The sequence below is a fragment of the Diadema antillarum genome, unplaced genomic scaffold (assembly GCF_040938485.1).
Source record: "Diadema antillarum isolate AM-2024a unplaced genomic scaffold, OU_Dant_1.0 seq00000079_RagTag, whole genome shotgun sequence".
NCBI lineage: Eukaryota > Metazoa > Echinodermata > Echinoidea > Diadematoida > Diadematidae > Diadema > Diadema antillarum.
In genome coordinates this window covers 3,219,329-3,277,658 of record NW_027271172.1, presented here as the reverse complement: position 1 = coordinate 3,277,658, position 58,330 = coordinate 3,219,329, and the positions used below count along the sequence as shown (strand labels likewise).

The 58,330-nt window shown below is 38.8% G+C and overlaps 2 protein-coding genes across 2 annotated transcripts; one reads left to right on the top strand and one right to left on the bottom strand.

Annotated features, from left to right (window-relative positions):
• Positions 1–1,788: 1,788 nt before the first annotated feature.
• Positions 1,789–8,989, bottom strand: LOC139726150 (proline-rich transmembrane protein 1-like). Its single transcript, XM_071637229.1, has 4 exons — positions 8,874–8,989; positions 5,952–6,124; positions 3,801–3,938; positions 1,789–2,468 (listed from the first exon to the last, which is right to left on the bottom strand). Exons 1-4 carry the CDS (start codon positions 8,878–8,880, stop codon positions 2,277–2,279), a joined length of 510 nt encoding a protein of 169 aa, XP_071493330.1. The 5' UTR covers positions 8,881–8,989; the 3' UTR covers positions 1,789–2,276.
• A 5,893-nt stretch (positions 8,990–14,882) lies between these two features.
• LOC139726171 (carbohydrate sulfotransferase 11-like) lies at positions 14,883–54,549 on the top strand. Its single transcript, XM_071637248.1, has 4 exons — positions 14,883–14,898; positions 48,566–48,818; positions 50,882–51,015; positions 52,515–54,549. Exons 2-4 carry the CDS (start codon positions 48,644–48,646, stop codon positions 53,388–53,390), a joined length of 1,185 nt encoding a protein of 394 aa, XP_071493349.1. The 5' UTR covers positions 14,883–14,898; positions 48,566–48,643; the 3' UTR covers positions 53,391–54,549.
• The last annotated feature ends 3,781 nt before the right edge of the window (positions 54,550–58,330 follow it).

The window sequence follows — 58,330 nt, the reverse complement described above, 5'->3', positions numbered from 1 at the left end:
ATGAACTGTACATGAGTGTCAGGAAAGTGTGATTCCTTTGTATATACGAGAGTGGATATTGAGAGATTTGTGCATGTATTGTAATCATTCATGCGTTTTCTCAACTCTTCGGAGAAAGAAGCCCTAAGAACAGTAGTACAGCAAACATCAACCTTCACATTCACCCTCTTAGAGACAAACGAAAAATTATAGGTTGTGTCTTTTTCTACAGATATCCAGATCCTCATCTGAGGATAGCAAAGATAGAAAAGAGACCCCATTTTCCAAACAAGGACAAATTTCAATAAATAATGAATACATGTAAATGAATAAAGTACATGTATCTTACATAGAGATAAATTGAAAAAAAAAAAAGAAAAAGATAGTGTAGATAGAAAGACGAACAAACGTCTCTACACACAGCAAGTAAACAAAATAAGTAGACCAGTGGATGGAGTTAGCGCCCAGTCCATGTAGTCCATGCGCCCACTATGTATGCATTATATGCATGTATATATATATATATATATATATAATACATATAATATATATATATACATATACATTGTATATATATATATATATGCATATATATATATATATGCATATATATATATACACTGTATATATATAAATATATATATATATACATAATACATATAATATATATATCTATATATATACATAATACATATAATATATATATATACATATACATTGTATATATATATATATATATGCATATATATATATATATATATATATATATATTCATTTATCTTTAACTATCATGAGGACTTCAACGTAGACATGTTAATTCTACGCACAAATGTATTACATGGAAACATCTACGTTGTACACGTACTTCATCTTTTCTTTTTTTATGATAGAATTTATTCAATACTAGTATTTCGCAAAGGGTAACATAATGGAAGAATAGATAAATCGATCCATGAAAAGCACAAAAGAAAAATCAGCCAAGTCGGTCATGAAAAAAAAACAAGAGTAAAAAAAGCAAGAACAAACACGAAGCATGTTGTACTTGATATCGTAAGGTTTCGTTTATTCCGATGCCTGTGTTTTTTTTATATCTCTTTTTAAGATTACATGGAAAGAAACTCAGCCCGTTACCCTGAAATGTTTATTCACACAAGTGGTGACGTTTTGCGATAAATACATTAATGTACTTCTGCGTAGATTAATCAGAGAATATAACAAAATTTAGGCGATTAAAAATCACTTCTCCTAATATCCCCTTCCCTCATAAAAAAAAAAGAGGGGGGGGGGGGAGGTGAAAAGTATTATTTATTTAGCGTGGATCTACTTTCCAACTCCACGAGCGTAAACAAACATCACAAACACAAATGTATAGAAACACCTTCATATTTACATTACATTGGACAACTATAGGGAATGGTTAATACATAAAAGGAAATATTTTCTGGTCACTTTTGAAAGTTGGAAATAAATAAGATAAAACTTTCAGATCAGTGGCAAATTTAATGGGTCCATTTTATACTAGTTCGTTCATTCAGAATGCACATAGTTTCCATGAAATTAGTTTTTCCTTTGACAGGCTTAAATTTGCCGAATATTGAATAGTTGAGTAAACTCAATAACATCCGGTTTTGATGACCTTAGGGATCGAGACTAATGCATCTTTAAGAATTAATTGTGATATAAATTTTGCTTTTGAAAAGGTAAAATTCATCACTCACCCTTTAACACCGTTTGTCTATACTTTTCGTTGTCAATTAGGAGATTTGACCACGCTTTATGTGTGTGTGTGTGTGTGTGTGTGTGTTTAAAGAATATATTGCTCTCTTTCTTCCTCGCTCTATCTCTCTCTCCCTTTATCTCGCAAATATATTCCAGCTGCTTACATGTCCCTTTTTCCGTGCAGTTGGAATATGAATGAATTTAAGCCAATATTTTCAGTTCTGTCTATTCTTGAGAGAACGGAAATTATATACATGTACAAGAGTACAAACCAACTCATAATCATTAAGTTGTAATAACACTCTTATGTCTATATAAAAAAGGTACTCAAATACACCTCTAGATATTGGAAGAGCTAAGGAGTTACGCCTTTTTACAGCATGAAAGTCTACTCGAAGAGCTGAATAAGTAGATTATTTTTTCATGGGTATACCGGAAATATTATCAAATCAGCCTGAATAACAGCAATGATAGTATTAGTATACAATTCACCACAGGAAGTATTGTACGGGAGCACTTCATACAGTGAATAGGTGCTGATGAATGCCTAGGCGATCACACCATAACAGTGTGTGCAATCAGCGGCCATTTTGGAGGCCAGCTTGGTCCAGCAGCTGCGGCAGGATGGCTACGTAGTACACGACAAGGAAACCATAGAGAAGGACCTGGATGAGGATACCGGAGATGAGACCAGCGAGCGACCACCGTTTGGCTGCCCTCGAGGCTTCCCGGGCCCCCATCATATCACCGATCGTGTAACGGTTCCTCACCTGTGGATAATGGTTAGAATGGTTGATTCTTTGGGTGCACGTCGCAAGACCGACACCCACGAGACCTAACAGCCCACGAGTCATACAGCCCATGAGTTCGACACTAAGCAAACAAGGCCCGGTGAGCGACACATTAAGCCCCGTGTTGTAATGTCGAACTCGTGGGCTGTTTTTACCCAGTGTCGAACTCATGGGCTGTATGACTCGTGGGTCTTTTTTTTTGTCAGTGCGAGCTCGTGGCCTGTATGACTCGTGGGATTAACCCGATTCTTCTCGTTGTTATAGGCCTCTCCCACTTCACTCACTGCCCAGAACAGACGGAGATTGATATCCTAATTTCGTTCCACGTTGAATTATTTTTGTCTCTTCATGCAGATCAAAATGGCATATTAGTCAAAAGTAAAAAGCAAATTATATTAACAAAAATTCAAGATTTGATTTGATTTCCGCCTTTTTCACAAAAGGAATTTTAGAAAGAAATAATCCAAAAATTATTATAAATTGAAAAGTATTACGAATACGTGTAGTAATCATACACTACAATATACTTATCTTACAGTTGAAAAATAATCGAACATCAAGTCAAAATATTACAGCTAAATGCAGTAGACCGCCATCTTAAGCAAACTTGATTTTGATGGCGTTCCTTTAATTTGACGGCGTATCCTTTTTTTTAAATACATCAATTAAGATTGACATTAGTCTTGGGAAAACTTTAAAGTGATATGCGGTAAACATGATCATGGGTGTTTCAAAACAAGACAACAACACGTGTGCACTAAGTAATATTGCTGCTTACTAACGTGTCCAAGCTGAAGCATCAAAGCCCCTTAAAATTTATCATTTACCATATTATTGGGAAAGTCTAAAGCTCCCATATGGGGCATGTCCTGCATAACTTCGTTGAATCTTCAACTCAGGCTATATTGAAGTCCCAACAAAATCACATTTATTCGTAAAGACCGTCTGCAATCAACTATTTGGCTCTGTTCTGACGTGAGTGCGTGTGTTTGTGCGTGTGTGCAGGTTTTATCAAAAGTGAGCAGTGTACGCACACACACACAAACACACTCGCAAATGTAACATCCGGGTAATTCGTTCATTCATTCATTCATTCATTCATTTGTTTATTCATTAAGTCGTTCATATATTCATGTATTCATTCATGACCATATAAAATATTAATTTATTTACTTATTCATTTATTCAGTGGCGACTTATTTTATTCTATTTTATCGATTAATCAGTTAATTACTATTATCATTTTTTTGTGCTAAATGAGCAACGGCGATTAACTATCGTTATCGCCGATGTTATGTACTAGACGCTTACCTCCATTGCCTTGACGACGCCAATGATTCCGAAGGGAAGACAGCAGCAGACGGTTACAACGAGGGCCAGAGGAAGGTAGTCGGGTGGTTGCGGCTCAGTCTGGCGCACCATGAAGCTCGGCTGTGGGGGAGCCTGGTACTGGATACATTATGTGTGAAAATAGAACGTAATAACGTTATATCAATGTTATAAAAGCGATTAGAACATCACGGTCTTATATATATCCAGGGCAGCCTCTTTAGACTTATCACTTGCAGAGGACCATAAGTACTCCCAGCACACCGGTACATGATGTACCCGTTTATACGCCCGAGTCAACAGGGATCTTTCAGAGGGCAAAACATCTTATTAAAGTGTTAGCGTACCGAGCCTTACCTTCTACTACGAGTATACAAGACTATGCGGCGCCCCCACTGTGACGTCACAATGACGTCAGGCCAACCACTTCGTTTGCCGGAAAAATTAGTCATAGCGTTTAAAGATTTCTGACACAGAGATGAATCTTTGGACACTAACGAAATAAAAATAATGATCAGGGAGCTGTAAACAATGGCGCACACTAGTAATTAAGTGATCGTAGAGATGCGAGAGAAAATGGTGTATGTATTCTTTTTTCAGGGTGATAAATTCATTTCCATGCATGCAGATCGAAATTGATATCTAATCTAAGATAAGGTAAGTTTTTACCAACAAAGATTTCTCTTTCTTGGTTGTAACAGCTCACACGATGTTTATAACTTTGGGCGATAGTTAAGCTGTATCCTCTGTCTACTTAAGGCGGGGAAATTGAGGGGGAGGGGGAGGGGATATTACATGCTAGAAAACTACAATGGTTGAAGGTGCTTCTTCATTTCTAAGTTGAATTTCATAGCTGGAGTAACATTTAAACATTCATAACAATAACACCGAAACATATTTAAAGACGAAGTTTTGGAAGCTTCACGTGTTTTTTAGGAAACTGGTATCAGCCATAATCCAATTCAAATCTGGATGAAGTAATCAAATGATATCATTCATCTCCGAAAATGTCTTTCTATGACCTTTACAGAAACGTTTACTAAATATCGATTTTGCTGTGAAATCAACACAAATAGTATCTTTTTTAACAGAAGGATTGTGTAGTTTGAATGATTTAGTAAAAATGATTTTCGAGGGGTGCATAGGGTTGCTGATTAAGTAGCTATTCATATTATAGTTTTGTAATGGTCAGTTCAATCAAAGACTTGTGAAGGTGTAACATCAGCACCTCACGTCATTTGCATCAAAGACTATCTTCACGACAAAAACCATTTTTGTGTGCCAAAACAAACAAAACAATATCATGAAACTTTGGAATCTCCATGATTACTGTATATTCTGAAGTGATATCTAATTAATTTGTTATACTGGAGAAACCAAATAATCTGACTCTTATTATGTAGTCCCATTCAATACGGACCAGTGAACAAAAATTCCTCACACTTTCTGCTTTCGTCAGCACCCTGTCTTTATCTCATAAACCTCTTTACTAGCAGTACTTGGGAATATACCAATTTTATTGATAATATAAGTTAATAATATATAAAAATATGTTTCAGGGAATAACAATCTGTGCTTACAGTGACATCCCACCAAGTCAGCTTATACTACGTCACATAATTAGACGATTATTAATAGTAAATTTCTGTTTTCCGAATAATTGTTCCTGTCAATTTTCTATTGCCTTTTCTGCCCCCCCCCAAAAAAAATGTAATTTGTACTTTGCGTAATTATTTCCGTATGTCACAGAACAAGCACGCGACTGCTTTGTGTTTAGTTGTGTTTCCTTAACTGAAGAACAGTTTTGTTGCAAATAAATCGAAAATAAAAAATATCGAGACAAAAGTGTAGCAACATGACTTGAAAGGAAATTAAAAAAGAGAAGCAAAGATACGTGCACCCAAGTCAGAAGACTGCAATCCCTCAAAATATATATACAAACAATCATATTATATATATATAGGCCTATATATATATTATATATGTATTTATATTTATATATTATATTCATATGTTATATTTATATATTATATTTATGTATCATATTCATATATCATATATCTTATTTATATTTACATATAATATATAATAATGTACCCGTATAAGTACATCTATAGCGAAGATTATATTTACCGCTTGCTGGAAATTCGGATTCGACTGGTAGACAGGCGGTGGCAGGCCTACTGGGGGGACTACCCCCTCTCCGTAACCATCAGGAACATTGGGAAGGGGGGCATAACCATTCTTTCCGACAGCTGGTGAGGGGTGCAGCTCACCGGCCTCTCTCGCTTTCTCCGTGGCTGACGCTGGAAGGGGGTGGATATAAGAAAGAATGATGATTACTGTAACCCCCACTTTAAAATGTTATTGGTTGGGGTGAGGATCCAGCTTTTAACTTTTTGCAAGATACCTAAAACCATTAATGAAAATGTTAAAGAGCATACGATTCTAAGATAAATTCAAAGTTTATTTGATGATAATCGGTTTTAAAGTGGATGAAACACACACAAAAAAACCATAGTAAAACAATGCGATTCTAATGAAAGGTGGGTGCAACCTTATATTAGTATCACTTTGTTTGATTTCTCAGCCATTTGGAAACCAATTTTCATCATAATACAAATTTCAATTTCAAATCTGTAAAATAAAGTTAGAAATCGACAACTTCGTAACCAATACATTTGTACGTACTACTGTTATAAAAGGGAAATGGTTCGTGATAGAAATTTCAAAGAAATTAAAAACAGACGGCTTCTGCTCTGCGTATTACTATAGGCCACTTCTGTAATGTACATACACTGTTTTTATAGACGGTTCCTTTTCTATACAGCCTAGTACAATGTATAAGCGAAACTTGTTATTCACCTAATCCCTTCAATTGAAATTCACATTACGCAGAAATTCACATACACAATCCTTCAGTTGTTGGTATAAGGTAGGGTAAACTTCTAGCAAGCTTTGTAGTTGTTAAGCCTCTCTGTGCCAGGGACTTTGGACAGTGTGTATAACCCTATGTGGCTTTTCCTGCCAAACAGCACTTAAAGCAGACAATGGGTTGAGGCGATTGTTCTTAAACAAAACAAAACAAAACAAAACAAAACAAAACAAAACAAAACAAAACAAATGCATAAATGAATAGGTCTATTTTTATGACAAGAACAATTTCTTGTGAGAATGTGAAAAGTGCTCAAAGACTGAATTTCAGTGCATGCCATCAACGATTGTGTTAGGCTGTATTTACGTGTACATAGTTTTGCTTTCAGTTTATCCAAACCATGTCAGCAGAAAACGGATACTTTTAACATCCTTTTATGGACAGCATAAAATAACACTATGAAGTAGCACTCTTTCAACATTACAATTTGTAGCAAGATAATACAACTCACAAGAATTTCATAGCAGGACAAATTACGATTAATTCTTCATGATTCATTGTATTTGGGCACCGGAAATGGCGGCAGGAAAAGAAGAAAACAAGAAGATGATGATGAAGAAGAAGAAGAAGAAGAAGAAGAAGAAGAAGAAGAAGAAGAAGAAGAAAAAAAAAAGAACGACTTTCTTGAACCCGAGGTGTCAGTTGGCAAACGGAAATGCAATTATGAGATAATAATCATACAAAGAGAATGAATGTACACACGATAAAGAGGATATAGAATGATCACATGCCACATGTACAGGACTTTATTTGGTGTGCCCGTACATGTAGTCAATTGTGTACAGTATAGAATAATGTGGGAATCCCCGGGAACATTTTTTTTTTTGTCAAAACATCGCTCCATGAAGGCAAGGAGCTCTGCTATCGTTCGCGTTTATAAAATCGTAGGCATAATCAACATAGAGATCTATAATTTGAAATGTTTTTGTGACCCTGACATGCTCTATTTATCATAGTTCACATTCAGACGATGTCAAAGATTACGTCTGTAGTGACAGCATTATCGTGGACAATATCTGTGTCATAGCAAAATTTGATTTCCGCTTCTTCATCAGCGAAAAGAATATGTATAATATATAAATGTGTTAAGAAGCTTGACATTCTTCATTCCTCATTCCTAACTGCAAGCGCAGATGACAATTAACCGAAAGATCGGTCTGTATCTGGTCGTCGGGGATATGTCCCGCGATGACTGCGTCTGGCTTCACGGATCCCCTCTGGAGGAGAGCGATAACGTAAAAATAAATAAATAAATAAATAAATAAATAAAAGATTCCTCCGGACAGACGGATCTTTCTAAGATGACATATGAAATCGGTGCGAGATATTTCTGTTTATAGTGGATCCAACGATGCACTTTTTATATTCTGTGGTTTTTGCCTATAAAACATGATCCGAAAACTCACTGCAGAATAGGGAAATACTGCGCTTGCAGTTAGGAATGAGGAATGAAGAATATCAAGTTTCTTGATACATTTATATACGCAACAATTAGGACCACGACATAACGTAACACCCTGAAGTCTGTCTTAATCAGGGCAGGGGGCTAGCAACGGGCTGAGATTATTGTCATGTCGTCAGTTTGACTAAACGTGCGCACAGCATGCATCATGTAAAATCAATAATCGCTTGGCAGTAATTTACATAATCCTACAGACACATCGTCATCATAGATTTTACATAACGCTATGATTTTATCAACCCAACAGGGCACGAGTTCGGTGTCTGCTGAAAGCCTTATTATTTCAAGGATCTGTAGCATTGCATTTCCCTAATCAAACACTCGGTTTGCAGTAGCGTGTACTTCCTACATTTCCTCAATCAACACGTCCTGTATATTGGGGATTTCTCCCCTTTCATCAGGGAGGTGACCTCCCTGCTTTTACACACTGCGCGTCATGCTTTCACACAGCGGTACAATATACGAGCCTACTTCAGAATTCCGCAGACAAGAGCCGCTCACGGCACACGACCATCGCTACTACAAACGAAGAGTACAATGCCAACATACGAGCCGTTCTCCCGCGTCAAAATTGGTCGACTACAAGTGCTTATATTCTCGCTCGCTTTGCACACGTACCAATTTATCTATTCACTTAGAGAAACCGCATATTACTTACCGGACATGATGATGTTATAGTGTTTTACAACACAAAGCTGGAATGATGTAGATAACCAGGGCAAACCGCAATTGCGATGTTAGAAGGTAACATACAACACTTGTATTTGCTCGCGTTGACTCTCGTAGGTGTCGACAGCGATTTTTACTATGACGTCATTCTCAAAAATAGGTTCGAAGTCCTCGCTAGGGATATTTCGAGTTCGACAGATCAAACTAGCTGGGAAGAAATGTCGACGCGGAATGTCGATCAAAAACCTTGTTTTCCTCGATAATGATTTCACAACAACGATATATTTTCCCCGTTTTCTTTTCTAACACAGTAATTTTGCTTGTAATAAAAGAGACCACGAAAATGCTTGAACGCATCAGTAAACAGAGTAGATCGTACAGCTTTCTCTTCTGCTTGTATTATCCAACATTACATTTGCATCTAAGTTGATAGTATTAGTAATGACTGTGATAACGAAGACACAGTTTCTGTTGATACGGGCAGAAATTTTCCATTCTGTTGATGATTACTACAATCATGATATGACAACTTAAACACTTAATAAGTCATGTTGGCTATATGAATCTTTAATATGGGTATTATTACTATTACGCTGATGTTATGCTATCATCGTTTTTATCGATGGAAGGCATAATAGCATGATGTACCAACATTATAACTTTGAATGATATTACACCCGTACTACATCCATATTGTTATCCACTCCTTATTAAATAGTTACCTAACGATGAAATGATAACAGTTAGGTGATGATAATGATGATATCTTAATCATTGGTATCATTTTGATATCATGACAATAACAAAAAGAAAAAAAATACACATACGCCCCTCCCCCTAATGTGTAAAAACATGCATGATAACACAAACCTATAGTCACGGTGGTATAACAGGGGCGGATCCAGGAATTCTGTAAAAAAAAGAAGGGGGGCTCAACTAATATTTCTGGTGCCACTTCCGGGTTTCATTTCAATTTTCTCTTTTTATTTCTTTTGTTTTTAACGAAAAATAAAGGGATGGGGGGGGGGGGGGGGGGGGGGCTCGCCGATTGCGCCCCAATATGGATTCGCCACTGCATAATGCAGGACCAAACGATAAAAACTACCGGTGATGCTGCCACGTGGCATATTTCTGAGTTTCCGAATAATAAATGAGCAAAACTCACGATGTTCAAGAAGATGAAGAAGGAGAAGAAGAAGAAGAAAATCAAACAAACAAACAAGCACCGGTGCGCATAGAGGTTGATATCATTCACCTCCTAATCATGTACCACCATCCATCAGAATTTTCATTGTGTTGATTTTGATTCCTGTCATTATATAGATAAAAAAGGTATTAATGACGTAAAAATTACGGAAGACGGCATGAAAATACTCAGTCACTTGAAGGCGCACGAAGACATTAACTACGACATAACTTCACCAAAATCACAGTAGGCCTACTGTGCACGCCGAATGAAAGAAAGAAAGAAACACACACACACACACGCACACACACACACACTCACACACACACACACACACACACACACACACACACACACACGCTCACTCACACACACACACACACACATACACACACACAATTTTCCCAATCATTGAGTGTGTTGCAAATGTCAGTGACAAAAAGTTCACATCCGATTCGCCCAAATTTTATGCACTGAAAATTTAATTTCCTGTTCGAAAATATTAAGGAAAAATGTGCTAAATCAAATTATTGTTGAACTCTCTTTGTGCCTTAAAAGGTGCAATCACACATCGCCGGTTTAGATGGCGGTTCATGGCGGTTCAGCAAATCGCCGTGCTCCGCCAAAGACCGTGTTTACACCGTACACAAACCGTGGTCATTCGTCATTTATCCGCCATGAACCCCGAGAACCGCGGGGAGCCGCGGGGAACCGCCAGAAAAATTAAACATGTTTAATTTTTCGTGGCGGTCTTGGCGGTTTGAAATGGACCGTGTTCACATCGCCGTTCATCGTGTAAAGAACGGCATCCTCCGTGTTTGCACCGCAAGATCCTTGATAATACCGTGTTAACACCGCCATAATTTTCAAGCGAAAAGAAACAATGAACTTAAAAGAGAATAATGGCTCCGGCGACACTTCGTGGCGGAGCAATAAAAAATGGAGAAAAAAGCAAAGATGAACCCATAATCCAAGATCGGGGAAATATATTGAATGCTATCATATAACTAGTAGTTTCCTTACGTGTTTAACACATATACAGTAAGAAATAAAGTTTAATGTTCAGAAAGTTGTTAGGTATGTTGAATTACCTTATTTACATTAAAACCATCATTTACATTAAAAGGTAAGTTCATAATTATTATCAAAACTTAACAGCTTTTAAGATGGCCAGCAACGTGAACCTGATACGTTAACACAGAAGACTTATGTAAATATGTTATGTTGATACAGATATGTTGAAACTTAAGAGAGTAGAGGGAAAAGCAATGTTGAAACTTGAAAAAAAAGATCACCATTATTGTGTTACGTGAACCTGTAAGTAAAGAGGAAACTATGCACACATACTGTATATGCTTCTTTGATAATGTATAATGTATAATGTACATATGTCTTTTTATTGACTATTGTTAAAGATATTATCATCATCATTGCCGTTCTTATAAAGCGCACAATACCTTTGGCAAGGTCTCTATGCGTTTAAGAGGGGAACAAAAAGATATATAGGAAAAGGTAATTTCAGAAACAGCAACATGCTGCATTAATCATCATCTACAATTACTATGCTACTATTTTAACAGATAAGTTTTTAAAAACATTTTGGACTTATTGATGGAACTTGCATGTTTTATCACTTGGGGTGCTGTTCCACAGTTCTGGGGCTGCATAAACTTTGTTTGTCATAGTAGTTTGTTTTAATGGATCGAGGGTATCACATACAGATTCCCCTTACGATTTAGGAACTCTCATAGGCTCATATTTCACAAGGAGCTCTGAAAGGTAAGAAGGAGCAATTTTGTGAAAACATGGATAAACAAGCAACAAGATCTTAAATTCAATACGCGAAATAATTATGTGAAAACTTAATGAAGAAAAAGAGAGACGTTGAAACAAGCAAGTACATGTACTTGTACATCACTCGATAAATAAATCTGCAAATGAACAGGAATCTTTGGAAACTTTGTTGGATTCTGCTTTGATAACTATGTATGTCATTTAATGACAGTTAATACAGATATTTTGAAAATTAAAAGAGAAAAATAGCACGTTGAAACTTGAAGATAATTGCTTGTTGCATCACTTATATCAATCTGTAAAACACAGGGGGTTACAACGTTTCATAATTTCTTTAAAATTGTGTTTAACTAACAAAGCAAAACGCTCCTTGTTGAAAGCCATTGAGGACAAGTGAAAGGGCTCTGATTGCATCCAACTACCTGGGCTTGGTATGGACTCCTCCACCTTCCGGGGAGATCCGTGTTACTACCGCGTCAATCCACGTTTGCTTCGTGTTCAAAAAGTGTTGAGAACGTAGTCACATCGCGTTTAAGTGCTTTCCGCCATCATTGGGACACGGTTCACGGCGGTTTGAGAACCGCCATGAACCGCCATCTAAACCGGCGATGTGTGATCGCACCTTACGGATCCTTGCAATCCATTATGGCATAACATCAATAATATTGTTTAACTTATACAAAGAGCCTCCTATACCCAAACTGGACATGATATATACCAACTGGATCATTATCATAATCATCTGTAACGTTAGCATTGACAATGACATCATAGATAAACCCCTAGAAGAATATTTACATCTTTAAGACTTATATTATATGTAGTAGCAAATGTTGGATTTATATTTTCTTTCTCTAAGTTCCTACAGATTTCCAAATCCTGTCAGGCCTTCAAATTTTCCAGATGAAAATGGAAAGCTACCGATGTCAAAATAGAGAAATGAAAATCACATTTAAAAATAAATCTTCCTCCAACAAACCTAAACAGTGGCTGAGGGGGGGGGGGGGGGTGTGCATCTTGCCCCCGGCCCTCTTTAATTTCCTGAAAATAAAATAAATAAAAAGAAACAAATGAAAGGGAGGCGCTTGCGCCCCTTTAATTTTCGACTGTAGGGTCAGCTGAATAAACCCGGAAGTGGCACCAGAAATATTTTTGCGCCCCCTCTCTTTCCGGAATTCCATGATAAGCATAATGCGCTGTGTGTTAACAAACAATTTGAAATTGTTTTTTTTTTCTGGTCATGTACCATATACATAATCTTATTTGATGGATTACTTTCCTTTTAATTCCGTCTTTTCACGCCATAAAAACCCAAAATGTATAATCATCAATCCTCTCTACTTCAGGAAATATACATTGAGGAACCAATATAAAGTGACGAAAAATATTAAATTTTGACAATAAATATTTTTCTTAAAATTCAAATCACACACACACACACACAAATGTATCCAGATCATGGGCCAGATCACAGCACCAAATACTAATCAGTTGTTCCTTTTATCACATTGGCTATATGTCCTGAAAATTTAAGCGAAATCCATTCAAAACTCTTTAGAATTATATTGCCATAAAAAAAATGAATAAACCCAGACAAACAAACAAACGTACGTTGGGTTGGATTGAATCAACGACCTCATGATTGCTATTTGTTGTTATTGGGTGTGTTTGTTTGTTTGTTTGTTTTTTTGGTTATGCAGTCAGTTACAACAAAAAGGAATAGATGCAAGAACCATTAATTATAAATTAATGAATATGCAGTATTCACTAATGAGCCTTCACAATATTGGACTAAAGCTCGTTTGTCTTAAATGGGTATCATGACACCTGTCTCGCAATCAGGAGGTCGTTGGTTCGAGTCCAACCTGAGTATGACAATGATTTTTATCAGGGTATGTGTGACCATGGAGGTAGAACCATGGTATGACCATAATTTTATCAGGGCTACTACTACTCAAACACTGAGCATTCTGTGTTTATTTACGTCGATGAAGGGCAATTCATCAATCAGCCACAATTAGAAATAACACCTCGACGCAAGAATGATTAATTTAGATAAACGAACAAACGCCTGCAAAGACATAATCTCCTTGGCTGGAATTAACCACCCGAAAATCACAAAAGTTATCGTGGCGACAAGATTTGATACCACTTGAAAATTTGACGAATAGGGACTACTCGTACAAATTAGGCCTATGTGACATGTACGTAAACACATCCAGGACATCGCGTCCTTGTTATAATAGGAAGCGCATTAAATGCTGTGGTACTTGTATAAGGACTGATTGTCCGAAAGAAGAAAGAGATGAATGCATTATCCAAGTTGTTTTAGCCCGTGGCGTCGACTGTCCTTACCCTTGTCAAGAAGAAGAAAAGAAAAGAACAAAGATGTTTTATTGTTGAAAGCGTTTGTACCCTTTCAATTGTTGCACGAAATCAGCTGATGCAGCCGTCTGTTTATCGAACACACCCTCCGGAGCACGACCACTGATCGAGGCACTATCGCCACACACACAGCAGCGACATCCGGATCCAAGCACATTATTGATGATCTTGAAGCGGTGAAGCCATGCACAGTGTATTTTCAATAGGAAGGAAACGTTTGTAGTTCAGCGAACGTGCATAGCACGGTGTACTATGCTGTGAGGGCCATTTTGATGCTGGTGTTGACATGTTTTGAAGAGCGCAGCAAGACTGCCGGCTTATTCGTATAAGAGAGATCCATTGCTTTCAATCAGGGTGTGAGTGGAGATCCGACTGACATCAGGACTATATGCTGTCATCACAGGTCATGAAGCTTGTGTATGTAGCATCACCTCATCTCAGCGAGTGGTAGTTCGAAAGCCTCGGTCTGTTTCTGCAGGGATATCATTCGACCAACAAATAATGGCTCCATGTTAACACTATTGTGCATGAGACGGTTTGTGGGGAACAAGATTTATACTAAGTACTCTATGATGATGAGCGGGGACAGTGATTCCTGAGAAGAAACGCGAATGAAGCTCTAGTTTCCGATCTCCTCGATATATTACAAGTAAGTAGAGCTATTGCATATTCAGAGACTCCAACCCCAAGCACCTTCTGATCTGGAGATTCTCCCGCCCGAAACCCCTAGCAAACGGGAGACTCCAAGTTGATGTGTGCGAAGCGCGAAGTTCCTAGGGTTCTAGATGCTCTCTGGCAATGTCTGGTGCTATCTAAGGCTTATTTTTTCAACATACGATAGCAATAAGTAAGAAATCCTTTCCAACGGGAGACACAGAGCCAGGGCGGGAGAAATCAAATCTCAAACGGGAGAACGGGAGATTTGCAAAAATGGCTTTTCGGCGGGAGATCTCCCGTCGAAAACGGGAGGGTTGGAGCCTCTGCATATTGTTATACCAATGAGCTAAAATGTCAAAGATATTGTTTATATTATTTTCCGCTACTGTCTTGTAATGAATAGGTCGCGGCCGGTAGACTGAAAAATCCGTCCGTCCGGAGTAGTTTTGACGTACATATCCCCGACGATGAAAATACAGAATGATATTTCTGTCAAGGGACGAGAATTTTTTTTTAGTGTGTGTGTGTGTGTGTGTGTGGGGGGGGGGGGGGGTGGGGGGGGGGGCGCTATACCCCTGCTTCCGCAGTTCCTGTACTGCATGTGTTAGTGATTTTTTGTGTTTGTATTAAAGGACAAGTCCACCTTCATGATAATTATACAGTAGGCTACATGTAGGCCTATAGGTGAATTGAGTGAATTCAGCAATATTAGTAGAAAACATCAATGAAAGTTATAGGGGAAAGTCGGACAATCCTTTCAAAAGTTATGCATTTTAAAAGTATCTGTGCAGTCACTGCTGGATGAGAAGACTACTACAGTGTATGATGTCACATACGATAAGGAAAATATAAAGAGAATTTCACAAAATTGTATTCTTAAAAAAGTACATATGTCATTTCCTCGACTTGTCACTGACGTATGTTAGGGATATTATTATTCCCCTGTCTTCTGAAAGGGGCAAATCGAGCGTTTTCTTATGCGAGAAAAGTGAAAATATGTTAAAGGGACTGTACAGTAATGGTTGAGGTGGGGATTCATGTTTTGAACATCCTTAAGTGAGATAATGAGAAACCTCTTATGAAATATGAAAGAGCGTGTAATTTTAAGAAGGATTCAACTTTTATTTGATGAAAATTGGTTTTCAAATGGCTGTGATGAGATATTCAAAAAAGTGATAATAATAAAAGGCGACATGCCACAACTTTATTAGGATCTCTTTGTTTCACCTTGTTTTTGGATATCTCAGCCATTTCAAAACCGATTTTCATCAAATAAACTTTTGATACCCCTTAGAATTGCATGCTCTTTGACATCTCATAGAGTGGTTTCTGAATATCTCGCAAAACGTTAAAAGCTAAATCCTCACCTCGACCAGAACTGTACACACCCTTTAAATCTTCTGTATTATATTCTCAATATCGTGGTGCACATGTGACATCACATGTTGCAGCTATCTTTTCATCTAGCAGTAAGCAGACCTGTTGGGCTCCTTGCGCATGACGATATACCCTCTCCTTTTGTTTTCTTTGTTCTGTACCATGTCCCTAGCCTGTCCGTGACTGTTCTTGTTGTATGAAGTCCTTATATGTAATTGCTTTCCCTACCTGTTTGTCAGTTTGCCTCTGACGAAGATTCTGCTAGGATCGAAAGCTCAGGCTCCTTTTTCCACTTCATTCCATCGGCTCGCCACTATTATAATTATAAGGTTTTCAGCAGCTTTTTTTTTTGTTGTTGTTTTGCTATATACTTCGAAAATTTATAACTTTTGAACGGATTGTCTGATTTTCCTCAAAACTCTCACTAAATGTGCTCTAATAATACTCGGTCCACATGTCTTTGAAGGTGGACTTGTCCTTTAACATTGGTATGATTACATACTATATTTCTCAAAAAAGTAGGCTTTATCAACATAATGTGACATCCCACGTGGAAAACGTAAAACATGGATCGAAGTTCATCGGACGTCTTCAAAAAAGTTGGCAATGTGCGAATACTGTGGGGACATCGCAACCTAGTCTCAGCTGTATGGCCCAGTCTACAACTCGACATGTTGTTGTTATTCATGTATTTGTTCTTCATCTTAGGAAAAAGAGCTGATCATTCACAGTGCTTTAACCCAATTTTCCCTCTGGCGTAACAATAGACACCAAGTCTCCGATGAATAGCATTTAGCAGCCCTTGAGCAGCCGGTACTCAGCCATTCATGTCGGCTATGCCCGAGGCTCCCTTCTATACATTATGCCTGGACAGTCTTCGTACTATACCATGCGTGTACTGTACTATGGAGCTACAGTGTAGCGCGATGGTAATCCCGTATTTGTGCTTCTCATCAGGGAGAGTGTTAAAAATAAGTGAGTTCGTATATAATGATTATTGAATGTACAGACGCTTACATCATGCTGGAGCCTTAGTATGATAAATATATGCTGTCGCTGATGGCGCATATACTATACTAGTAGTATGAAGGTTTTGTCCGACAAATTTGTCGAACAAATTTGTTCTCTTTGCCTGTTAGACGCAAGGATTTCAGTAGCTTATGTCAGTTTGTCGACAAAAAAACCCAATTCTGACAAAAAGCTCCATGGACCCCCCCCCCCCCCCCCCCCCCACACACACACACACGACTGCTTCATCCGCGATCAGGGCGGCAGGATTGTGAGCATATTGAATATGGCTGCAGACGCCACGTACACTGCTTCGAAATTGAGCAAAGATTGACACACGATGAAGGAATGAAAATAATGTTCAAAGTTGGGTCTGATCTCACAAACATGGGGTCCATTCGTGAGGACATCTAAATTGAGTTTCTCAGGCTCGAGCAGCAACATTTTGAGCGGTGACGGAATGTAGCCATCGTGTTTATTCACATCTTCGTGTAGTCTTCGTCGTGGTTCGGGTGCTATCGTTTCACCTTCGGCTGTTGATGGGCTTTTCGACGAGTTCGGCGCCTACTTTGCACGAAATTGAAAATTCCATATTCGTATTGCCGTCTTGTCTTAAGTCAACACGCCAGTTCGGGGCTTCCTTTTGCGCATGAGCAGAAAAAGGCCATTTGTGACCTACAGTGTATTTTTTTAAATTCACTATAATCATCTGTTTTGTAATGATTATTCAAGTAAATTCTGATAGATGGTGCTTGCAGCACATTCACATGACGGCATAAGTTTTTATTTGGCAGTCAATAGAAAAAGATCGTGAGTAGGCCTACATTCAATACAAAATGATGAAATTGATGCTTTCCGAAATGTTAATTGATGGACCATTCAGATCACTTGATCTACGCAAGATCATTATCAATTTGAACATGACTGTAATGATTTCCATAAATTGTTACTCGGAAAAGTTTATGCATAACGTCAAATTAGAAAAAAAAATAGTGAAGTGTCTCACCAAAATGATAGAGAAAGGAAAAGCAAGAAAAGGTCGTTTATTGTGCACAATGTGCACATTGAGCTACTGTATCATAAATTCGAACTATGTTATTCAGGGGCAGTGTGACGAAAGTTTTTTTTTTTTCCTGTCATAGCAACACATATAATACAGATAATGCACTGGTGTGGAACACCGTTTTGTGTCATCAATCACGGCTTAAATCCAGTGGCCACTGTGAACACGGTATTTTAGATACCTAAAGGTTGAGCCTGAATCGTGTGGTCAGAATTATGTGGACTGAATCGCTCAACACAAAGTCCTCGGGGAAATGATAAGTAGATTTGAAAACAGAAGCAAAAAAGCCTATCATCGGTGAATACAATCTAGAGAAACACTACTATTAATATTACTAGTACTATAGACCTTCGTTCTTAGCGCATCAATTCCAGTGATTTTATTGTACTATGGCCTCATTTTATCGCTCCATCTCTATTTCTTTCGTTATTTCACTCACTCTGGTTTTTGTTTTTGTTTTTGTTTTTTTAGAGGAGGGGCGCCTTCGTAAATCTTCTGAGTGAAAATCCATCTGACTATACCACTGTAATGAAATGTAACAAAAACAAATATGAGGATTCCGTGTCCTTGAGAACATCGAAAAATGAAGATATAATTATCATAGAATGTATACCATGAACAGTCTTGTCGTGCTGTGTCAGAATAACGAAAAAATGGGGGGGGGGGGAGGGGATACGAACAAACACCAAAACAAGAAAGGCTAGGATGCCTTGACACCAGCCAGGAAGAGAGAGAGAGAGACAGAGAGACAGAGAAAAAAAAAGATTAATGATCTTGATTTTTGAGGACTGTGGGAATTAACGGCAAATATCACAAATTTCACTATTTCAGACATCTCATTGAAATTTGGTACAGCTGAACACTCGAAACAGGGAAACAATGGTGGCGCTATGAAGAAATGTTGAATTAACCCGTTCCATGCCGAATACTGAGATCCTCATATCTAATTTAGATTTAATACAAAGGCTGCCAGGTTCCCGTGTAGGGAATGGATTAACACGATGAACATGATGACACTTCCACAGTTTTGCATCAAGCAAAGTAGCACACAGATATTTGTTTTGTTTATGATACAATAATTCATGCATTATATAATGAGCAGAAAAAAAAACACACGATATAAGTAAAGGCGCACATTGCACTGAATAAAAAGGGACGTGTTAATTGTTTCATGTCCCCAGATAGTAAAGCTTGTGAGCACCCCCCCCCAATTCCTGCATGCCATCTTTTATCCGCATTCTAACAGAAAAGCACATTTTGATCAAAATTTGTGCTGTGTTAACCCATTCCCTATGGTAAATTATCACTTGGGCTTTTACCACTTGGTCTAATCACCAGGTGGGCTAACACCATTCGGGCTAAACCCAATATTGGGCTACAACCACTTCGTCTATTTACCATTTCGTCTAATTTCCACTTGGTCTAATATCCAGTTCGTCTAATGACCAGTTCGGCTAATACCACTTTGTCTAATTCTCGGTTAGTCTAACACCACTTGGTCTAATTTCCACTTCGTCTAATTTCCACATGGTCTAATATTATCACTTCGTCTACATGCCACTTGGCTACACCCATTTCGGCTACACCCATTTCGGCTATTACCAGTTGGTCTACATATCACTTAGTCCAATTTCCATTTCGTCTAATTGTCATTTTTGGTCTAATTACCACTTAGTCTAATGCCCACTTGGTCTAATTACCACTTACTCTAATTACCACTAGGGCTAATCGTCACTTGTTCTAATTTCCATTTCGTCTAATTCTCACTTAGTCTAATGCCACTTGGTCTAAATAAGAAACATAACCATGGATTTAAAAATGGAAGTGTTAACAACCGTTATATATTATACAACTCTATGATACACACACATGCGTGTGTTTTTATCTTACAGCCATCTTATAGCAGCCTAATACACAACTGATCATCGCAGAGTTGAGCGGGGGAGTGTGCGGGAGGGGGCATACCCCTCCCACACCAGGACTTTTTCAAAAATCTGTCTATAAAACATGTATTTCAGAGCATCCAAAATGGTATATACGAGTAATTGCGCTTTATAAATTGTTTTCGACGGAACCACAGGCGTAAATATACAATGCGTCCCAATAAAAAGGCCAAAAAAAAAAAAACAAACAAACAAATAAAGAAACCCTGGAATTGTCAGGTATTTTTCCAGTACAATAGAACAATTCATGTCATATAATATATATCATCATAAAGATTATATCTTCCTCTTTTAATATGACACTTAAAGTTTATGCATTGACGAGCAAGGAGAGTTTAAAATTTGAATGTCAAAATCAAGTTGCACAGTGTAAATGGTCATCAAGATTTGAAAGGATGCTGCAACGTTTGTTAACAAAGGGAGGGCTCATTAGCAATTCTTTCACCAAATTTCTCAATGAGAATGAATACGGTTTTAAGTACAAGCTTTCACTTGCGTGCCTGACCATGCAGCTAACAACACAGCAAAGAGTTTTAGTAGGAGCCATGAGGGGTAGAGCACAGATGTGCGTGGACAGGCATGGTGGACATGTTGAGCGACGTTGGGGATAGAGTTACACAGTCCAAGATTTATGAGTTGCTCTTGTAAAGGATGAAATCAAAAGAAATAAAACTTATATAGTTTCATCATTTGTTTGTGTGTCGTAATCGGTGTCACAATTAAGCGTCACAATTCTGTAAATTGTAAACAAGAGAAGACAGCAAGAGAGCCAGTTGAGATATGCTAGAGATTGAAAAGATTGAGGTCAGAATATCACTGAAATGAAATAAGAAGGTTGAAAGGAATTTAAGATAACTTAGTTAAAGAATGTTAAGGATTGCATAGAAATGGCGCGGAAAAATTGGCAAAGTCATATGAGTGCTATAGGGCCTACTTCTAATTGTTCCAAAATGAAATGAATGAATAAAAAAGTAAATAATTCAAGCCCAATTAATACACACATTTAAATTGTGGGCTTTAATCCGGACCCTTTCAAGAAAAAAGATAATTAACCATTCCACCTATTTACGCAATATTGAACTTAAATTATAAATCTGTTTTTTAGCCAACTTAATCACCATATTAATCGACACCTAGAATCAGTAGCCTAGAGTCTGTGGTAGCCCAACTGGTCATTAGACGAACTGGCAATTAGACCAAGTGGCTATTAGACTAACTGAAAATAGACTAAGTGTAAATTAGACCAAGTGAGAATTAGCCCAAGTGCATTAGACCAACTGGTTATTAGACCAAGTGGAAAAAGACCAACTGGCACTAGACTAACTGGTGTTGGACCAATTGGCAATAGACCAACTGGTGTTGGACCAACTGAACATTAGACGAACTGATATTAGACCAAGTGCAATTAGACCTAGTGGCAAAAAAAAAATACATTAGACCAACGGGCAATTAGACAAAGTGACGATTAGCCCTATTGGTCATGAGACCAACAGGTTATTAGACCATGTGGCAAGTAGACCAAGTGAGAAGTAGACCAAATGGGTTTAGCCCGAATGGTGTTAGCCCAACTGGTGATTAGACCAAGTGGGAATAGACCAAGAGTGGCGATAAACCTTTCCTATACGGGATCCCAGCGGCCTGTGTATTAAATCTATGGAGGTTTCAGAATTTGGCATGGAACGTATTATCATCTATAGTAGGCCAGCCAAAACGATTTTTTTTTACTTTGGACGGCAAAATTTGTTAATGCTAAGTTTTCCAGCTGAAAGTCTTGCAAAAATACTCAAGTTTAGCGTACGGCCGGATGTCAAGCGCGTTTTTGCCGAAAAATGCCTTTTTTAGCCCAAAATTTGAAAGAATGTCAGAAATCACGATTTTTATATTTTTACCGAAATAAGTAATGGTTGATAAGTACCTTTCAAACTAGAAATGTGTTATCTTCCAATTCAAGTTTAGAACCTGACTAATATGCATTTGAATGTAGAATTTTTACACGCACATATATGGCGCAATGAAACATAAAAACTTGATTTACTCAAAATTGTACTTTGTAAAATCTACTAATATTTCAGAGTTTTTTAAAACTACCTAAATCAATCTATTCAAAAGTTTTTATTTTTCCGAAATATAATATATATTCTGATATCTTATGCAGCAAAGAAATTACAAGATAAGGCGAAAGAAAACTCGTTTTATGTTATCCTAAATGGGACGATGTATTTTTACCGGACGCGCATTTTGAATGAAAAATCGAATGTATAGCGTAAGCCCATATATATTGTACATGGTATAGTGCGTGTAGGTATTTATCTCACATAATTGGCGAAGTCAATGGACAGGTTGGATAGCTGACTGCAAAACCCTTTGTGGCACCTTGATATGACTGAAGTGTGCTTCTCCCCCCCCCCCCCCAAAAAAAAATAAATAAATAAAAAATAAAATCAGTAGTGTTGTTACCATGGCAACTGATCATCATTAGGTCACTCCCTGAAAATTTCAAATATTCATAATTGTAAAACATACGAAAGTGTTGAGACATTTTGTGTGTGTGTGAAAAATGTATCAATCTAACTAATCTATGTTTAACAATGAAACGATGAAACAGTGAGTTATATATAAATTGTTTACTATGTTCGGAAATGGTTGTCATGGAAACCGTGATAACAAATCACGATACCAAATCTCCCATCCTGCGTACTCACCCCTTCCCCGAGAATGCTTTGTAATTCATAATGCTATATAGTTTTCATTCTCAGGCCCTGAAACGGAGCCCTGCAAGGGATAGGCACGAAATCACTTTTACTTTTGTAATGTTCTAAGGCGAGGTGTTTGCATTTTATTTTGATTTATTCTCCCGCAGAAGACTTATACTAAATGTTTCTTTTATGATGGTTGATTGTTTACATGAACGTTGTTTGGAACGCACACTTAGTCGGCGACATAAAAATGTTATTATGTATCCCGGATTTGTGTGAAAAAGTAAGGCAAATATCACCCTCAAAAGAGAAAACAAGAAGTAAAAAGGAAGTAGAAGTGAAATGCGTACAATGCAATAACAGCCTCATTTCCCCTTCCCATCCTTAAGTCGGTTATATCATCGAGTCTATATTGCAGATTATGTTAATCCTTGGCCAAGTTCTATGTCCTTGGAGCAGACATGTAACAACTTGTTTGTTTGCAATTCGATTTTTTTTCTATATTATCACAAAATTTGTGAAAAAAAAATCATTTCAGTTATCACCAACACTCTAAATTCCCAGTCAACCAACAAAACGTACTACACAATGTGCACACGCCCGCAACCACCGTCTCAAACAGCGTTCACGAATGAAATACAGTAAACAGTAAACGAGGCAATTTCTCTTTTTTAAAGCAATGATTTGCCATTAGCGTACATTTACTAGAATAGCAGCACTTGACATCTATGTTGCTGGTTACCAAAATGCTGATTAGAATACCATACACAGTAAGAACATGCTTGAATCCTGCAAAATATATATAATTATTTCTCTTAAACAGTATTTCGTTTTGAAAGGTAAAGAACCTCAGTCTCCATTTGTGGACATCTAAAACAAACCAAAAATCCATCTGAAAGCAATCTTCTTAAATGATCAAAAGCATTAGAAAAGAATGAGTCCTCAGTGAAAATGTCTTTCATGAACAAATCTCTGTGACATACATCCAAAGAGTTGAAAAACAATACAAATTGCGCTGACTACATTAACTGCATTGATAGCCTCAATTTTTTTTAATGTGACATATACTATAATGTGTCTAGCATCACAAACGTTACACCAGTTAGAAAAACAAAATGTTCTCTTCAAGCAATATTTCAATATCTCTATCTTTTTAACAATTTGTGGTTACATATCCTAGCTAATTATGACTGTACGCTGCTGCATTGAACTTTCGTCAATGTACAACTAAATTAGAATGGTGACTGCCAAATTTTTAAAAATCTACTTTTAGTCTGATATTATTTTTGTGTTCTGCAGACCAGTGTGATAAGATATCTGTACTGAATACTCGTCTCTCAGTGAAGAAAAAAAAAATCACCTCTCCAAAATGCATGGGTAATGTTTCCCTCTAATACTTTCCCTTATTCCAAGTACCAGAATACATTGCTGGGGCCCTGAATAGCTAACATATATTACAGTATTATCAACATGACAATTATGGCATATGTGAAAGAAACCTGGCAAAACATACATCTTGACCAGTACATTTTCTTTTCACTACTTCTTGTACTTGGCGTTTGGATTGAAACATTTTACTTATGTTTGTTCCTTTAAGCTACATACTATTCTTTTATATCTTAACCTAGAAAAGAAAAAACATGCTCTATGCTATTTCCCTTCAGATTCACCAACTGTTACTTTGTGAAATTTTCTCTTTTTAAGCACTTCAACGTGCAGTTTTCTTTTTCTAACATGTCACATATTTTCCTCCATCTGATGAAGAAAGGCAAAGTTCACTTCCTTTTGTTGCCCCCCCCCCCCCAAAACAAAAACAAAAGACATTCCAATCTGACAGGATTAAAATGTTGGCGTTTGGGCTTCAAAGGAAATAACAGGATAAATTTCCATGAACTACTAGTATGCGGCTTGTAACTCTGAGTCTCGAAGGCATGGTATAGTTTTGGTTGAGATGGAGATTCAGAATTTAACTTTTTGCAAGCAAATAAAAACAACTTATGAAATATGAGAGCATCAAATTCTTAGAGTAATTTGAAGTTTGTTTGATTAAAGTTCTTGGTTTTGAAACGGCCGAGAAATTTTTTTAAAAAGTGACACAGAATGATAATAATTAGAAGTGGGTGCCACCTTTATTAGGACCTCTTTGTTTTGGTACATCTCAGCCTTTTCAAAACCAATTTTTAACAAATAAATTTGGAATTCCTCTTGGTATTGTTTACTCTTTAATATTTCATAACAGGGTTCTCATTATTTTACAAAATCTCCATCTCAGCCCCCATCTCAACCAAAAGTAAACCATCCCTCATCCCTTTAATGCTGCCATCAAAATTGGAAGTACACTGTAGATCTATATCAAATCATATTGTAAATGCTCTTTGCCAAGTAGTGTTGTGCACATTTTGATATCATCACTAAGGAAAAAAAAAAGAAAAAAAAGATTAGAAAAGAAGCATTTAATCTGGATTAGTAGAAATTTCTAATATATACACATGTCTTTTATATATTCAACTTCTATAATAGTCCTGAAAGCACATTGTGATTATATTTGAGAAGTTTAGATGGATGCATTCCACATGTAAGTTCAGGTTCTGAATGACATCCTTCATACGGAATCTGGATGCGGACCGGATAGCCTGGCAGGGTTGTTTCTGGAGAGAGACAGAGAGAGAGAGAGAGAGAGAGAAGGAATGGTTTATCTGTCTTTACTTGATGAGGAAAGTGACATGGGCATTTTAATCTTTGGTGAAGACACAGTGACATATACGCTAATAAAGACATACGGTTACTTGATTTCCTCTATATGTAGTGTTTCCTTGAAACTGTAAAGTATATTATTTTATACAGTAGATCCTAATTGTAGCAATTTAACCATGAGTACACGATGAAATATAAAATGTAGGAAACTTTCATGATCCAAATATCCAATTCTTTCCATTAAGCTTTTTATTCCATTCAGAAGAATTTCAAGGTAGTGCTTGCCTGATACTGCAACTGGATACATTCAACACTTTCGTGCATATAATGTCCCCGTGACCTTTCATATTAATACCCTCATAACTAATCAAAGTCAAATTGCTTAGAGGTTATGGTAACTTTGCCATCCGAAGGTAAATGTAATGTCATGGTAGCAATGCTCTACAGTCAATAAAAATCAGGGTTTCCCTGTAATTTACAATCAGCAGCAAAATCACAACAATAACTAAAATGCTACTTGTACAAGGCTCAGCAGGTAATCATCTCTTCTGTATAAAACCAAAGTTGAAGATGATCTGCTGAGTAAATGTTAAGTTATTGCAAGACGAGAATAGGACAGATGTGCGTGTGAATGGATGACTGCAACAACATAAAAACTCCTGCAACCATCTTTGACAGAGGCTAAAAAAAAAAATAAATAATCAGCTTTAATTCATGTAAATCTTCGTTGTTGGAGTGATTGACTACATGCATATGCAGTACTGCATTCATTTAGCAAAACATGCGTTAATTTTCTGCCCAATGAACGATCGACAGTCAAAAATTTGGTCAAGATGTCAAAGGCTTGACAAAATATTCCAACATATTTGGGGTTTACATTTTACATGTATTATTGCTTACCTCCCATATTTCCTTCGAAATAGAGTACAGGATGCACAGATTAGAAGTTGGTAGTCAGGACATCTGTCTCTTTCTTTTTTCTCTCTCTTGTCCGTAGTTGGCTGTGGTTTGCAGGGTCCATTTTGTTCACTTTGTGCTAATTCTGGTCGAAAATACAATTAACAAAAACTTAAATAAGTTATCATTTTTATGAGTGAAACAGGATAATCATACTGCAACAAAAAACAAACACATTCATCATGTATTAGAATTAATCATCACGATCTCATGAATCCCTCAGTATGAGATTTTGGATCTTCAGGTCACTGTCAACATTAATTTGTCTTACATGTAATACATTAATCATGTCATTGTTATTATCATCTTTGATGCTCTAAAGCCATATCTTACTGAAAATGATTTATGTAGGATGGAAGTCATCTTGACACCTGTAATTCCTGTACACAAATATTTGATGTATCATGCTCTCATTTGTATGTGGATTAGGATATGATTTCCTTGCATAAATCGGTTTGTATTCATGAGATGATATTCCTAATTTCAAATCGTTGACACTTACTTGTGAGCTGGAAAGGGCATTCACATCGCAGTCAAGACATCTTTCTATCTCCCCCTCACTCTAGTGGATGTGATCTCAAACTCAGCATGTCCATTTGTTGCTGACACCTTGATAAAAATAAAGAACAATACATCACAGCATATCACCCTTACGTCATACTTAACGCAACATAATAACAATGGAAAGTTAATTGATTTGTGACTACAGACGTATTTTCATCTGTGCACACATTAAACACTTGTGCCAATTGACATGGTTGAGAAATATTTCATTACATATAATATCTTACTTGATTACATTTATGTTTGATTTTTATATGATCTCATCTTCAGTAGATAGAATACCGTTCTTTCATATGATCCTCTACAATACAAAATGCAATGAATTTACAAGAAAACAAGAATACACATTTGATCATAGATTTGCTCCCCTTCTTATATAAATGGAGATACACGTGTATAAGATTATTCTTCTCTTTTTGTTTGCAAAGTATTTGTACACTGCATTGTAACGCAACTGTCAAAGTGAAAACATGCTTGTTACAATTTATTCAAATGGAATAGGAATATTTGATACTCAATGTATTTAGATTTGGCATTATTTTCAACTGGGCACTGAAGTGATACATTTGATAATCAAACACTTAGTAAGTTGGTATTTAAAAGATATTTCAAATTACACCGCTATTTAAGACATTTACCGTTTCTTACCTTCTGGTTGTTCTGCACTTTGTTGCAGGTAGAAAGAGCTCAGTCTTTACAATTAGATTTTGGCAAGTCAGGATAGGCCTATGTCTCTCTCTTTGGTGAAGTTTGAAGACAAGACTCAGTCTGTCCACTTGTTGGTACATCTAGCTGAAAACAGAAATCAACATGACTCAAACAATTTTTTTCATCTTTAAAGCAGAGCATTATAAGCTAACAGTGAACAAAAAATAAAATCAATTTGAAATTTGATTGTTTTGAAAAGGCATCTTGATACTGACATAATTTTCTTTGTTCCCCATGCAAATCAATTATAACTAAAAATATATCTCTTTTATTAAGATGATATATATTTTTAGCTTTTTAAAAAGTTAAAAAAGAAGAAGGAAGATATTTAGGTTTCAGTGAGTCGGTATAAATGATCCATTAAAAATGTAATATTTACATTTTTTTTTTTCAAATGAACCTTTATTCTTTGAGACATTAACATAAGAACTTGGTGCTTATGAGTAAAGACATTTCTAAATAGTTCCTCTTTGACTAGATCTATTTGTAAACTAGAAGAGTACATGTAAATGATTCACAGATTAGAAGAGGTTGGCAGTCAGGACTGAACACTTTCTCTCTCTCTCTCTCTCTCTTTCGGGCATATTCGAATGGCAAGATCACTTGGTTGTAGACTCGCTTTTATATAAAACACCTAGGCCTAGTAAAATCCTAGACTCTTTTTCTGAACCCACAGGTCTACAAATACCAGAAAGAGTGGAATCAACCTTAATAGACCTCTGCTCTAGAGACTAATATTAGTCTAGCTAATTCACGTTAGAGCTACTGTAATGTTCGGATCTTCTAATGTTGGATCTAACATGAACTTTTTGATCAAAGTTAGCCTACATATATAGTATAATTATTATGCATAGATTTTAGAACCTCTAGATGTCTAAACTTTGGTCTAGCTAGGCCTAGTAAGCTGGGTCTTTACAACAAAACTGCCTAGATATGAGTAGTAGGTTACTAGAAACCTCTAACGTTAGGTAGAATCAGTGCAGTGGCCCAGATCTTGACTAAGGTTAGACCTAGATCCTAATTCCAGACGCCAGCTATATGCTTCAGACCCCGGCCCTAGATTTTATATTGTAGGTCTAGTATATTATTAGACTCTAAACGTTGGTAGATCTACATCTACACCTTCTGTATAGACTACAGCCCCTTGCCCTGGACCTGGCTCTAGCCCTACAAATAGTAACCAGCGCAATAACGTTAGTAGTAGTGGGCCTGTACTGTCCACGTTTTACAACTCCTGCTAATGTGCTAACGTTAGGTGTTAAGTTCATTGTGATTATACTATCATAGGGCCTAGCCCGATTGAATTGTTTTGGCATAATAACAGGCGTAGCCGTACATTCTAACACTAACACTAACGTTAGAGTGACACTACCCCCTACTACTATAGCTAGAATGTCTACCACTAACGTTAGTACAGTTGTATTAACAGTTAGAGAGAATGTAACCGTTAGATAGATTAGACCTAACAGTAGACGAGGATTCAGTCCAACTGCATGTGATGAGACCATAGATTACAAACCTAGATCGAACGAGCAAGACACCTAAATCTAGACGTAGACCTAATGTTTGTTAGGCCTCTTTTCGCACCGTGTCAAGACGTGCTTTACGGAATAATCGGTGTTCCACTAACAAGCACCGCCGGCACGGTCGGGTGGCGGCCCGGGGGTTGGTAGGCATGCCCGCGCCCACAGGATCGGTGCGAAATACAGTAATTAAAGACATCGGCCTAACGTAGTACTAGCGCTTGAACCTTGATATTAACCAAGTCTCAGATCAAAGTTGTATATCTAACTGTTAGATCAAAACAGATTTTTAAGTTCCGTTATGCAGTGCAATAAAGAACTATGTATTTATTTACTAAGTTACTTACATTCGAAGGAAATAGTCCCTTTTCCAGTCACCACGTTTCCAACTCAACGACCGAAACATGCAGCTCTCGCGCGAGAGATTTTACCTGTAGCTAGCTGGTAGGGGTGGACGTACGCACACGTATTAAGTATTCGCGCGCACACAAGCTGCGCGGGGCTACTGGAAAATGCTCGAAAATGCATTTTCTGAGTTCCTGCAAGCAAAGGCGCCGGAAGTGGGGGGGGGGGGGGGGGGAGGGCGGCCGCCCCCCCCCCCCCAATCCTAAAAGGGGGGGGGGGGCAAAACGCATTTTTGCCCCCCCCCCAAAAAAAAAAGCCCCCCCCCCAAAAAAAAATAAATAAATAAATGAATAAACAAAGAAAATAAAACAAAATATGTATATATATGAATAAAAGGGGAAAAAATATGGCTACAAGCGGCAGCTTTTGGACTGTAAAATGTCAAAATTTTCGAGCTCGCTCGCCTCGCTCGCTCGCCATCCAGCAGTTGAGCCCGGTAAGCCTCCCCCTTAATTTCTAAAGCGAAAAACACAGCTACGACGGCAGTTGTTGGACTCTAGAATGTCAAAATTTTCAAGCTCGCTCGCTTCGCTCGCTCGCATTGAATCGTTATGCCATTCTCCTAATGTTGCTGACAGTAATTGCCAGTAGTTGCGCCCGATGCCCCCACCCCTTAATTTCCAAAGCGAAAGATAAATATAGCTACAAACGGGAGTTTTGGGACTGTAAAATGTCAAAATTTTCAAGCTCGCTCGCTTCGCTCGCTCGCATTGAATCGTTATGCCACTCTCCTAACGTTGCTGCCAGTAATTGCCAGCAGTTGCGCCCGATGCTCCCCCTTAATTTCTAAAGCGAAAGATATAGCTACAAACCCCAGTTATGGGACTGTAGAATGTCAAAATTTTCAAGCTTGCTCGCATTGAATCGTTATGCCATTCTCCTAATGTTGCTGCCAATAATTGCCAGCAGTTGCGCCCGATGCGCCCCCATTTATTTCCAAAGCGAAATATACGATTAAAACTCCAGTTTTGGAACTGTAGAATATAAAAATTTTCAAGCTCGCTCGCTTCGCTCGCTCGCATTTTATTGTTATGCCATTCACCTTATGTTGCTGACAGTATTATAATTTGTCGATCGTTTCACACCGTCATTCCATAATCCATGTAAGGAAAACTTACAATGTTCCCCAATGACTGCGTTGTTGAATGTATCACATTCCGTAATGTATTGTAGTCCCATTATTGCTCACGCACACACGCACAAGCATACAGACCGTCAAAATTACTTAATGGTTCCCCCCATGTTTCGACCCACCGTACGCCACTTTACATATATATATATATATATATATATATATATATAATAGATGTGTGTGCGTGTGTGTGTGTGTGTGTGTGTGTATGTGTATATTGTGTAACATATGCATGGTCTAATCTTGAGCCCCCTCCAATGTTTGCCCCCCAATCCAAAACTGCTTCCGGCGCGCCTGCCTGCAAGTTCAGAGTTTTGATTAAAAGTAAATATTTCTTCAAGAAAACTAGAAATAATATTGACATATTCAATTAAAGAAGCACTTGTAGTTTTATAAAACATTAAATTACTTTTGGAAGATATCTAATTAGCTTGGAAAAGCAAACTTTGCAGAACGTTAATTAATCTGTGAATATTATTTCGAGAAAACAACACCCAAACATTTGAGAGCCCCATATAATATGGCTGTACAAAATGACTTTTTAAATTGCTAAAGAAACACATTTAAATTGCAATTTCATTAAAAGGGACAATTGAAACTCATGATCTTTCAAATATCAATTGAATGCAAGCAAAAAATAAAAATCGTGATTTTTGACATGCTTCTGAATTTTGTGCTAAAAATGACATTTTTCGGCAAAAACGCGCGTGACATCCGGCCGTACGCTATTCCTTAGTATTTTTGCAAAACTTTCAGTATGAGAACGGAGCATTAGCAAACAAGGAAAAGTAGAAATCACGCGGTGCGTAATATATGTCCCCGCCGGAAGTAGCATTTTGTAGCAAAATGTGCAATATAGGTACAAAATCAAGGTCAAAGGTCAAAGAAGTCAAAGGTCAAAATTCTGTGTAAAAGTTTTGAAGCCCTCACCTTCCATAGTGCCATCACATAAAGCAAACGGAATCGAAATCGGGTTAGAAATGGCGAAGGAGTAGCATTTTGTAGCCAATGTACAATACAGGTCAAAAATCAAGGTCAAAGGTCAAAGAAGGCAAAGGTCAAAATTCTGTGTAAAGTTTTGAAGCCCTCACCTAGTGCCATCACATAAAGCAAACGGAATCGAAATTGGGTTAGAAATGGCGAAGGAGTACCATTTTGTAGCCAATGTACAATACAGGTCAAAAATCAAGGTCAAAGGTCAAAGAAGGCAAAGGTCAAAATTCTGTGTAGAAGTTTTGAAGCTCTCACCTAGTGCCATCACATAAAGCAAACGGAATCGAAATCGGGTTAGAAATGGCGAAGGAGTAGCATTTTGTAGCAAAATGTACAATACAGGTCAAAAACCAAGGTCAAAGGTCAAAGAAGGCAAAGGTCAAAATTCTGTGTAGAAGTTTTGAAGCCCTCACCTAGTGCCATCACATAAAGTAAACGGAATCGAAATCGGGTTAGAAATGGCGAAGGAGTAGCATTTTGTAGCAAAATGTACAATATAGGTCAAAAATCAAGGTCAAAGGTCAAAGAAGGCAAAGGTCAAAATTCTGTGTAGAAGTTTTGAAGCCCTCACCTAGTGCCATCACATAAAGCAAACGGAATCGAAATCGGGTTAGAAATGGCGAAGGAGTAGCATTTTGTAGCAAAATGTACAATTAGGTCAAAGGTCAAGGTCAAAGGTCACGACTGAAATTCTGTGTAGAAGTTTCAAAGCTCCCATGTAATGCTATCATATAAAGCAAACAGAATCAAAATTGGCTCATAAATGACAGAGAAGTAGCAAATTGAAGATTTTGATCACACACGGACGCACACACGGACGGACACACGGACACACACACGTACGGAGCCCGTTTCATAGTCCCCTGCTCGAACTCGTTCGGCGGGGACAAAAATGCCGTCGAATCCTTACCTAGAGCCTTTTTTGAGGTTTGGCTGGTCTACTACTACGATAATAAAGATATTCAGGTGTGCAGATATCGCTTGCACATCGCCTGTCCTCTCCCCTCCCCTTTACACCCCTTCCTATCTCTCTTGCATCAGCCTTTCTTCACGTCATGTAACTTGTCTTCGTCTGGTTTGCATTTGTTACTCACGAGCTTGTATTTTGTTGCTCGCGGGAATACAAACTTGAATTTCATGCGGTATTAATCACCAAATCAGGTCCTCCGATCCGAAATGCAAACAGTTCTCATGTTTATTGTATGATTCAACCTTTTCTTCCAATCTATAAAATTATGTCTACAACCCGCCTTTAGCTCTCTCCCACCTTGGACAATGAATGTTTTCGTTGGTGTGAAATTGTAGGGTTGGTTTAATGAACAGTGCCATCTATAGGTCTACACTATAGACCAATTCGGTTTGGGTATACTGTTTTTTTCTGGTGATTTCTTAAGGCTGCGTTCACATAGAAGTATACTATTCGGGTATTCGGGCTCGTTTTTCGAGGGCACGCGAATAGCTTGAATCGAACGATAGGATTTCCTCACACCGGTTCACATAGGAGGGCACTATTCGAAAGTACCGAATAGCTGCGAAAAGTATAGCAAAGTGGGAATCGAGCTTGTTCGATTTTCTTGCAGCGTATACCGTCTCTCGTTTATGAAATAATGACACTTTTGGTCTGGATTTGCCCTTTAGCAAAAATAAGCATGTAGACTGACATTCTGAAGCAGTTTAGATTTGCTGGGATGTAGGAGGAAGAAATCCTCACTGCATGGGATGATGAGTTGACGGTGCGGGTGATGGTGTACTCGGTGCCCGAATAGCGAATAGCGAATAGCGAATAGCGAATAGCGAATAGCGAATACACTGTACTTCTATGTGAACGCAGCCTCATGGGAGGCTTCAAGTACAAACATATGCCTAAAAAAATAATAATTTATGCACTGCCACAGCAACGCACCTGGCTCATTGCATAAAGCACTGAAAGTGCTATTGTTCTTCTTTGGAAGCTCCCCAGCTATGGCGGCTACAAGTTACAGTGCTTTGAAGTCACCACCATTGCTGAGTTAATGGCACTGGTTACAAATTAATAGAGTCCCTAAATAGAAAGAGTTGCGACATGGGAGGTCCGAAATTGAACACATTTTGGACACAAAATGGAGATTCAAATTCTTTCTTTTCAAAAGAAACAGATTCTCACCGCGCGTGAATAGAAAAGTTACGTAATAGTGGAATTTCTGGAAACATGGCGGCGTTCAAATCTATGGTTGTCGCAACTCTCTCAATATAGGAACTCTAGTTACAAAAAATGTGCAGCGCCACCATGAGGTCGTTCATGTCACCCAACGCTTTAATACTAGTACGCGCCTGCTCTTCTCGCGTGATTCGGGCCCGTAGCAAGTAAAATTGATGCTATTGGAAACAACAACAACAACAACAGCAGCAACAACAACAACAACGACAACAACAACAAAATAGAGTTGAACGAACAGAATGACAGGAGTTTTCTCCCCCTCCGAACCCCACCCCCCCCAAAAAACAACAACAAACAAACAAACAAACAAAAAACCCAAAGCGGACCTGATAAAAGTTGTGCCCCGACCACTTGTTTTTGATATCTCAGCCATTTCAAAGACTGATTTTCATCACATAAGCCTAGACTCTGATTTCTCTTTAGAATTGTATGCTCTTTCACATTTCATGAGTGGTTTTTTCATTATAATTATCATAAAAGCAACCAAAATCTGGAGCCTCATCTCACCCAAAATTATACCATCCCTTTAAAGGGACTGTACAGTTCTGGTTGAGGTGAGGATTTAGCTTTTAACGTTTTGCGAGATATTCAGAAATCAGTCTATGAGAGGTCAAAGAGCATGCAATTGTAAGGGGATTCAAAAGTTATTTGATGAAAGTCGATTTTGAAATGGCTGAGATGTCAAAAACAAGGTGAAACAAAGAGATCCTAATAAAAAGTGTGGCCTGTCGCTTTTATTATCATCATCACTTTTTTTTTGGATATTTCAGCCATCTGAAAATCAATTTTCATCAAATAAACGTTGATGCTTCTTAAAATTACATGCTCTTTCATATTTCATAATCTGGTTTCTCATTATCTCACTTAGGAATGTTATATTTGCTTTGTTGGGTAGCGGAGCGGTTCTTTATATCTAATTAAGGGCGAACTTGCCCGGACGAGATTTTTTTTTTTTCAGTGAAAAGAATAAAAAAGGAAATCAACGGGTACGTTGACCCTGAGAGCAGTTCAAGTTGAAAGAGGTGAAATAAAAGGATTGGTAAATCATAGTGAAAAGTTGATATTCCAAATCACATCACAATCAACGGCGTAGCCAGGATTTCATCTTAGGGGGGGCGGTTAGTCTGCGAGGGAGCGAAGCGACCGAGCCCGAGCGAGCGGAGCGAGCGAGGGGGGTGTCCCCCCTCCCACGGTGAGAACTTTTTGCATTTTGATGTTGGAAATGGTGCAATTTGATGCATGCTTTTGCGCGTTTTATCGACGTGAAACAGTCCCACTTGTTTAAGGTAGCAGTTTATTTTGATGTAGATTATTATTGAACAATTTGCCTATAAAATAATATAATTCAAATACACTTCTTGTATTAATTCTTTTCACTGAATATCATGAACGCGACTGAACCCGAGCAAGCGGAGCGAGCGAGGGGGGAGGGGAGGGTGTGGGAGGGGGTGTCCCCCTCCCACGATGAGAACTTTTTGCATTTTGATGTTGCAAATGATGCAGTTTGATGCATGTTTTTGCGCGTTTTATCGACGTGAAACAGTAACATTAGTGTAAGGTAGCAGTTTTTTTTGATGTAGATTATTATTGAACAATTTGCCTATACAATGGTATCATTAAAATAATCTTCTTGTATTAATTTTTTTCACTGAATATCATGAACGCGACTGAACCCGAGCGAGCGGAGCGAGCGAAGGAGGAGGGGGAGGGTGTGGGAGGGGGTGTACCCCCTCCCACGGTGAGAACTTTTTGCATTTTGATGTTGCAAATGGTGCAACTTGATGCATGTTTTTGCGTGTTTTAACGAGTTGAAACAGTCCCACTTGTTTAAGGTTGCAGTATATTTTGATGTAGATTATCATTGAACAATTTGCCTATAAAATAATATAATTCAAATACACTTCTTGTATTAATTCTTTTCACTGAATATCATGAACGCGACTGAACCCGAGCAAGCGGAGCGAGCGAAGGGAGAGGGGAGGGTGTGGGAGGGGTGTGGGAGGGGTGTGGGAGGGGGTGTCCCCCCTCCCACGGTGAGAACTTTTAGCATTTTGATGTTGCAAATGATGCAATTTGATGCATGTTTTTGCGCGTTTTATCGACGTGAAACAGTAACATTAGTGTAAGGCAGCAGTATATTTTGATGTAGATTATCATTGAACAATTTGCCTATCATATGGTATGATTTAAATACACTTCTTGTATTAATTCTTTTCACTGAATATCATGAACGCGACTGAACCCGAGCAAGCGGAGCGAGCGAAGGGAGAGGGGAGGGTGTGGGAGGGGGTGTCCCCCCTCCCACGGTGAGAACTTTTTGCATTTTGATGTTGCAATAATGATGCAGTTTGATGCATGTTTTTGCGCGTTTTATCGACGTGAAACAGTAACATTAGTGTAAGGTAGCAGTATATTTTGATGTAGATTATTATTGAACACATATTTGCATATAAAATGGTATCAATTTGAATAATCTTCTTGTATTAATTCTTTTCACTGAATATCATGAACGCGACTGAACCCGAGCGAGCGGAGCGAGCGAAGGGGGAGGGGGAGGGTGTGGGAGGGGGTGTCCCCCCTCCCACGGTGAGAACTTTTTGCATTTTGATGTTGCAATGGTGCAATTTGATGCATGTTTTTCGCGTTTTATCGACGTGAAACAGTAACATTAGTGTATAAGGCAGCAGTATATTTTGATGTAGATTATCATTGAACAATTTGCCTATAATATGGTATGATTTAAATACACTTCTTGTATTAATTCTTTTCACTGAAAATCATGAACGCGACTGAACCCGAGCAAGCGGAGCGAGCGAAGGGAGAGGGGAGGGTGTGGGAGGGGGTGTCCCCCCTCCCACGGTGAGAACTTTTTGCATTTTGATGTTGCAAATGATGCAGTTTGATGCATGTTTTTGCGCGTTTTATCGACGTGAAACAGTAACATTAGTGTAAGGTAGCAGTTTATTTTGATGTAGATTATCATTGAACAATTTGCCTATAAAATGGTATCATTAAAATAATCTTCTTGTATTAATTCTTTTCACTGAATATCATGAACGCGACTGAACCCGAGCGAGCGGAGCGAGCGAAGGAGGAGGGGGAGGGTGTGGGAGGGGTGTACCCCCTCCACGGTGAGAACTTTTTGCATTTTGATGTTGCAAATGGTGCAACTTGATGCATGCTTTTGCGTGTTTTAACGAGTTGAAACAGTCCCACTTGTTTAAGGTTGCAGTATATTTTGATGTAGATTATCATTGAACAATTTGCCTATATTTAAATACACTTCTTGTATTAATTCTTACACTGAATATCATGAACGCTGTCTGTTCAGCAATCAAACAGAAAAAGCATGCACACGAGGTTGTAGATAGGGGCATATCCCCTCCCACACGAAGGGGATTTTGCGTTTCAGACCTGAAATTCAGCGATTTGGTGCAAATTTTTGGTGCAATACTTTTTCATCGAAGTGTTAAAATCACGGAATTTAGCTCTTATTCCGAATGTGCACCATCTGTGTGTCAGTGTATAAAGTCTAGTGAGGTAGAGCTTAGGGGAAGGGGAATTCCGCCTCCCGCTCGCGGAGCTTTTGCGTTTTTAGAATTGAAATAAAGCGATCTGGGTATAGCCACAGTCTACTTCTATGCATGGCGGAAGGGGGGGGGGGGGGAGGAGGGGCGGGTGAGCAGGGAGAAGGCGTGGACGAGTGTTATCTCCACCTTTCCCTTCCGATGGAGCTTTTGCCTTTTAAAGGTTGAAATTGAGATATCTCGTATACGCATATTTGATGGAATCAACATTTGGGAAATCAAAAAAAAAAAAAAAAAACCTGATGGGGAGGGGACTGAGAGAGGAAAGGGTCGATTAAAAGGGGAAAATTCCCCTTATACATGAGGGAACCTTGAGTTTTTGGAAGGTATGTGATAAGTCTTGTGCACTCAGAATTATTCATAATTTTTTTGTAAATCTAAAAGTTTACTAAGCTAGGGAAAGAGGCACAGAGGGGGAGGGTTTGGGAGGGGGATACCCCCTCCCAAGCACGAGAGATTTTGCATATTTTGAATTGAAATTCAACGATCTGGTGCACACTTTGAGTGAAATATTCAAAAAAAATATCTTATTTGATGAAAGGTTGCAAAGGAGACCCGCTTCATGTGCATGCACGCATTTTTTTTTCCGCCTCCCAAATCCCCGGTCCAAATCTTAGGGGGGGGCGATCGCCCCCATCGCCCCCCCCCCCCCCCCCCCCCCCTGGCTACGCCAGTGATCACAATTGCGTGAAGGGAGAACCCACTCCTTCAATTTGACATTTACTTTAAAAAATAAGGTCAAGTGAATAAATGTGACAACAATGTAATCGAAATCGCAAAGAAAGAGGTGCATATAGGAAAAGGTGTATTATGCTATATATACGCACTCCGGATATAGAAAATCATTCCCCCGACGTTGAGGCTATACTGTACCTAGAACCCCAATTGTGATGACCCGAACTCTTTGATAACTGGTCCATGCAAAATGGATAGTTATTAAGGTGCTCCCCCTGCATACAATGGTGCGTAATGACCTGTAGCCTATCACAGTAATAAGATCATTTATTACAATGTAATTTAATATTTACATACATATTGTAAGCTCTGGAATGCATTCATTATTGCTCTCTTCTGTCCTTTTTTTGATGTCACGAAATCCAAACAACCCGCAGTGTATCAAAAGCTTCTTACATTGTAAACGTCATGTTTTTAAATTCTTATTTGGTCGTGGTATTTGAAATATTTATTCTCCATTTGGAAAAGCAAACCAAAGAGATGATATAGATCTATTGTATTGCCTTCTTGATTGTTGAATTAGGGGGGGGGGGGTCCATGCACTGTGCGCGTAATAACGAGCTTTGTACCAGGTTTCCACCTTCCTCGTGTCACTTTGCATCGTGTATCACACACACACACACACACACACACACACACACACACACACACACACACACACACACTGAGAGACAGCATCAAGTTGATAAAGGTGCGTACAATGTCAGTTGAGAAAGGCGCCACACACCACTTGCCCCCGGAGCCAAGTTTTTACTTTGATTCGGTTTAAAAAAATGACCAGTGCATCGAGAATAGCGAATGTTCATAATTACGGGTCTATAGAGAACAACTACCCCCTGGGCAAATTACCCCAGACCCTTCCCCTGACCCTAACCCTAGTCCTGAACCTAATCTTTACCCTAACTCCAACCTAAACCTATATAACCGAAACCCTAATCTTTACTCTAACCTTATATAGCACTAACCAGTATTCAGCCGGGGGTATGGGGGGGGGGGGGGGGGGGGGAGGGGGTAATTTTCCTGATATGAATATCACTACGCAGCAAGCTCTCTCTATCCATACTATCGGTGTCTACATGGCCGGCGCAGCCGTGGGGCCGTGGGGGCACGGGCCCCCACACTTTTTGTGCACCATACAAAGGAATACGTAAGGTGTCATCACTTTGGGCCCCCACACTTTTTTTAACCCGGAAGTACGTAAGTGGCGCTAAGATAGAAATAGATAGGGATCTTGAAGTATGGCGGCGGTAAGGTTATATTTTTCTCTGAAGACCTTTTTTTTTTTTTTGCTTGTCAGCTGAAGAAACCCGGAAGTGGACGGGTAGAGATGAGCTGAGGACCTTTTTGTTGTTGTTGTGTTGTTGTTGTTGTTTTTTTTTTTTGCTTGTCAGCTGAAGAAACCCGGAAGTGGACGGGGAGAAGAGATGAGCCTTTTTTTGTTTTGTTTTGTTGTTGTTGTTGTTTTTTTTTGCTTGTTAGCTCATGAAACCCGGAAGTGGGCCCCCACACTTTTGAAAACACTGCGCCGGCCCTGCCTATAACGCACGTGAACGCACCAACCGCATGTCTTGCTACAGATTCAGCTAGTAGTTCAGCTAGATTATACCAGTAAATGTAGGCCTACTTCCTATACGATTCTTGAATGCTATATTCTGGGCTTTCTCATGATAACATACGCCACTCTGTATCAACATCCTAGTTATTCTATTCTCTCCTTCTTTATATATACTCTGCAGAATCATCCTGGGAACATATCAAACCTACGTATTTCTCTTACACAGATGTAAATGATAATGACAATGTCGATGGTTATGACAGTAAACTGACTACGCCTTTTCTGTCTCTTGAGGGGTTGACGGCATAGTAAAAAAAATGGTCTTCATCATTCTTCTGTTTCCGTCTTTTATTTCCACGTGGAGAGAAAGAAAAAGTGGTTGACGGTATAGTAAAAAAAGAAGTATCGGGGATTTTCCCCCTTTATTTACATGAGAACAGAAAGAAAGGAAGAAAGAGGGAATAGGTGTGAGAGAAAGATAAAAGCGGGGAGGGGATGAAAGCTCAGGGTTGTGTGCAATCCCTCGGCCTCGGGAGAGACGAAGAAAGATGGAGAAGAAAAAAAAACTTTTAGTAGGAAAGACACAATGCTATTATTGTCTGTTGAAATGTGTTTAATAGAGCGGCGCTGCTTGCGTTGGTCCTAACAAGCTGGACAGATCAGGAAAAATGAACAGCGATTAACGGAGGAGAAAAGAGACATGGAAGACGCCTTACCGCTAGTATACCAGGAGTTCCATTAGGCTGCGTTCACATAGAAGTATACTATTCGGGTATTCGGGCTCGTTTTTCGAGGCACGCGAATAGCTTGAATCGAACGATAGGATTTCCTCTCACCGGTTCACATAAGAGGGCACTATCGAAAGTACCCGAATAGCTGCGAAAAGTATAGCAAAGTGGGAATCGAACTTGTTCGATTTTCTTGCAGCGTATACCGTCTCTCGTTTGTGAAATAATGACACTTTTGGTCTGGATTTGCCCTTTAGCAAAAATAAGCATGTAGACTGACATTCTGATGCAGTTTAGAAATTGTTAATAAGATTTGCTGGGATGTAGGAGGAAGAAATCCTCACTGCATGGGATGGTGAGTTGACGGTGCGGGTGATGGTGTATTCGGTGCTCGAATAGCGAATACCGAACACCGAATACCGAATACCGAATACCGAATACCGAATACCGAATACTTCTATGTGAACGCAGCCTGAATCGCCTTACTCGCACTAGTGCCTCCATCTGATGACAGTGAAAAAAACCCGCTTTCATCTGGGGAGTTTGTCACCAGCAGTGCCCATCAGACCATGGATAATCATAACGATAGGTGGAGCTGTATCGCGAAAGACACGCAACCTTGGCGGCGGAAATACACTTCGCCAACGCAGACACACACCGGTAGGCCATTCTTCGGGAAAGGTTCTTTCTCTGCAGTGTCATTTTCAAGTTAGTCGCTCCGTTGCTATACAGGAACTGGTGATGGGCAAGTAGTTGTGCGGTGCGCCACACTGTCCTCCTACACAATCCTGATACGTGCTTTGTTCCTGCTTTTCTCTTCTCGATCTTCGTCGAGTTCTTCATGGAAGGTAACTGAGCTCAATGTGGCTCGATAGAAACAGAATTAGTCAATCGAACATATATGTATATATATGTTCTAAATTTGTTGAAAATGATTTTTTTTTTCGCTTTTTGATGGTCTCTCTTTTATAGTATATACATGTATCCCCTGTGCAGGAAAATGCATTGTTTTTACACAGGACTTCGATGTAAAACAGCTTTTAGCTGATCGTTTTTATCCTGTATAAATATGTTTCAATAAATAAATAAATAAATAAATAAATAAATAAATATATATATATATATATATATATATATATATATATATATATATAATATATATATATGTAATATTGTATATGCACATGCTTGTTTATTTAAACGTGATAGGCATTCAACTGTCTCAGAACAAGCGGTATATAACTATAAGTGTTATGGTAAAAGGAAAATTGTAAGTAAAAAACCGAATGTTAGTGTGTTGGTGCAGGTAGCAGCGATGCCATATAGTATACAACAATAATATTATAACACTGGACTGGATGCAATCAACACAGTGGTGATGGTAGTTGTTTATATCAACTAATACATGTGGTGATGGTGGTGATAATGTATCAATGTAGGCCCAATCATTATGGTACAGTAGTCGTTCTTGAGGTATTGTATAGTTATAGTTGTACAATGTAGTAGAAACCTGCATCTCCAGTCGAGTGTACATAATTCGCACGTCTCCTGAGCAGGGAGGTATCATGTCTTGTAATAGACATGATTCCTAGAGCATGGAAGGACGTAATGGCGAGAGTTCCATATCATTTATTGCCTCATGAATTGGGAAACAAGAATATGGGTAGGACTTAAAAGATATAATTATTGATTATCACAGTTTAGCAATAAAATATCAGACTAGGGAAGATGCTTCCAATTCCTTTTGTGTTGTTGTTGTTAATGATACTTGTACTCTCAGTGACGGAATCTTGATTTCGAAGATATTTGGTGAACGTATCCAAGTAATCTGAAGAAAAATAGTAGAAAACTATTTTGAAATAAATATAATATGGCGTTGATCTATTCTTGGGACAACATAAATGATGATCGTGGTACATGTATCATGAATCAATACAAGCTAACAAGCCCTTGCAATGATTAGTTGACTGCAGATTCTGTTTGTGTGTGTGTGTGTGTGTGTGTGGGGGGGGGGGGGGTAATGTCCACTTGAGAAGAGAAGTGCCAATTCGCTTTAAGGCACGAAGACATATACGTGCAATGTGTACCGGTAAAACAAATTTGATCTCTGAAAATACCAGGTAGGTGAAATCTTGATTAACTCAAGCCAGCTCTAATAGTATGGCCAATTCGTATATATATATATATTTACTTTTTTTTTTGTCTGAAACGGATGAGACTAGTAACACTGTCTTCCGATGGAAGATAAAAGCAGGAAATGGTGTACAACCAAGCAGTACCATCAAACCACATGCCATTTGATATGAGCCGCACCTCCTGTATGCCTGATATAGCGTATGCAAGTCTTGTATGACGAATTTATACCAATGTCTGTTGCTGCATGGCACACAGATTTCACATCTGTACGACCTCTTCCAAATATACTCCAATACAGTGCAATTTGCCACACTACTCGAAATATCATGGCAGTGCCAGAGAAATTTCAATAGATATGTGACGTTACAGCAGCGCGATGCGACAAACTCAGTATGACCAAGGAGGTATACTAGGCGAACATGTGTCTAGTACCTCCTTGGTATAATATGACTGTCTGTGGTTGGGTCCCATCTACGTAGAGAGAGCCACACGTAGAAGTCCTCTCAATATTTAAAATGCATACGTTTTCCCTTTAACTTTCAATTCTTTTTTGGCTAATCTGTCTGTATTTCGCTGAATTCACGAATATGTCTGGAAATTGTTCCATTTGAATAACAATTACAGGCACCTCTTGAAAGCGGGTGGGGTGGGAATCATCACTGTATAGGACCCATACAGTCTTAGGCCTTAACCGCTACAAATTTTTGCTCAAGAAGTTTGAAACCTGGCAAACAAAGTGTATAGTGTGAACGAAATATGATTAGATCTGATAAACTCGATTGTTTCCTACGTGTATCCTATAGCAGTCATTTAAGGTAAGAACGGGAACGATAGTGACCATTGCCATTCCTTCATTGCGGAGATTACACATCAGGGCTTAGGCTTATAGGCCCAAACAAGATTACTAAAACATTTCGGTCAGATTCCATCTACTTTCGATCTGCTGTCGACCTGCCTGCACTTGAGAGGTATCTTCACCCTATGTACGATGGTCTCATTTCTTGTCGCGTTGGTCATGGGTTTAGGGGTTTTATGCGGTGTGCTTTTATGGGGGCGGCTACAAGCAGCATAACCGTTGTCGGGAACCGACTCTGGAGCTGATATGGGTCAAGATGGACATATTTTTTATTCTTATTTATTTATTTATTTATTTATTTATTTATTTATTTATTTATTCTATTTTATTCTATTTTATTTATTTATTTATTTATTTATTTATTTATTTACTTATTTATTTTTATTTCTTTATTTCATCTTATTTTATTTATTTTATTTTATTTATTATTATTATTTTTTTTTTTTGGGGGGGGGAGGGGTTAAAACGTTGTCCGAATATATACTTCCATCAGTTTAGCTTCGAACCTATGTACCCAGTGTATGTAAGCACAGAGCCTATAACCACGATACATGGTGTTTCTGCAATAGTGCATGCAATTCCATCCGGGAGAGTTGGGGAGGGAGATGTTTGTGTGGACTATGTTGTCCCCCATCTTTAATATGATGCTTTTTAAGTTATGCTCGAACGACACATCAGTGTTTCATGACGTATAGCAGTCGGGAGTGTGGAGTGGACGTGGAAATTTGTACTGTCCCTTCTCTCCGTTTTGCCCATCCTCAAATCCGATTACTTATTTTTTTTTTTGCAAATTACCGAGGTTGCAAAGTGCTTCTCTAGTGTTTTTACCTTTTTGCTTGCTGTTGTTGTTGTTGCTGTTCCTTGTTTTCCTTTGGGCTTGTATCGTGGTAGATAAACCTGGTGTATTCCTGATGCCAACTGACCAGAGAACACGGAAGACTTGCCACTCGGAGTCACAATGGCCCTTTATCCTTCAGCGTTCAGGAGACCTTAAACCCCATCTTCACTCAAGCTGTATTAATACTGTGTTAATGGAGGCTATTATTTCCTCTTTGTTTCTCTTTGTGTATCTCTCACTCTCTCTATCTCTCAAAAGTTTTAGAATTTTAGATATACGTGTTTATCTACAGACTCAGCGTGTGGCTCTTCAAATTTCCTGGGTTTAAAAACCAAAACAGAACCAAAAGAAAAAAAGAAAAGAAAAGAAAAGAAAAAAGAACTTTGCCATGACCTTTTGTGTTTGGGTATACTTGCGAGTCGTATACACGTTCAAAAGATAAAACACACACGCACCCTCAGATGGGACGTCTATCATTCTACATCCTATCGGGAACAATACGAAGAGCACACTTGAGATTTTTTCTCTCCTTATTCATTTCACCCCTCCCCTCCACCCCCTCCATCTCCCTCTTTCTTTAAGGGTTCGTTTCTGTGTCGCTTTGTATTTGCCAAGCGACTTATACGATCTCACTTTGGTCCTCAAAGTGTTGATTGAAGAATTTTTCCTGCCTTTCCTCCAAAGTAGCAAGCTTGCCTTATGTGAAATGCACTGTTGTATACCTGAAGGGTATACCCTACGATTCTTTTCGTCAGGCACAAGATATTAGCACAGTGTGAAGTCACAGCAACGGATGAAACAAATCGCTTTTAAACATTCTTTCCCTACAATTTTCCTTTTTTTAATGAATTCAAACCGCATCCTGTCTCGAACATTTAGATTTATTCTTTTAATACACTCCAAAACCCCCACTTCTCATTCTATTGACCCTATACTCTTTGACTAGAAAGTGCAAATTCATCAACACACGGACATACAGGCTCACCAACCCCCCCCCCCTCAAAAAAAAAAAATATATATATATATATATATATATATATATATATATATATATATTATATAATGACACATACACGATGCCAGTATTGTTTGCGCGCCAAATACGCCACACCGATCAGACTGGCTGCCACCATCCACTGGCTGTCTATATGTCTGTCTTTCTCTCGAAATTCTTCCTCCCCCCCTTCTCCCAGCTCTCATAACTTTCCAGATTTATTCTTTATCCCCTTCCTTCTTGCAAGGTGTTCCTTTATTCTCAGTTGATCCTTTTTTTGGGGGGGGGGGGGGTGTGGGTGGGTAGGAGAAGGGCGATCCTGCTATCCGCAGTGCCGTCCTGTCCAGGATCTAGCTCAGTCAAACGTTTTTTTCTTGTTGGAAGTTTAAACCCAATCTTCCATTGGCTTCACACCATTCATGCAAACTCTTTTCCTCAGGTTTTAGCTTGTCTATTTTAAACCCCTGTCTTTGACACCGCCTTTGGTCAACAATAAAAAAAAGGAGAGATACAAAATAAAGAACGTCTCCGATTTGGGGACGACCAGTCCGTGAAACACTCGTAGAAAGCCGCCAAACTTTTAACAACATGACACAAATTATTTGCTGCTGTGATCTTTCTTTTTGTCATGCTTCGATTTTATTGCCTCAGTGCTTGTTATAATATCCATGGACCCTATTGTGGTAGGGTCCATGCAATATCGATCGCCCTGGGGTCTGGAAACCGATTGCAACATAGCAAACACGCCAGGGGGGAATCTCAACGAGTGAAAGAACAATACGAAGTCAGCGCATCGATTCTGTTCTTGCACGCTGTGATTATTGTCGCAAGTGGCTCCTCTGGGTTGCTGTTTTATTTTATGTTTCTTGTATAAATATTTGAAGTGAGTAATCGCGGAAGCAGTTTCAGGTCCTGTAGACAGACTTCACGATTCCCTCATTACGATTGGGTGATTGCTTTGATTCCCGGATCTATAGTGAACAACAGGTGAGTTTGTGTCGTTGCAGCTGTATCTGATAGGTGAGATCACAGTTGGGATCTACACCCAGGCTTTTATTGCAATACACATTCTCATTAACTCAGTTATTGGTAATTGCCACCTTTTTAATGCAGTGTGTGTGTGTGTGTGTGTGTGTGTGTGTGTGTGTGTGTGTGTATTTGTGGGTTTGTTTCTGTGTTAGGAAGGATCGCCACTAAATATTCGGTTCGTACCTTGCACTCTCATGCTCATGCGCATCAAACACAAAACATCCTATACATATTATGAACTGCCTTGTTGTTTGTCTGCGAGTGATCAAATAAGACATTTCCATTGTTGTGACACGGTAAAAGGCACGTTCACCACGTATCGTAATACATTCCTGGGAGCGTAGGGCACTTTTGCATCTTTCTAGCAGGGACCTCCCTGTTTCTCACCACTGCTTGCCGCCTGCGAGGTGTCAGACAGAGCCTTTTCCGATTTACCGTGGTTAGTACAGGTAAGACTCCGTTGTGATGGTATTGACGTTTCGTACACTGATATAGCACTTTCTTCTTGTCCTCTAGACAGAAAGATCCGTCTGTCCGGAGGAGTCTTATTTTTTGACGTTATCGCTCTCCTCCGTGCATAGGAGGGGATCTGTAAATGCCAGACGCAGTCTCCGCGGAACATATCCCCGACGACCAGATACAGACCGATCTTTCGGTCAACCTGTCCTACTTTTCCAGCTCCTCCTCCTCCTCCTCCTCGTCCTCCTTCTCCCCCTCCTCCTCTCCTTCCTCCTCCTCCACTTCACTTTGCTCCTGACCCTCTTCCCTTCATCTCGAGCCATTCTCCTCTTCCTCCTCCTCATCCTAGTCCCCTCATCTCTCTTCACCTCTTCCTCCACCTAAACCTCTTTCAGAAATAATCGCGATGTATGGTGCAAAGTGTATGAACGCTGTGCGAAATGGCATATATATATATATATATATACATATATAATATATATATATATATATATATATATATGTATATATATAATTAATATATATATATATATATATATATATATATATATATATATATAATATATATCCAAATCCCATACAGAAAGGTGCGAGGGACAGCCGGGTCAAAGTCAGGTCAAACTCCGAGATTTGAATTATCGATGAGATTTTAGTTTTTTAATTTTTTTTTTGTGAACAGGTGCTATTTACATAAATCGGGTTTGTTTTTGTTTTGTTTTGCTTTGTTTCGTTTTTCGAGCATATGTAGGCTACGTGTGAACGAGAGTGCAAGAAAGCGCTATTTGAATCCCGATTCAAATCGCACTTTTGAATATCCAGTGTCCTTAGTCTGCCTGATCCAGATTATTGCTCGTATATGCTCCAGTGAATGCAGACGGGAGCGAAAGTGTGAAGGAGTCATTTGACTCGAGAAAGTCCACAGAAGTGGACGAACTCTACAGCCAGCCCAGGGCCCTTTAGGAAGAGTTATAATTGATTATTGATTATAGTTCATTTCCATGGTAAGTCTATGGCAGCATGTGTGGTAAGGAAATTTATAATCAATTATGTCTTTTGATAAAAGGGGGCCTAGGAAAAGACTTTGGAGTAGTCTCAGCGAAATGACCAGATTGATGTTGATTTGCAATGTAATTCCCAAAATTTTAGCTTCATGTTGTGATGTCTTTTTTCCCCTTGGTAAAACTGTTTTTTCCTTCAAAGACCTAAGCGACGTGTGAGCGAAAAAAACAAACAAATAAAGGGGCGAAACGAGCTTTGCTGAAATTGAAGTTGGCATTTTCATTGCTCGTAGGATATGAACAATCTTTTGAAAAGAATGAAAACGACTGAAGGAAATCGCTTGTAATAACCCCAAATTAGAGCCTTAAAGGGACCCCGCAAAAACAAGCACATTCCCCTTGAGGGCGTTATCTGAATTTTTGACACAGTTTGAATTCATTGTGGTCCACTTTGCGGCGTTTCTCTTTCATTTCGTTCTCGCAGGGTTTAGCCGTCGCCGCATGGATCATCGCCGCTGGGACCCGCTCTCCTCCGTGGTTGTCGGCAGCGGACGATCTCACTATGCGGCAGCACCAGCATCCCGATGAACCGAACGTCGAGGTCGTCAACGAGAGATGCAAGATGACGCCGGGTGTGACGAAATCGGGGAAGAGTGCCCTTTACATGACGGGGCTCTTTATAGCCTGTATCGCCGGCTACATGTACGGCACCGTCAACCACGGCAGCTACATAGCTAGTGAGTGTACGACATTACCTTCACCAACTGATTTCCCTATATCCTCACCGCACTTGTACACAATATTCGCCATAACCATCTCTTAACATGACTGTTTCTGTTTGTGTGATTCTGCCCCATCTATACTTATTTTTTTCCCGCATAAAACTTACAATGACTTGATTAAAGTATTTTGAGAAAATGTCTAGATCTCGAACGTTAATGGGGTACATCGAGAGCAACGTTGATACTACATGTATAGTGATAGACTTGTATAGTGATAAAGCTGTGAACACGTTAATTTCTGATCTACCTATCTCGACTGTGGGTGTACATTTCTTGTTCACAATCGGTTTGAATACAGAATACTGCAACTGTTCATGGCAAGTGATAAAGCCATTGCAGACTCGACATGTTGAATACCATTGCTAAGCACTGTGCAATAAGAGTCTGTTCGAGTGGGCATGAATCTTATAGATCCTTGGGATACACATCCATCGGTAATGGACCCAAAACTCTGGATATCAAGCATTAGCAAAAATGATTGTTTTTAACACTTCACCTTCTCCTTCCTTCCTCACATGCGACATCAAAATAGAAATACAAGCAAATGAAGAAGACAAATAAGAATAAACGATAACCACTACGTTATGCCCCCCCCCAAAAAAAAATATATATAATATAATATATGTATATATATTTATGTATATATTCTTTCAATATATATGAAACCAACAATGAGGCACCGCGCACGCTTGGGACCCAGAAAACTATCTCTGGCACTATATATATATAATACTAGTACATATATTCCGCTACGAGATCAACAAGCGATGCATATGGCGAATGTCCACTGTACAGGTATTATCGACCAATCATTTTCTGACCTGGAACGGAATAAACACGTGTTGCGCGAGTTCAAGATCACTCTTCGCTATCGTTATGGCACACACACGCACACGCACACACACACACACACACACACACACACACACCCCTACACAAACAGCAAGGACAATATAAATAATCATCAAATATCACAAAGAATTGCAGGAACACGCAGTCAGCATAGTCGTGGGCAAGAGTGGTCAAAGGTCAAACTCTTCTTCTCTTTGCGCTGGGAAATCGGCACGTACTTCAGCACTCCCACGGCAAGCCGAACGAGTTGCAAATAATTATTTAGACATACACGGAATGTACGCAGTCAGTCAACGAGGGCTGGTGATTGAACCGTGACACGTCTATCGATTCTCATTCTTCAATAGGTAGTGCAGACGCACAGGCACACACACACACATATATATAATATCCCAATATAATATGATATGATACAATATGATGTAATATGTGACGGCCCTGTGGCATATTGGATAAGACTCCCGACTCCCGACTCCCGAACGGAGGACCCGAGTTCGAATCCCGCCCTGTGCATACGTCCTTGGACAAGATGCTTTACCCAGGATGTCCCTCTCGACCCAGTTGTATAAACATAATAAATGGGCACCTGGCAACGCTAGGTTAATAATGGCAGGGCCCTCTGGTACAGCAGTGGTAACACTGTAGAGGCTACCCTGGGTAAATAAGACATTATTATTATTATTATTATTATTATTATTATTATTATTATTATATAATATGATATAATATAATGTATTATATTATATTATATTATATTATATTATATTATATTATATTATAATAATAATTGCATTTATATGGCGCTTCATACTGACGTTTCTAAGCGCACTTTTGCTACTCATACAAATAGACTAGAAAACACAATAACATTAACAAAATCAGCGTTAACAGTAACAAAAGAAGAGGAAAGAAAAGGAAAGAAAAGAAAAATACACGCGATACAATGGTACAATAATTGATAACTGTGTGCGCCTCCAGAAAAAAAAAATGTTATATCATATCATATTATTTTATATTGTATTAATTCATTTTATATTATACCTCTAAAATAATGATTATGATGACCGGTATGTTACTAATAACTGCGTACAGTTTATCAGCTTAAATCTTTAAGCTTATCTTCTCACCGAGGGATGATTTGTTTTTGTATCGGTTTCTGTCTGAAGTCAACTCCTGGAAGGACAACCTGCTGTATACCGGCGATTCGAGGAACACCGTTCCGGACGTCTCCAGAGCAATCCAGAGCAGTCTGCCGTTCGGTGTCTGTGACGGCGACGATTGTTCGGCCATACCAGCAGAGGTGAGGCCAAGGACATGTTGAAGATGTAGTTTTCTTATTCGTATTTATATTCGTGTTCCTTTTCCCTTATTCTTCGGCATTCAGTTGCTCACAGTGTTCACAGATATTAAAGGACAAGTTCACCTTCATAAACATAAGGATTGAGAAAATGCAACAATATAAGTAGAACACATCAGTGAAAGTTTGAGGAGAATTGGACAATCGATGCAAAAGTTATGAATTTTTAAAATTTTTGTGTTGGAACCGCTGGATGAGGAGACTACTACAGCTTGTGAGTCATATGCGTACAACAGTATAAAGAAAATGTAAAAGAAAATTCAACATATTTTCACTTTTTTCGCAAAATAAAAGAACACTTGACTTGCCTCTTTCTAAAGGCAGGGGGAATAATATTACCCATAACATTTGTCGGTAACGAGTCAGGGGAATGTGTACTTTTTTCAAAAGATGGAATTTTGTGAAATTCTCTTTATATTTTCCTTATATTGTTGTACGCATGTGACATCTAAGTTATTCATACACTGCAGTAGTCTTCTCATCCAGCGGGTACTGCACAAAAACTTCAAAAATTCATAACTTTTGAACGGATTGTCTGATTTTCCTCAAACTTTCAATGATGTGTTCTACTAATATTGCTACATTCTCTCAATCCTTATGTTTATGAAGGTGAACTTGTCCTTTAAATTTGGGCCCTGTAGGGTTGTATAGTATGTATAGTTCCATGGCAAAGAATAGCTATTTAACATTACAATTTGGTCGTCCATATTTGAAGAGCTTGCTTCCAAAAGGCTCTAAATCCATCATTTTCAGTGGATTAAGCGCCTTTTGGAAGCAAGCTCTTCATTTAATGCAGTCTAATCTACTCCAGGCAGCCTCTTATGAGTAAACACTATTAAATTTTCTCATGGGGGCCTACCACGTAGAAGTGACAAGGTGTCCTTTGAACGAGACCTTCAGACAATTTGTACACTTTTTCGTTCGAAGGAAAGTATCAAACTTAACACGTTTAGAAATACGAATGATGTGCTATAGCGTTTTCAGATAGTTATATCTTTCAGTTTCTGTATGATTTTAGTTAAATTTGATTATTTTTGTTCTCATGCCTGTTGGTGATTATGTGTTGTTGTTTTTTGATACCTTGAAATGCTATGTTGATGTGCCGTCGTTTAAGATACCTTCCTTCTGATCAGTGGAAGCGAAATACACTTTGTTTCCTCCGTCGTAGCTCAAATCATTCACTCCCACATAAGATTTCAATGAAGCTATGAACGCTGGAGTCATATTCCATCTTTATTCGAGCACAAAAGAAGCGGATGCAGATCTTTGGGAACGTTTAGCAAATCTGTGCGATAGGCTAGCAGTCATGGTCTCTTTACCAGTCAAATGCCAGTTGCTTGCGTATAGGTTTCACTGTACGATTTAAAAAAAAAGATAATTTTCGAGAAAGGCGCAAAAAGTTTTGTTTTCTTTTTAACTAAAATTATTCTTTCGAATAACAGGACATCAAGATCGTTGCAAAGGAGGAAGATGTACCCGTGGAGGAGAAGGACAACCAAAATATCCGCAAAGCGACGATCAAGAGGGTGTGCAGAGAGAACGAACAGCTAGTCTTGAGTAAAATATCCGACGTCACTCTCAAAACGCTGTACGTGGACGAGAAGGATAAAGTGATCTACTGCTCCATCCCCAAAGCGGGCTGTACCAGTTGGAAGAGACTGCTCATGTCCGCAACGAACGACTCGGTCCAGGTTGAGTCCATCTCGAAAGATTACGCGCACCACAACAAAATGCTGCGCACCCTCTACGAGTACCCAGAGTCACAGCGGGAGCCGATTCTCCGCAGCTACCGGAAGTTCACCTTCGTCCGCAATCCTTTCATCCGGCTTCTCTCCGCGTACAAGGACAAGTTCGAGTCGCTCTGGCAGTACCGCGACAACCCCAACGGCATCTACTTTCGCCGCTTCGCCGCCGACATCATGCACAAGTACCGGCCGAATGCGACCGAAGAGGAACTGCGGAGCGGCGAAAACGTCACGTGGCCCGAATTCGTGCTGTACGTGTCGCACCTGAGAGAAGGCGATTTCAACGAGCACTGGACTCCTATGTACCGGCTATGCGCACCTTGCCAGATCCGCTATGACTTCGTTGGCAAGATCGAAACCATAGATAATGATTACCGCTTCCTGCAGAAGAAACTTCTGAATTTTACCCACGCGCCCTCTCGGTTTCCCGGTCAATACGACAGACCTACGAACAGCTCCGAGTACACTTACGACGCGTACGGGGAGGTGACGCTACAACAGTTGCGCCAGCTATGGGACATTTACAAATGGGACTTCTGGCTCTTTGGGTACAAAAAGCCAGATTTTATTTAATTCAAACGCATTTTCTTGCAACAATTCTAAAAGATGTTTACATTACAGTTCTGTTCTTTTCTAAAAAGAGAATTATTTTGCTGGGTTGACGTTTCTAAGGTTCCGATGTATGCCAAATTTCTGTGGAAAACTTTCAAATTCATGACATAAGCTGAAAATACATGCATGTACTTTTTTTATTCATTGCAAGTGAGATCAGCGCAATGCGTCAATTTCCAATGTACGACTAGCCTATTTGATATGAGCGCACCAATGCATGCTGAGATTGATTTTAGTGCTTGCAAAAATAGAGATGATACTTACTTTAAGTCAAAGAATAAATATTTCGTCGTAAGAAAAGATAGTGGAAATAAAGCAGCAACTTGTGATGGTGTATTTTCTTTCTTTGGAAAGCTAAAGATATCAAGCCTTATTACTAGATGCAGTATTATGTATGGCTCAAAGTTTAGTATGATAAAAGTCATATGCATTTTTTTCTCTCTCTTTGAAAGAGCCAGAGCCGAGACAAGATGATGGCTTCAGAGCGCATGCGCAAAAAGAAAAAAAAATGTCGAGCATCTTTTCACTGGAAAGTAATCATGGATTGTTTGCATCACACTGGACGTGCCTAATGTCAATAATAATTGGGCCGAATGCATAAAACAAGCAATTGCTTGTAAGCAATTGCTTCAAGCAAAATCACAAGCTCGTCTAGTAAAAGGTGTAGCTCAAGCAATTGCTTAAATACATATGCATAATCTTTTGCTTGTGCACATACCTTTTGCTTGCATTCAGCAAGCAATTGCTTAGGGTTCGAACAATAGCGTCACGCCTGTGCGAACACAAGAACAAAGGCGAGTGTGGCAGCATGTATTTGAAAGGGCATGTGTGTGCGGAAACATTTCCTGACATAGCAGAAGAGCTATGAAATGACACTCATAAATGCACACACAGACGCACACACACACAACTATACACACACTCGTATTACTGGCTGATTCCCACCACTGCTTACAATAGCCCGCATCTGCAAGATCGCACGTGGAGAGACGTCTCCTTGCTCTCCACCGAAGTGAGACATCCTACCTGTTTTTCATCAAATTTTGCGTGCTAACCACTGGGCATTCCCGTTGTTGAAATGAAAAATTTCTTACTCTACTTAAGAGTAATTTCTTGTAGATTTATACCACTCCTTCACAATTGTTGTCTTTCTTCCATGAATATGAAAATGATACTCAAAAGGGAACGTCCCAGATAAGCAAAAGCTCAAGCTCATTTTACAGAGCTTGGAAAATCATAAGCAATCATTGCTAGCAAGAACTAGCAAAAGGTATGTTTTATGCATACGTTTTTAAGCAAATGTTTGGTCTCTAAGCAATTGCTTGCGGACTGCAAGCATTTGCTTGTACTTGCTAGCAAGAGCTTCTGCTCGCAAGCATTTGCTTGTTTTTATGCATACGGATTCGAGTAAAACGCTAGCACAAGCAATTGCTAGCGTTTATGCATCCGGCCCAGTAGCGTGACTATACCAATAACCTGCAGAGCTCTAGAAGCGCGTACTGTTGTAAAGCAAATGCTATAAAGAAGTTGCCTTTATTCTGTGTTGATTGTTTGGAAACGTGAACGGGAAGAGTTCGAATACGATCATGTCCACATCGACAACTTAACTGTCTGTTAGTCTGTCTTGTGATATCCAAATGCAGCGTATTGTTTCTTGCCATAAAGTTTTGCTGCGTCAGTAGTCTGCCGAAGTATCCAAACGGCATAAAATCATTACACGATGTTGTGGGCTGCTTATAGAAAGACTGTTAAACAACTAAATATGCGTTCTTATGGTAACATATCCGCTGCCATTGCTAGCACGATGTAGCGTATATATATCAACCTATAAAGTTGCAGGGTAAGTTTATTGTAGAAATTGTGCTCTTGTTAAGCATTAAATTGGCAACTTTGAATTTTACTTAATTATACTTTGATTAGAGGAAGATCACATGGAAGTGGTTAAATTCAATAAATCCGTGGAAAATAGAGAAATTTGTCAATCAAGGGATACGTTACAAATTTCGTAATTCATCTGCGTTTGATAATCTTGAAGTTAATAGAGATATATTATTACGCAATTGTGTACACTACGTGTATGGCAATATTTATAATACATGTACGTGTCCTACATTGTCACGCACTTATTGCATTCCCAGAAAGAATGCACCGCCTTGCGAGATAGACACATTAACTCTCAAATCATTATTATCTCAAGTACAATGTATAATTTTTTATGTTTATCTATGTTTTTTTTGATCAAGGAAACACGTGCGAATATTGAGCTGTGAGACCAGTCTTTCTTCAAGGACCTCTGATGAAAGTTCAAGGGGAAAAAAATCCTCTTTCAAACCTTAGAATTGGCGTGAAAAGGGGTAGTTAACTTTAAAGATGTATAACTTGAAGTGAAAAAAAAAAGAATAACATTGATTTTCTTTTGTATGTCATGTGGGTTTTTCTGTTTCTAACACGTGTCTTTATGTAAGATATTAAATTTCTGACGGTACGAGACCTGAAAATTTTAGCCTGTGCAGTGACAAGAGCTATTCAGCTTCAAGTCTTTCCAAATATGACTGGTGATGATAAAAAGGGAAACTTGTTTAAGCTGAAAATGCACGGGTTTCTCTGCAATAACTCTGTGTGATTGTAATTGTGATTCTAATTGTGTTTCTATGGTGACGGTCATGAATGGCAAATAATGCGTTCCTCTATTACAAGTAGACAATCATACTCATTTATTTATCTTACTAAAGTGTCAATAAGGTCATGATGAGATGACTTGATCTCTGAGATTTCTTTTCAGGTACAAAGAACTTCAGCTATTATTTGATAAATAATAAACATGTAGGTCCTATTTCGTCAATAATGATTTACAGATAAAAAGACGTAAATTATATCTTTAAATCATAATTGTTTCATTTATATTTGAAATTTCTATAGAGCTACACAGATCATTTGCGAGTACGCAACTCCTCAAATCTGTAGCGCAATGCGCATTTGCGTCAAATTGACTGGCCCCAAACGTCTATGAGGGGCGATGTTGGCCAATGAGTGGCCGGCATTTGATTTGGTACCAGCTCACTGATCTCCTAGGAGATATCTGGATATCTCATGGGCCAATCGCTTTGAAGCCACCGCGCCGCCATCTTACCACGCACATCGCCCATTTACGTGTACGGAATTCACGACATCACATGGTCTCGGTGACAGTCTCCGCTGGAAGATGCGTGCAAATCCCCATTTAGAGTGTGCCTGGTAAGATGGCGGTGAGGCGACTTCACTTGATTGTACAGCGTGAGTGGGCCAATGGATACAGTGTCCAGATATGGTAGGGGCCTACTTCGTATCAGTGTACCCCATCTGAGGATACGAGGAAGTATATTCACTCAATATCGCCCTGGCCAAGTCAGCAAGTCGCAACAGGTACAACCGTACAAAGATTGTTCGTGTTATGTTTATGATGGTGATCATGCTTGTGATAACAGAATAAACTCCTTTTTTTTTTTTCATCCAGTAAAACGTATATTCTGCACCTTAATTGATCGTTGTCTTTTATCTAGGATGGATGTAGTCTTTTGTTGTTGTTTGGTTTTCTTTTTTTTTTTTGGGGGGGGGGGTGGGGAGGGGAGGGGGAGAACCTGCCTGCCATCACAACGATCCAACAAGTGCATACATAAATACATACGAACAACTATGAAAACCAGAACAATAATACTAATTGCATTTTCCTTATTCAAATTAATGGATTCTTTCGTCGAGTTGTTTTATTGCAACTGATGGACAAAATGCCCTACCTCGACGGAAATAGGCACCGATTATTCAGTGTTCAAGTAGAAGTAGCCATGATGAGAAAAAAAAAATCATGGGTATGAATACTCAGGCTGGATTCGAACCAACGATCTCCTGATCAGTTGCATAATAATGCATTTTGTTCTTACCTCGTCAAGATCCTTCTTTACTGAGACTAAGCTTCCAGACTTTTGCTATGACTTATTTAACGTAATTCCACTCCATATTCGACTGAACTTGAATGAGTTAAGTAGAATCAATCGAACAAGTGTTATCAAAAATCGGTCTTTAATAAAAAGCTTTGGGACTGTTACATTTTAGTGACATTTTAGTGACATTTTGTCGCAACAACAAATACAGTACGGATAACAAGGAGACTACGAAATCGCTTCACAAATTTAGGAAAATGTAGTCTTCGCATCAAACCATTGCAAGTGGTGACTATACAGTACATGTACATCGAGGGGGGAAAAACACTTGTATATTTACGAAGTTTTGTCCACAAACCAATGGGAGAGTGATGCGAGGCAGTGACACCTCCACCTCGTTTAACTTTCATTAAAACGTGCAAACATTAAGATTCAATAATTTTCTCACTTCATGCCTGATTTCCATGAAAGTTTTTTCCATCCTGGCTGTTTGATTTTGATGTGTTGACTGAACTCGGTTTGACGTTTAAAAGATTTTGCAGGACATATTAATACGCTTCGTGGTTAATTCAAACCATTCACAATAAGAGCGTGTTTTTTTCGTTCAGTCACATTTCGTATTTTGATGGCGTTCCGTGTTTGTGTGTGTTTTTTGTTGTTGTTTTGCAGTGTTTTCTAGACAACCTTTGAAATGTCTCCTCCTATTTCTTGCAATTTTCACTTTCATGTGATGCTATTAAAGGTAATTTCGTTGTGTAAATTTCTTTCCGAGAACATCAAAGAAATCGTTACAAAAATATATCTAAAAATACAGAAAAAACTTCAAACTGTACAAGCTTATCATACCAGTACTGTAAAAAAAAAAACAACAAACAAAACAAAACAAAACAAACAAACAAAATGTCTCCCCACTCCCAGTACCCAATACTCATCTGATAGGACCAGAAGTATCCACGGTTTCAACAATTGCACTAGGACATAAAG

Excerpts from the sequence above, each read along its gene's own strand:
- LOC139726150 (XM_071637229.1), bottom strand. Across the intron at positions 3,939-5,951 it reads ATCCGAATTTCCAGCAAGCG|TACCAGGCTCCCCCACAGCC; the intron begins GTAAATATAATC and ends TAATGTATCCAG. Across the intron at positions 2,469-3,800 it reads GCGTCGTCAAGGCAATGGAG|GTGAGGAACCGTTACACGAT; the intron begins GTAAGCGTCTAG and ends CATTATCCACAG.
- LOC139726171 (XM_071637248.1), top strand. The coding sequence starts at position 48,644 with ATGCGGCAGCACCAGCATCCCGATGAACCGAACGTCGAGGTCGTCAAC. Across the intron at positions 48,819-50,881 it reads CCACGGCAGCTACATAGCTA|TCAACTCCTGGAAGGACAAC; the intron begins GTGAGTGTACGA and ends TTCTGTCTGAAG. Across the intron at positions 51,016-52,514 it reads GTTCGGCCATACCAGCAGAG|GACATCAAGATCGTTGCAAA; the intron begins GTGAGGCCAAGG and ends TTCGAATAACAG.